General features: G+C 45.9%; 1 protein-coding gene across 1 annotated transcript; it reads left to right on the top strand.

Moving 5' to 3' along the window:
- Positions 1–37,656: 37,656 nt before the first annotated feature.
- On the top strand, positions 37,657–53,405 carry ZNF706 (zinc finger protein 706). Its single transcript, XM_077270978.1, has 4 exons — positions 37,657–37,821; positions 47,572–47,708; positions 49,383–49,486; positions 53,162–53,405. Exons 2-3 carry the CDS (start codon positions 47,574–47,576, stop codon positions 49,476–49,478), a joined length of 231 nt encoding a protein of 76 aa, XP_077127093.1. The 5' UTR covers positions 37,657–37,821; positions 47,572–47,573; the 3' UTR covers positions 49,479–49,486; positions 53,162–53,405.
- The last annotated feature ends 18,684 nt before the right edge of the window (positions 53,406–72,089 follow it).

Here is a 72,089-nt window from a genome sequence, read left to right as displayed (position 1 = left end):
TGGAGCCCCTGTTTATGTATTTGGGTTGAGAGTGGCCTGTACTGTTTGTCTCTCTATTTTTAAAGTTTTATATAATTTTAAAATTAAGCTATAATACATCGACATGTATCCTGTGCGCGACCCAGCAACTGCGGGAACAAACACATACCAACCTACATACTTGGCAGCAAACTGAAAGTCAGCACAAGGCCAGGCTCTAATGTAATCAGGGAGTATCATGGCGTTATGTAAGGATTGTTATTTCTGGAAGTCCGCACATGTAGCGTCATGTTTCTACTTATGTTTCTTTTATTTCTTGGGTGTGGAATTTACAGGGGTTCATTGTACATTGTGCTGATGAAAAAGCTACAATATGTACTGAACGCTCACAAGTCTGTTGGGACAATGGTGCAGATTTATTATTTCTGCACTGATTTCCAGCTTGTGATTAACCATGTTTTGGCACATTTGGTTGCCCATCATTTACCAATTTTTTGGGGAAGTGGCACCGTCGCTGCTACATAGATAAATCATGAATCTATGCATTGCAGCAATGCGGTGTGCATTAATGTGCTGGTAACACCCTTAGGTTTCTCCTTGTGCTTATCAGTATATGCACTTTAGCATTTGATTAGCAGTATATGTTTACACTGGGTCTATGGCATTCTGATGTGTTACTTGTTTATTAGTATACTGCTTGCTGCCACTGTAACAAACTTTCCTAGCAGGCTGTGGTGCCACATTTTCTGGCTCACCATTGGAGTATTTTGGTTCACCTGCTTTTTAATGATTTATGTCATGTTTTTGTAGTGTATCCTAATAAAGGATCTTACATTTGAATAGATCCTGTGCGCCTCTTTTCTACATACAAGTAGAATATCATCAAAAAGATAATTTATTTCAGTTCTTCAATACAAAAAGTGAAACTCATGTACTATATATCATTACAAACAGAGTGATCTATTTCAAGTGTTTATTTCTGTTAATGTTGATGATTATGGCTTACAGCCAATGAAAACCTAAAAGTCATTATCTCAGTAAATTAGAATAATTAACTAAAAACAACTGCAAAGGCTTCCTAAGCGTTTAAAAAAGGTCCCTTAGTCTGTTTCAGTAGGTTCCACAATCATGGGGAAGACTGCTGACTTGACAATCATGGGGAAGACTGTCCAGAAGGCAGTCATTGACTCACTCCACAAGGAAAGTAAATTTTGCATTTCATTTGGAAATCGAGGTCCCAGAGTCTGGAGGAAGAGTGGAGAGGCCACAATCCAAGCTGCTCGAGGTCTAGTATAAAGTTTCCACAATCTTTGATGGTTTGGTGTTGTGAATTTGCTTTTTGCTCCCTCTAGTGGTTACTAGTTTTTTGACTCTGGTTTTTCTGTCATTCCTTTTATCCGCACCTGGGTCGTTAGTTAGGGGTGTTGCTATATAAGCTCCCTGGACCTTCAGTTCAATGCCTGGCAACGTAGTTATCAGAGCTAGTCTGCTGTGCTCTTGTCTACTGATCCTGGTTCCAGTTATATCAGCTAAGTCTGCCTTTTGCTTTTTGCTATTTGTTTTGGTTTTGTATTTTTGTCCAGCTTGTTCCAAATCTATATCCTGACCTTTGCTGGAAGCTCTAGGGGGCTGGTGTTCTCCCCCCGGACCGTTAGACGGTTCGGGGGTTCTTGAATTTCCAGTGTGGATTTTGACAGGGTTTTTGTTGACCATATAAGTTACCTTTCTTTATTCTGCTATCAGTAAGCGGGCCTCTCTGTGCTAAACCTGGTTCATTTCTGTGTTTGTCATTTCCTCTTACCTCACCGTCATTATTTGTGGGGGGCTTCTATCCAGCTTTGGGGTCCCCTTCTCTGGAGGCAAGAAAGGTCTTTGTTTTCCTCTACTAGGGGTAGCTAGATTCTCCGGCTGGCGCGTGTCATCTAGAATCAACGTAGGAATGATCCCCGGCTACTTCTAGTGTTGGCGTTAGGAGTAGATATATGGTCAACCCAGTTACCACTGCCCTATGAGCTGGATTTTTGTATTCTGCAGACTTCCACATTCCTCTGAGACCCTCGCCATTGGGGTCATAACAGTTTGGGTAGCCATGTCGTCTGCTGGTGTAAGTCCACTGTGTTTTATGAAGACCAACGTCAGCACAGCCGCCTACCAGGATATTTTAGAGCACTTCATGCTTTCCTCCGCAGACAAGCTTTTTGGAGATGGAAATTTCATTCTCCAGCAGGACTTGGCACCTGGCCATGCTGCCAAAAGTACCAATATACCAATACCTGGTTTTCAAACAACAGTATTGCTGTGCTTGATTGGCAGCAAACTCGTCTGAATTAACTCCATAGAGAATCTATGGGATATTGTCAAGAGGAAGATGAGACACCAGACCCAACAATGTAGACAAGCTAAAGGCTGCTATCAAAGCAACCTGGGCTTCCATAACACCTCAGCAGTGCCACAGGCTGATCACCTCCATGCCACGCCGCATTGATGCAGTAATAGATGCAAGAGGAGCCCCGACCAAGTATTGAGTGCATTTACTGAACATACATTTCAGTAGGCCAATATTTCGGATTTTAAAATCATTTTTCAAGCTGGTGTTATAAAGTAATCTAATTTACTGAGATAATGACGTTTGGGTTATCAGAGGCTGTAAGCAATAATCATCAACATTAACAGAATTAAACACTTGAAATAGATCACTCTCTCAGTAATGACTATACAATATATGAGTTTCACTTTTTATATTGAAAAACTGAAATAAATCAGCTTTTTGATGATATTCTAATTTTGTGAGAAGCATCTCTATGTTTTCATCTAACTTTCATCAAGATGAACAAGTCATGGATCTCCAATGACTTGCGCAACCCAGTCACAGACTAGGCGATGGTGTAGTTTTTTGTGTGATGCATTGATCTTGCATTATTGCAGTCTGTGCCATCTTTGTGCTGTCTTCTGAGACTACTGTTGCTAATGGTACAAAAAATATAGTTCTTACCGATAACGGTATTTCTCTGAGCCCACGACGGCACCACGGAGAGAGGGGTCCGCCCACCAAGGACAGGAAACCTACAGATAAAAAGGCAGTACCACTCTCCTGCATCAGTTTGTTTACTAGAGAACGATGGGAGACTATGAACAGAGACTTGTTTTAAACATTACTTAACGACTTAATCTTGAGATACCGCGTGACTATTTACACTATTAGCATAAGGCACTATAATAACGTGCACACCCAAGAAGTGAAGGGAGGGAATGTACGGGTGCCGTCATGGGCTCAGAGAAATACCGTTATCGGTAAGAACTATATTTTTCTCTGACGCCCACGACGGCACCACGGAGAGAATTGCAGAGATTTGTACATTAGGGAGGGACCACCGCTTCCAGAACCCTTTTACCGAAGGTAAGGTCCGAAGAGGAGATAAGGTCTAATCTATAGTGCCTATAGAAGGTGGACGGTGAAGACCAGGTAGCAGCTTTACATATCTGCTCAATTGTAGCTCCGGCCTTTTCCGCCCAAGAGGTTGCCACTGCTCTCGTTGAGTGCGCCTTGATATTTCCCGGGACGGGTACGCCACTCGATGAGTATGACAGGCTGATGGCTTCTGTAATCCATCTCACCAGGGTGCTCTTAGATGCTTTCTTCCCCTTCCGGGGACCCTGGAAACATACAAAGAGGAATCCTCCCTACTCTCCCTAGTGGCTTCTATATAATGCATCAGGCATCTCCTCACATCTAATGTATGTAATGCTTCCTCCTCCTTGTTTTTGGGGTTAGGACAGAGAGAGGGCAGGGATATTTCTTGTGTCCTATGAAAACGGGATGCCACTTTTGGGAGATATGCCGGTTCAGTTTTTAGGATGACCCTATCATCCAGGATTTGCGTGAAAGGGGGGTTGGCGGATAAGGCCTGGATATCACTGACTCTACGTGCGGAAGTAAGCGCGACGAGCAAGGAAGTCTTAAGGGTTAAGATTTTAATTGAAGTATCCGCTAAGGGTTCAAAGGGAGGTTTAGATAATGCCCTGAGAACTAAGTTTAAATCCCACTGAGGGGTAGATTTCACAGGTAGAGGCCTTAATCTACCGGCTGCTCTGATGAATCTAGATATCCACCGATTCCCTGCTAAATCATAGTTGAATAAAGCCCCTAAAGCCGCTACATGGACTTTCAAGGTGCTTGTGGCCAGACCCAACTCTAATCCCTTCTGCAGAAATTCAAGAATGGCTTTAAGGGGGACGCCCTCCCCCATTTTGGCACCTGAAGATGAAAGGAATTTTTTCCATACTTTCCCGTATTGTCTGGTTGTGACGGGTTTTCTACTTTGTAGCAGTGTAGATACCAGCCCTGGGGAAAACCCCCTGCTTTCTAGTAACTCCCTTTCAAATGTCAAGCTGTCAAGTGAAAACTTGCCACCTGTGGATGATGAACTGGGCCCTGGGAGAGAAGGTTTGGGAGATCCGGAAGTACCCATGGATCGGAGATGGACATTCATCATCCAAGAAAACCAAGGCCTCTTCGGCCAGAACGGAGCTATCAGGATTATGTGAGCCCCGTCCTTCCGAATTTTCCTCAGCACCGCTGGAATCAGAGCAATAGGGGGAAAAGCATATGCTAGTGGATGGTTCCAGGATATCAGGAACGCATCTAGGGAAACAGGGTTCCCTAACGGTGTTATTGAGCAAAAGTAGTTCACTTTTTTGTTTAGATGGTTTGCGAAGAGGTCTATGCTTGGTGTGCCCCATTTTAATGAGATCTGAGCGAATACTGTCTGATTCAGCTCCCATTCCCCTTGTTTTAAGCGAGTGCGGCTTAGATAATCTGCCCTGTAGTTGTCCACCCCTTTTATATGCAGGCCTGATAGGGATTGAAGGTTGGTTTCGGCTATGTGGAAGATTGATCTGGTTATCTCCATCAGACTCCGAGAACGGGTACCCCCTTGGTGATTTAGATATGCTATTGTAGCGCCCCCACTGCCGCAGGGCCGAGGGGTACCCGGTACCGGGCCTCTGAGTCTCTGCTCTGGGGTTGTCACGGTGGCTAGACCCGGTCCGTGACCCTGCTGAGGGGCGTACAGTGATAGATGTAGATAGTGGTGGTGGTGCGGTGCAGTAAATAACGAGGACACCAGGTTGCAGTCTCTTTACCTCTTTACTGAAAGGACCTAGAGACCCAGTCCGGAATACGGTTCACCAGGCTGCGCAAGTCCGGCCGGTCCGATGGCACCTCCAGAGTTCTCCTTGCAGGTGGAAATCTGTGCATTCCTGCTAGCGCTATGTGTTGTGGTCCTCCCCTGCTGTGCTTACGGGATAGTCCCCACAACTGTTGTGTCTGTTTCTCGTGTTCCCTCACAACAACTCGATTAGATGATCTTCTGCTAATCCTCCGTCCCTCCCGGTGTTATGGTTGGGACGCACCCGTATGACGGGTAGGCTCGGAGCTCTTCCGGGACCCTAGAGTCGCCCCTCTCCACAGGTTGCCCCCCAAGTCTGCATAGGTGATTTAGGTGAGACAGCCCGCCTGTGACTGACTGTCCTGCCGTTGGGTTGAAGTATTGCTTGGAGCTAGATATATGAATACTTCCTCGGCGTTCCGGCCGCCGGTTGTGCGCCTCAGTAGGATGTTGCCTCGATCTTACAGCATGACTCCTACTGGTATTCTTCTTGCTTTGATCTCGTTTCTCACTCAGCACAATATATCTCGCTTCTGATCCTTTCTTAGGGCACTGCCGCTATGCTGAGCAGGCACGGTCCCGTGACGTTCTCTCTTGTTGCCAGGCCTCTGTCAGGGTCCCAAACCTGACAGGGACCCTACCGAATCTTCCCCACAACACCCCCTGCCACAAGGTGTTGCCTGGTTCCAACCCAGTCAGCGTTCTAACTAACTTCCTGCCTGACCCCCAGTTTACCCACACGGTGAGGAGTGGCCTAATAAATAGCACCCTTAGCTCCCCCTGGAGGCCCGACTGTGAAATGTATTGGTGTATGTGATACCTGGTCAGATGAACTCCTTCAGTGCCATCAGACGTACCATAGCTCCCCTTAGCGGCGGAGCCACAGTACTGCAAGGACCAGGACTCTGGGGCGCTGCACTATCACCACTTTGTTGTCCGACATGACTCTGACATGGTGAGACCGGAGAGGTCCCAGGAACTCTAATAGTGCAAATTTTACCGCCAGAAGTTCCTTCATATTGGAGGACACTTTCCTCAAATATGGAGGCCAAGCCCCCTGGGCTAGCAGGTCGTTCAGGTGTGCTCCCCACCCGCTGGGACTCGCATCTGTTGTTACTATCCGAGATACTGGAGTTACCCACGGGACTCCTTGAGCAAGATTGTGATGCGAGGTCCACCAGTCTAGTGACCGAATCGTGTTTAGAGATAAATTTAGCAGACCTTCTAAATTCCCTTTTAGAGAGACTTCTTCTGACAAGATCTGCCATTGAAGCTCCCTCGAGTGTAATTGAGCCCATTGGACTGCCGGGAAGCAGGCCGTCATGGATCCCAGGAGGGACATCGCCTAGCGCAGGGTTATGGCGGGGTTGTCTCGCCTTCTGGATACCAGACTTATGACGTTTTGAATTTTTTCCTCTGGAAGACGGCATACTTGATTTATAGAGTCCAGAGTGAGACCCAGGTACTCCTGGATCTGGCATGGTAACAACCTGGATTTTTTTAAGTTCACTAACCAGCCCAGTTCTTCTAGTGAATGTCTGATTGTTTTCAACTGTTCCTCGCAATGTTGTGGAGAGGAACCTATTATCAAAAAGTCGTCGAGGTACGGTACTATCAAGGTATCTTGCTCCCTCAGGTGAGCCATTACCTCTGCAACTAATTTCGTGAAGACCCGTGGGGCTATAGCTAGCCCGAAGGGTAGGGCCAAGAATTGAAAATGGTAAATCACCCCCCTTATGTGGACTGCTATTCTGAGGAATTTCTGATAGTAGGCATCCCTCAGATCCAGGACTATCATGAAACACAGTGGAAACAACATTTTTATCGAGGTTTTTATTGTTTCCATTTTGAATGGCTGGATTTCTAGAAATTTGTTTAGGCCCTTCAGATTTATAATAGTCCTGAAGGAACCGTCCGGCTTCTTCCTCAGGAACAGAGGGGAGTAATACCCTTGACCTCTTTCTTGTGGGGGAACTTCCATGAGAACCCCTTTGTTTACCAGTCCCATGACCTCTTTTTCTAGTGCTAGTTGCTCTTCCTCCGAAGATTTTAGCGATGTTGTCATGAACGAGGGATGAGGGGGCTTTTGGAATTTTAATTTGAGTCCGGATTTTATTATGTTCAAAACCCAAGGACTGCTGGTGATTTTCTCCCAGGCTGAGAGGAAGAGGGCCAGTCTCCCCCCCACCTGGGGCAAGCATTCATTGTGCGGGCTTTTTGTTGCCGTTAGGGTTTTTGTTGAATATGAAACCCTTATTCTTGTTTCGCTTGTCTTCCCACCTATCCTGGTTTTCCCTGGCTTCCTTCGGAAGAACCTCTTGCTCCGAAAGGGCCTCCTATATGAAGGGAAACCCAGGGAGGGAAATGACTTCTTTTTATCCCCTGCTTTCTCCAGTATATCATCTAGAGTGGCCCCGAATAGGAAATCTCCTTCACAGGGGATGGTGCACAATTTAGCCTTTGTCTGGAGGTCTCCCGGCCAGCATTTCAGCCAGAGGGCCTGCCTTGCGGCATTAGAAAACACTGCTGACCTGGCAAATAGTTTGATTGTGTCCGCAGAGGCATCAGCCAAGAAGGCGGCAGCTCCCCGCATAACAGGTAACATTTTTAAAATTGAATCTCGGGATGATCTGTCTTTGAGCTGGCTTTCTAATTGGTCTAACCATACCATCAGGGAGCGAGATGTACATGCGGCAGCGACTGCCGGATTGAGGCCTCCACCAGCCGCTTCCCATGAACCTCTGAGGAAGCCATCTGCCTTTTTGTCCATTGGGTCTTTCAGGACCCCCATGTCCTCAAACGGAAGGGCATATTTTTTGGATGCCTTAGCAATTGCCACATCCAGTTTGGGCGCCTTATCCCAGAAGGAACAGGATTGATCATCAAACGGATACTTCCTCTTCGGAGTGAGTAGTGACTTCCTTATAGGCTTTTTCCATTCTTTTTTAATCAAAGCTTGGATTTTTTCATTAAGGGGAAAGGCCCTTCTCTTTTTTTGGTCAAGCCCCCCGAACATTATGTCTTGAACGGATCTTTTTGGGTGAGGGTCTGCCAGCCCCATAGTGTTCCTAACGGCCTTAACCAGGCTGTCAGTTTCTTCTATGGGAAAGCAACTACGGCCCCCCAAGGAAGAAGATGATGATGACGAGGATGATGAGGAGGAAGAATTGGATGTGTCTGAATCCATATCTTCCCCTGAATCACCAGATTCAGGAGACGGAGATCTATGCTTAGTCTTCCTTCGCTTTTTTCCTCCTTTGAGGGATTTAAAGGTCTCTTCTACCTGGACTTTAATCAGATTTTTGAGGTCTGCTGCGAACCCGGGTAGGCCTTCTGACAATGTCTGCTGAATACAGATACTGCACAATCTTTTTTCCCATGAGGATGGAAGATCTTCTTTACATAAGGCACATATGTTATGTTTGGTTTTACTTGTGCTTTTCTTCCCCTATGGTAAAAAGACACAAAGATAGGCCCTCACTATCGCTAACTTTCACGAAGATCACTTACCACCTTGTGGACCCATAAATACCGGTTGGGGACGATCCATGTTTGTAGTCGATTTATCCCTTGAGCCGGACGTCACGCTGGACCCTTTGCTACGCAGTGATCCAGAACGCCCTTTCCCGGTAGAGTCCTGGTGGCTTTTCTGTGTTTGTCGCTTGTGCTGCTGCTGTGGCGGCGGCTGTGGAGATGCCCTGGGTAGGGGAGATACTTGCTCCATATCGCTCAATGGTGAGCACCCGGTCTCCATTTGGAAGCGTTCTCTCCCAGGCGAATCTTGCTTAAAATAGCGGTGGAAGGCGCCATTTTTTTTTTCCTTGCGCATGCGCAGACAAGCTCCGTGCCCGAAATCCCGCGCTTGCGCAGTTCGCATCATGCGCGAAATCCCACGCCTGCGCAGTTCTCCAGCGGCTGCGCGCATAGGGCGGGGATGGCAGTGCTCGCGCACGCCCTGAAATCTCGACGTATCCCACACGTGCGCAGACGGGGGCAATATGGCGCCGCACGCCGATTCCTCGGGACTCCCGGGAGCTGCAGCCCGCAGACTGACGCCAAGGAGCAAGACATCGGCTCCTGTCCATAGAGGGACACCCCTGGACATGGCTGCTGCTGGTGAGTCTTACCTAGAGAGGTGGGCGTTGGTCCTGCCACCTCTCCCCGCGCACCCTAAAAGGCCGACTAGCCCCTAGCGGTGGCGCTTCGGGTCACCACATCTAGCCGAGGCAGGGGGGCCCCTGCTGCCTGGATCGGCTGATTGGCCCCGGAATTCCCACAAAGAATCCTTTTTCTTCTGACGGAGGTGAATCTGTAGGTCTCCCATCAAGGACAGGAAACCAACTGATGCAGGAGAGAGGTACCGCCTTTTTATCTGTAAGTTTCCTGTCCTTGGTGGGCGGACCCCTCTCTCCGTGGTGCCGTCGTGGGCGTCAGAGAAAAATGTTTTGAATTGTGGACACTCCAAGGTGAGTCTCAATCTGTTGGGTTGCCTGTAGTGAAAGGGGTGTCGGACCCTATTATACTATTTCTACTAAGGGGAAAATGATGCTACTTTAGTGGTGTGTGACAATATTTTTTTAAATGTTTGGATTTCTAGTTGGGTCTCCTTTAGGAGTGTTGAATGAATTTGGCAGTACACCAGGTCTACACCTGTCACTTATCCACCTGTTACTGATCAATGTTTCGGCTACAAATGCTGGCCCAAGCCCTGTCCCAAGCATCCATGCTGCGCAATTATACTATTTGTAATCTGGGTCAATTGATGCCACTTTTCCTGGTGTCTGCTGTTACAGAACTGCAACACAGGACTAGGGTAGAAGGGGGAAAACTGACCCTGCACTGTGACTAGGCTGATACCCTACCATCGAGTGGGTGACCCATTCCTTGCGAATAGACCCACCGACGATCCTAGGTTAATCTCAAGCGAAGACCTATAGATAGGGGGTAGGGGTTCCCTAAAAGATCTAAGGACTGGGTACATAAACGGGTCACCTTCTTATAGAAAACACAGACAGCTGCAGATACCAACTGAAAACAGAAACTAAGACTAGCAGAACCAGAGGTCCCAGAACTGCACAAATTACACACACAGAAGACAAAGCAAAGCACCAAGCCAGAACTCAAGCTGATTAACAATGTTCTCCAGCAAGGACTGGGAGGCAGGTGCTGGTTAATACAGAGTGATACAATCACCTGACCCAAGACAAACCCAGCACCAGAGGGAAAAGACCAGCAGACAGAACACCACAAGAAAATGGCGGATAGTCACAAACTAAACAGATTCTAACAGTACCTCCCCTTTAACGAGGATCCCCCGGATTCTCTAGGCTGGGCCTTATTCGGAAATCTCCTGTGAAAAGCCTTAATTAACCTTAAGGCTGAGACGTCCACAGCTGTCACCCAGGAATTGTCCTCGGGACTGAAACCCTTCCAGGAAACAAGATACTGTAACCCTCCTGTGTGCCACCTGGAATCAAGAATGCGTGAAATCTCAAACTCGCAGTACTCATCAATTGGAGGAGCAGACGGCATAGCCACCTTATCTGGCGTGTCAACTTTTTTCAGCAAAGATACATGAAAAACTGAATTAATTTTCCAGGACGAAGGAATGTCTAATCTCATCGCTGCCGAGTTGACAATATGAACCACTTTGAAAGGTCCAACAAACTTAGGCCCCAACTTTTTAGAAGGGATCTTCAAATGCAGATTCCTAGAGGACAACCAAACCATGTCCCCAACAACAAATCTCGCCTCCCTTCTTCTCTTGTCAAAATATTTCTTAGACCTCCTATTAGCCTGTTTCAAATTATGGCTCACACTGGTCCAAACCTTTTCCAAATTTCCAGAAAAACTCTCCTCCTCAGGCACTGCTGCCCCTATCCTAGAAAAAGGACCGAAATATGTATGCTTCTCAGTACAACAAAAGAAAGGAGAACACCCAGCCGAAGAAGATGTATGATTATTAAGAGCAAACTCAGCTAATGGTAGATATTCCGACCACATCTCCTGATTGTCCGCTACAAAACATCTCAAAAACTGCTCAACGTCCTGTTTCTTCCTCTCGGTCTGTCCATTGGACTCCGGATGATAACCCGACGAAAATGACAAATGAACCTTAAGGCCGGCCTCACACTAGCGAGTTTTACGGACGTATGAGCGCATAAACTACGTCCGTAAAACTCGCAAAATAAACGGCACAATTATTCTCACTGGGGCTGCTCCTATTAGCCGTATATTACGGTTCAGTATTATACGGCTTTCTACGGCCGTACAAAATCGCAGCATGCTGCGTTTGTCACCGTATTGCGCAAAAAAATCGCCAATGAAAGTCTATGGGGGCGAGAAAAATACGGATTCCACACTGACCAGCAGTGTGACTTGCGAGAAATATGCAGCGGTGTTAGTGAAAAGTCGGTAATTCAATTGCCGGCTTTTCATTTCTCCTGCACAAACCCGACAGGATATGAGACATGATTACATACAGTAAACCATCTCATATCCCCTTTTTTTTGCATATTCCACACTACTAATGTTAGTAGTGTGTATGTGCAAAATTTCAGCGCTGTAGCTGCTGAAATAAAGGGTTAAATGGCGGAAAAAATTGGCGTGGGCTCCCGCGCAATTTTCTCCGCCAGAGTGGTAAAGCCAGTGACTGAGGGCAGATATTAATAGCCAGGAGAGGGTCCATGGTTATTGGCCCCCCCGTGGCTAAAAACATCTGCCCCCAGCCACCCCAGAAAAGGCACATCTGGAAGATGCGCCTATTCTGGCACTTGGCCACTCTCCTCCCACTCCACTCAGGGATATGGAGTAATGAAGGGTTAATGCCACCTTGCTATTGGAAGGTGACATTAAGCCAGATTAATAATGGAGAGGCGTCAATTATGACACCTATCCATTATTAATCCAATTGTTGGAAAGGGTTAAAAAACACACACACACATGATTTAAAAGTATTTTAATGAAATAAACACAGCGGTTGTTGTAATAATTTATTGTTCTCTCAATCCATCAGGAACACCCTCGCTTGGAAAAATAATAAACGCACAAGATACATACCTTCTGGTGAACCGTCTCGTCCCACGAAGTAATCCATCTGAAGGGGTTAACTAATATTACAGGCAGGAGCCCTGCTAAATGCAGCTGTGCTCCGTGCTTGTAATTCCCCAGCGAATGAATGAAATGTAGGTCATTGACCTAAATTTCCTTCAGTCGCGGTGAGGCGCCCTCTGGTGGATGTTCTCATGAACTGCAGCCTGGGAACTTTTTCCCACGCTCCAGGTCATATGAGGACATCCACCAGGGGGCGCATCACCGCGACTGAAGGAAATGTAGGTCAATGACCTACATTTCATTCATTCGCTGGGGAATTACAAGCACGGAGCACAGCTGCATTTAGCAGGGCTCCTGCCTGTAATATTAGTTAACCCCTTCAGATGGATTACTTCGTGGGACGAGACGGTTCACCAGAAGGTATGTATCTTGTGCGTTTATTATTTTTCCAAGCGAGGGTGTTCCTGATGGATTGAAAGAACAATAAATTATTACAACAACCGCTGTGTTTATTTCATTAAAATACTTTTAAATCATGTGTGTGTGTTTTTTAACCCTTTCGTACTATTGGATTAATAATGGATAGGTGACATAATTGACGCCTCTCCATTATTAATCTGGCTTAATGTCACCTTCCAATAGCAAGGTGGCATTAACCCTTCATTACCCCATATCCCACCGCTACAGGGAGTGGGAAGAGAGTGGCCAAGTGCCAGAATAGGCGCATCTTCCAGATGTGCCTTTTCTGGGGTGGCTGGGGGCAGATGTTTTTAGCTACGGGGGGGCCAATAACCATGGACCCTCTCCTGGCTATTAATATCTGCCCTCGGTCACTGGCTTTACCATTCTGGCGGAGAAAATTGCGCGGGAGCCCACGCCAATTTTTTCCGCCATTTAACCCTTTATTTCAGCAGCTACAGCGCTGAAATTTTGCACATACACACTACTAACATTAGTAGTGTGGAATATGCAAAAAAAAAGGGGATATGAGATGGTTTACTGTATGTAAACAATGTCTCATATCCTGTCGGGTTTGTGCAGGAGAAATGAGAAGCCGGCAATTGAATTACCGGCTTTTAACACATATCGCGCTGAATGAAATCTAAATACAGAATATATATATATGTGTCTCAATGACATATATATATATATATATATATATATATATATATATATATATATATACTGTATATATGTTTTCCCGAACATTTGAGCACATAAATCCATTAGATGTCGGTTTTGCAAGCCTGCGCGAAAATCTCGCAGTACGGATGCCATACGGATTACATACGGAGGATGCCATGCGCAAAATACGCTGACACACCCTGACTACGGATCAATATTTTGGGAACATTTCTCCGTATTACGGCCGTAGTACGGACGTATAATACGAGGCGTATTGTCTTACGCCCAGTGTGAGGCCGGCCTAAGTCTGTCACAAAAGGCACGCCAAAAGCGAGCCACAAACTGTGGTCCCCTATCGGAGACAATGTCCGTGGGAACACCATGGAGTCTGACAATTTCTTTCACAATTGCCATGGCAAGTGTCTTAGAGCAGGGTAATTTATTGAACGGGACCAGATGACACATCTTACTAAACCGGTCCACAACAACCCAGATGACAGAAAAACCCTCAGAGACTGGCAGGTCGGTGATAAAATCCATTGCAAGATGCGTCCATGGAGAACTACGAACCTATAATGGGCAAAGCAACCCTGCCGCCGCAGCATGAGAAGCCTTAGACGTAGCGCACACGGTACACTGACGCACCCACTTGACAAATTCTCTTAGCCACCCCGGCCACCAGAAACTCCGACCAAATGACTTTTGTTTCGGCAGTCCCTGGATGACCTGCCAAACGAGACTCATGACATTCCATACACAAAGCTCTCCTCAGGGCTTTAGGCACAAATAATTTCCCATACGGAGTGTTAGTTAGTGCCGCATCCTGGGCTTTAAGAATGCTATTTTCCAACTCAGAACCTAATGCTGCCACCACCACCCCTCTTTGCAGAATAGATTTCCCCTCTCCAGTCTATCCTTAATGCGGCAGCCAGGGTCGTCCATCTGGCTTATCATTACTCGGACGTGTCCGCTCTTCGCCAGTCGTTACACTGGCTGCCCATTCATTACAGGATACAATTCAAAGTATTTGTTCTCACCCACAAAGCTCTCCACCGTGAGGCACCCCCTTACATCTCCTCCCTCATTTCTGTCTATCGGCCTAACCGACCGCTGCGCTCTGCAAATGACTTTCGACTAACCTCTGCACTAATCCGTACCTCCCACTCCCGACTCCAAGACTTCTCCCGTGCTGCGCCAATCCTCTAGAATGCCCTACGCCAAGATATTAGGACCAGCCACAACTTGCATAGTTTTAGGCGCTCGCTCAAAACACATTTGTTCAGGGCGGCCTATCACGTTCCCTAATAAAACTCAGTGTGTGTGTGTGTGTGTGTGTGTGTGTGTGTGTGTGTGTGTGTGTGTGTGTGTGTGTGTGTGTGTGTGTGTGTGTGTGTGTGTGTGTAGCCCATTCACTATCTCCATCTACCCCCCACCCCCTGAAGATGGCTGGACCATCATTGTAAATACATCATTGTAAATAAGCTCCTGTACTTTGTATCTCCCCACCTCATTGTAGATTGTAAGCTCTCACAAGCAGGGTCGTCTTATTGTGCTTTATTACTGTATTGTTAACGTTGTTACCTATGACTGCTGTGTTTGAAACTGTTAAACTGTAAAGCGCTGTGGAATATGTTGGCGCTATATAAAAAAAGATTATTATTATTATTAATTATTCCTCCATTTCACTATTAACCGCTGGGGAGAAACTACGAGACAAAGCATCAGCTTTAACATTCTTTGTCCCAGGGATATATGTCAGAGAAATGGAACCGGGCAAAAAACAGTGCCCACCTAGCTTGATAGGCATTCAAATGTTTAGCTGCATCTAGAAAGATCAGGTTCTTATGATCAGTAAAGACTTGTATAGGATGTCTATGGAGCGCCCCCACACCGCCGCAGGGCCTAGGGGTACCCGGAGCCGGGCCTCTGGGTCTCAGTCCTGGGGTTGTCACGGTGGCTAGACCCGGTCCGTGGCCCTGTCTGTCAGTGGGGGACGTCCGGTAGAATAAGTGATGATGATGGTGCAGTAACGGTGGTGTAGCGGTGCAGTTGTGGGGTGCAGGTCGCGGTAAATAACGAGGACACCAGGTTGCAGTCTCTTTACCTCTTTACTGGAGATCTCTCAGTCCGCAGTCCAGAATACGGTTCACCAGGCTGCGCAAGTCCGGTCGGTCCGATGGCACTTCCAGAGTTCTCCTCACAGGTGGAAATCAGTGCCCTCCTTCTTAGCGCTATGTGTTGTAGTCCTTCCCTGCTGTGCTCACGGAAAGTACCCCACAACTGTTGTGTCTGTTTCTTAAGTTCCCTCACAACTCGATTCACTGATGTTCTTCTCGTATTCCATCCCTCCCTGTTATTCAGGTTGGAACGGCACCCGTTTGTCAGGTAGGCCTGGAGTTCTTCCGGGACCCTAGAGACGCCCCTCTCCCGCAATTGCCCCCCAAGACTTCATAGGTGATATGTGGTAGACAGCCCGCCTTAAACTGACTGCCCTGCCGCTGTTTGGAGTATGGCTTGAAGCTGTATGCTATTCCACTCCCTCGGCGTTCCGGCCACCGGTAATGCGCCTCAGTAGGATGTTGCTCCGGTCCTACAGCATGACCCCTACTGGTATTCTCCTTTTTGCTTGATCTCGTTTCTCACTCAGCACAATCTATCTCGCTTCTAGTCCTTTCTTGGGCACCGCCGCTATGCTGAGCAGGCACGGTCCCGTTACGTTCTTTCTAATGCCAAGCCTCTGTCAGGATCCCACCCCTGACAGAGACCCTACTGTCTCTTCCTCCACAACACCCTCTGCCACAAGGTGTTGCTTCGTTCAATCCAGTCAGCTTTCTCTCCTAACTTCCTGCCTGACCCCCAGTTTACCCACTATGGTGGGGAGTGGCCTAATGAATAGCACCCTTAGCTCCCCCCGGAGGCCCTGCTGTGAAACATATTGGTGTCTGTGATACCTGGTCAGATGAACTCCTTCAGTGCCATCGAACGCACCATGGCTCCCCATAGTGGCGGATCCACAGTACTGCAACGACCAGAACTCTGGGGCGCTGCATCTAGCGCCCTCCAAAAAAATGTCACCAATGCTCAAACGCAAGCTTAATAGCCAGCAATTCTCGGTTCCCAACATCGTAGTTGAGCTCTGCCTCCGAAAATTTATTAGAAAAGAATACACAGGGATTCACCCCATCCTCTCCTTCCTGTGACAGAACTGCCCCCACTCCTACTGATGAACCATCCACCTCTACCAGAAAGGGCTTAGTCTCATCTGTCTGGATCAAAACAGGAACAGAGGTAAACCTCTCCTTGAGATACTCAAAAGCCTTAACAGCCTCAGGGGACCATTGGACAGTATTGGAACCAGGGGCGTAACAACCGCGGTGGCAGGGGTCGCAGCTGCGACCGGGCCCGGAGTGCTAGGGGCCCACCCAGTCCAGCAAACAAGTAGCACTAGCCGGGAAACTCAGCAGACAAGTCACGCACCCTGCTGGCCATGCCCACAACGGCCAGCTTCCCCAGACTTCCAGCGGTGTGAGGCGAGTGCACACACACACACATTCTGTACGAAGCGGAGCCGCGTGTGTATGGAGTGTACGAAGCGGAGCCGCGTGTGTATGGAGTGTATGAAGCGGAGTCGCGTGTGTATGGAGTGTACGAAGCGGAGCCACGTGTGTATGGAGTGTACGAAGCGGAGCCGCGTGTGTATGGAGTGTACGAAGCGGAGCCGCGTGTGTATGGAGTGTATGGAGCGGAGCTGTGTGTGAGGTGTACGGAGTGGATCCGCGTGTCTATGAGGTGTACGGAGCAGATCAACGGGTGTACAAGGTGTATGGAGCAGAGCCGTGTGTACGAGGTTCACGGAGCGAAGCCGCGTGTGTACGGGCTGTAAATTTCCGAGTCTGGAAGAATGGTACACGGCTGTGGGCAGAGCCCAGCATGTGCACTGTGGGGGAGTATTGGGTGTACTCGCCAGCGTCAGAATGTGCAGTGCGTATGTTCCGGAGCCGACCAGTACACCCAATACACCCCCACACTGCACAGGTCCGGAAATGATGCACTGCAGCGTCATACCCGGAAGAAACAGCACACAGATTTCAAACGCCAGGAGTGCGCTTGGAATTAGAGCGAGGAAGGACATGAACACCCAGAGTCTGCACTTCCGAAGACATCGCCCTAATTAGTATAGGGACATGTTAGTTATAAAATAATTTTTCTCAGCAATAACAGGGCAGTATTAGGTCAGACTATACAACAAAGCAACAAAACTATAGTGTGCGAAACGAATAGGGAAAATGTGAATTTCGGTGGGAAATATTTTGGCGTGGGGGGGCCCATTTGAAAGTTCGCTCCGAGGCCCCTAACTTTGTAGTTACGCCACTGATTGGAACTCTTCTTAGTCAGATCAGTAAGAGGTTTTGCGATAACAGAAAAATTAATTATGAATTTTCTATAATTAGCAAACCTCAAGAATCTCTGAATCGACTTCAAGCATTCATTTCTAGGACACTACAATACTGCCTGAACCTTCACCGAGTCCATCTCAAAACCATCACTGGATATAAAGTACCCCAAAAAACTAATTTTCTGTACCGCAAACTCGCATTTCTCCAGTTTAGCAAAGACTATGTTTTCTCTCAGAATCTGCAGAACCTCGCCGACTCTGCCAATGCGACTCCACATCGGGCGAGTAGATCAAAATATCATCCAAATAAACAATAACAGTCCTACTGATCAACGGCCTCAGGATGTCATTAATGAAATTTTGAAAGAATGCCGGAGCATTTGTAAGGCCAAAAGGCATTACTAGACACTCAAAATGACCTTCCGGGGTATTAAAGGCTGTCTTCCATTCATCGCCTTCTTTTACCCGCAGCAAATTATATGCCCCATGGAGATCGATCTTAGAGAACCATTAGACTCCAACTAATTGGTTAAACAAATCCGGAATTAGCGGCAAGGGGTAAGGATTGCGCACAGTGATCTTATTTTACAAAAAAAGAACCCCACTGCCACAGGGGACTTAGAGGGTCTTAAATGACCTGCAGCAAGACTAATCTGCAGGTATTCCTTTAAGGCCTCCCTCTCGGGAATCGTCAGATTAAATAAACGACTCTTAGGGAGAGTGGCACCTGGGACAAACTCAATAGCACAATTGTAATCTCTATGAGGTGGTAGAGCTTGTGACTCCTACTCTGAAAATACTTTCCAGAATTCCTGAATGGCTTCAGGCAGCTCACTTTTCACAACAGCAGCAATGTGTACATCACAACATTTCCCATAACACTCCTGACCCCAGGATCTTATTGTACTTGACGACCAGTCCAGTACAGGATTGTACATCTTTAACCAAGGTGACCCCAGGACAACTGGAAAAGGCAATTTATCAAGTACAAACAAATCTAAAAATTCCTGGTTTTCCATATTCACAGTGAGTGGAAACCCGGTGACCAGAGCCGGACTGGCCATCTGGCAATTCTGGCAAATGCCAATGGTCTTTGTGGTCATGGGCCGCCTTGTCTGCTGCATTGTTAACAGAATCGGTGTTCTCAAGGCACCCATACTGTTAAGAGTTGTGATGGAGCACAAAGTTGCTGACTGTCACTTACCCCAGCAGGCCACAGGAATCATTAGAAATATTGGGGTTGTAGAAAATATTCCTTTCCTCCATCCAGAGAAATATTAGTAATATATTTAATCTGGTGCTTGTGGTCGGGGACAACATGGGCCTGTGTGATTTCAAATGCCAGGGCTGAATTTCAGCCCCAGTCCGTACCTGCCGGTGACCTTTCGAGAAACGCACCCTGTTATGATCCGGTGACCTTGGAGCCGCATGAGACTTTCAGGAGTAGGTGGAACCTGTACTGACCGCAAACCCTAAACTGACACCGCAACTAGAAGTAGCCGTGGGGTGTACCTAACACATCCTAGACACCTCGACAAAGCCGGAGGACTAAATACCCCTATAGATGGAAATGGGAATGCTATCTTGCCTCAGAGCAGAACCCCAAAGGATAGGCAGCCCCCCACAAATATTGACTGTGAGTATTAGAGGAAAGACACACGCAGGCAGAAATCAGGATTTAGCAAAAGAGGCCACGCTAGCTAAATAGGAAAGGATAGGACAGAATACTAAGCGGTCAGTATTAAAACCCTAAAAATATCCACAGCAGATAATACAAAAATTCCACCATCTAACTAAAGACATGGAATGTATATCTGCATCTCCTGAGAATCCAACTTGACTGAAATATCCAAATACAGTCTAAGCTGGACAAGAAAAACAATGAATAGCATTGAATTGTAAAGCACACAGCATGTGTGCTGTAGAAACAAAAACCAGACACTTATCTTTGCTGATTTGACTGCAGGGCAGGAGGAACCAGACAGAGATGCAAAACCTCCAAGAACAATGGACAACTGGCAAGGGCTAATGAATCCTGCACACCTAAATACCCCAGTCAGAGCTGCAATCAGCAGGGACACCTGCCCAGGATTGCAACCCAGGGACAACTGCACTACCACCAACAACCACCAGAGGGAACCCAAGAGCAGAATTCACAACAGCACCCATGCTCTAGAGGAGTGTTATCAATCGCCATTACAGGAAAAGGGCATCATAAAGGTACAGAATCAATCTTATACTTGTCTAGAAATTGTTGATCAAATTAAGTGCACAACCACAGTCCCTGCCCAGGATTGCAACCCAGGGACAACTGCACTACCACCAACAACCACCAGAGGGAACGGAACCCAAGAGCAGAATTCACAACAGTACCCCCCCCCCCCTTGAGGAGGGGTCACCGAACCCTCACCAGAGCCCCCAGGCTGATCAGGACTAGCCAGATAAAGGCACGGACCAAATCAGCAACATGGACATCAGAGGCAAAAACCCAAGAATTATCCTCCTGGCCATAACCCTTCCATTTGACAAAGTACTGAAGCCTCCGCCTCGAAAAGCGAGAATCCAAAATCTTCTCAACCACATACTCCAACTCCCCATCAACCAACACAGGGGCCAGAGGATCAACAGAGGGAACAACGGGCACCACATATTTCCGCAATAAAGATCTATGGAAGACATTATGGATAGCAAAAGAGGCCGGAAGGGCCAATCGAAAAGACACCGGATTAATAATCTCAGAAATCCTATAAGGACCAATAAACCGAGGCTTAAACTTAGGGGAAGAAACCTTCATAGGAACATGACGGGAAGACAACCAGACCAGATCCCCAACCCGAAGCCGGGAACCAACACACCGACGACGGTTAGCAAAACGTTGAGCCTCCTCCTGAGACAACACCAAATTGTCCACCACATGAGCCCAAATCTGCTGCAACCTGTCAACCACAGAATCCACACCAGGACAGTCAGAAGGCTCAACCTGCCCCAAAGAAAACGAGGATGAAAACCAAAATTACAAAAGAAGGGCGAAACCAAGGTAGCCGAACTAGCCCGATTATTAACCCCTTCACCCCCAAGGGTGGTTTGCACGTTAATGACCGGGCCAATTTTTACAATTCTGACCACTGTCCCTTTATGAGGTTATAACTCTGGAACGCTTCAACGGATCTTGGCGATTCTGACATTGTTTTCTCGTGACATATCGTACTTCATGATAGTGGTAAAATTTATTCGATATAATTTGCGTTTATTTGTGAAAAAAACTAATATTTGGCGAAAATTTTGAAAATTTCGCAATTTTCCAACTTTGAATTTTTATGCCCTTAAATCACAGACATATGTCACGCAAAATACTTAATAAGTAACATTTCCCACATGTCTACTTTACATCAGCACAATTTTGGAACCAAAATTTTTTTTTGTGACGGAGTTATAAGGGTTAAAAGTTGACCAGCAATTTCTCATTTTTACAACACCATTTTTTTTTTTTTTAGGGACCACATCTCATTTGAAGTCATTTTGAGGGGTCTATATGATAGAAAATACCCAAGTGTGACACCATTCTAAAAACTGCACCCCTCAAGGTACTCAAAACCACTTTCAAGAAGTTTATTAACCCTTCAGGTGTTTCACAGGAATTTTTGGAATGTTTAAATAAAAATGAACATTTAACTTTTTTTCACAAAAAATTTATTTCAGCTCCAATTTGTTTTATTTTACCAAGGGTAACAGGAGAAAATAGACCCCAAAATTTGTTGTACAATTTGTCCTGAGTACGCTGATACCCCATATGTGGGGGTAAACCACTGTTTGGGCGCATGGCAGAGCTCGGAAGGAAAGGAGCGCCATTTAACTTTTCAATGCAAAATTGACTGGAATTGAGATGGGACGCCATGTTGCGTTTGGAGAGCCCCTGATGTGCCTAAACATTGAAACCCCCCACAAGTGACACCATTTTGGAAAGTAGACCCCCTAAGGATCTTATCTAGATGTGTGGTGAGCACTTTGACCCAACAAGTGCTTCACAGAAGTTTATAATGCAGAGCCGTAAAAATAAAAAAATCATATTTTTTCACAAAAATGATCTTTTTGCCCCCAAGTTTTTATTTTCCCAAGGGTAAGAAAAGAAATTGGACCCCAAAAATTGTTGTGCAATTTGTCCTGAGTACGACGATACCCCATATGTGGGGGTAAACCACTGTTTGGGCGCATAGCAGAGCTCGGAAGGGAAGGAGCGCTATTTTACTTTTCAATGCAAAATTGACTGGAATTAAGATGGGATGCCATGTTGCGTTTGGAGAGCCCCTGATGTGCCTAAACATTAAAAAAACCCACAAGTGACACCATTTTGGAAAGTAGACCCCCTAATGAACTTATCTAGATGTGTTTTGAGAGCTTTGAACCCCCAAGTGTTTCACTACAGTTTACAACGCAGAGCCGTGAAAATAAAAAATCTTTTCTTTCCCACAAAACTTATTTTTTGGCCCCCAGTTTTGTATTTTTCCAAGGGTAGCAGGAGAAATTGGACCCCAAAAGATGATGTCCAATTTGTCCTGAGTACGCTGATACCCCATATGTTGGGGTAAACCCCTGTTTGGGCACACGGGAGAGCTCTGAAGGGAAGGAGCACTGTTTTCCTTTTTCAACGCAGAATTGGCTGGAATTCAGATCGGATGCCATGTCCCGTTTGGAGAGCCCCTGATGTGCCTAAACAGTGGAAACCCCCCAATTATAACTGAAACCCTAATCCAAACACACCCCTTACCCTAATCCCAACAGTAACCCTAACCACTCCTCTAACCCAGACACACCCAACCCTATTCCCAACCGTAAACGTAATCCAAACCCTAACCCTATCTTTAGCCCCAACCCTAAATGTAGCCCCAACCCTAGCCCTAACCCTAGCAATAACACTAGCCCTAACACTAGCCCTAACACTAGCCCTAACACTAGCCCTAACACTAGCCCTAACACTAGCCCTAACACTAGCCCTAACACTAGCCCTAACACTAGCCCTAACCCTAGCCCCAACCCTAACCCTAACCCCAACCCTAACCCTAGCCCCATCCCTAACCCTAGCCCTAACCCTAGCCCTAACCCTAGCCCCAACCCTAGCCCCAACCCTAGCCCTAACCCTAACCGGAAAATGGAAATAAATACATTTTTTTATTTTTTATTTTTCCCTAACTAAGGGGGGTGATGAAGGGGGGTTTGATTTACTTTTATAGCGGGTTTTTTAGCGGATTTTTATGATTGGCAGCCGTCACACACTGAAAGACGCTTTTCATTGCAAAAAATATTTTTTGCGTTACCACATTTTGAGAGCTGTAATTTTTCCATAATTGAGTCCACAGAGTCATGTGAGATCTTGTTTTTTGCGGGACGAGTTGACGTTTTTATTGGTAACATTTTCGGACACGTGACATTTTTTGATCGCTGTTTATTCCAATTTTTGTGAGGCAGAGTGATCAAAAACCAGCTATTCATGAATTTCTTTTGGGGGAGGCGTTTATACCGTTCCGCGTTTGGTAAAATTGATAAAGCAGTTTTATTCGTCGGTCAGTACGATTACAGCAATATCTCATTTATATCATTTTTTTATGTTTTGGCACTTTTATACGATAAAAACTATTTTATAGAAAAAATAATTATTTTGGTATCACTTTATTCTCAGGACTATAACTTTTTTATTTTTTTGCTGATGATGCTGAATGGCAGCTCTTTTTTTGCGGGACAAGATGACGTTTTCAGCGGTACCATGGTTATTTATATCAGTCTTTTTGATCGCGTGTTATTCCACTTTTTGTTCGGCGGTATGATAATAAAGCGTTGTTTTTTGCCTCTTTTTTTTCTTACGTGTTTACTGAAGGGGTTAACTAGTGGGGCAGTTTTATAGGTTGGGTCGTTACGGACGCGGCGATACTAAATATGTGTACTTTTATTGTTTTTTTTTTTATTTAGCTAAAGAAATGTATTCATGGGAATAATATATATATTTTTTTTCTTTATTTAGGATTTTTTTTTTTTTTTTTTTTTTTTTTTTTACACACATGTGGGGAATCTTTTTTTTACTTTTTTACTTTGTCCCAGGGGGAGACATTACAGATCATTGATCTGACAGTGTGCACAGCACTCTGTCAGATCGACGATCTGCTGTGCAGGGCTGCAGGCTTACCAGCGCCTGCTCTGAGCAGGCACTCGGTAAGCCACCTCCCTCCCTGCAGGACCCGGATGCCGCGGCCATCTTGGATCCGGGACCTGCGGCGAGGAGGGAGGTAGGAGACCCTCGGAGCAACGCGATCACATCGCGTTGCTCCGGGGGTCTCAGGGAAGCCCGCAGGGAGCCCCCTCCCTGCGCGATGCTTCCCTATACCGCCGGTACACCGCGATCATGTTTGATCGCGGTGTGCCAGGGGTTAATGTGCCGGGGGCGGTCCATGACCGCTCCTGGCACATAGTGCCGGATGTCAGCTGCGATATGCAGCTGACACCCGGCCGCGATCGGCCGCGCTCCCCCCGTGAGCGCGGCCGATCGCGTAGGACGCACTATCCCGTCGGTGGTCATACGGGCCCACCCCACCTCGACGGGATAGTACGTCAGATGTCAGAAAGGGGTTAAGGGCAAACTCGGCCAATGGCAAGAAAGCCACCCAATCATCCTGATCAGCAGACACAAAGCATCTCAAATAAGTTTCCAAAGTCTGATTAGTTCGCTTGGTCTGGCCATTTGTCTGAGGATGAAATGCGGAAGAAAAAGACAAATCAATGCCCAGCCTAGCACAAAAGGCCCGCCAAAACCTAGAAACAAACTGGGAACCTCTGTCGGACACAATATTCTCCGGAATACCATGCAAACGAACCACATGCTGGAAAAACAACAGAACCAAATCAGAAGAGGAAGGCAATTTAGGCAAAGGCACCAAATGAACCATCTTAGAGAACCGGTCACAAACTACCCAGATAAACTACATCCTCTGGGAAACCGGACGATCTGAAATAAAATCCATAGAAATATGCGTCCAGGGCCTCTCAGGGACCGGCAAAGGCAAAAGCAACCCACTAGCATGGGAACAACAAGGCTTGGCCCGCGCACAAGTCCCACAGGACTGCACAAAAGAATGCACATCACGCGACAAAGAAGGCCACCAAAAGGACCAACCAACCAAATCTCTGGTACCAAAAATACCAGGATGGCCAGCCAACACAGAACAATGGACCTCAGAAATCACTCTACTAGTCCATCTATCAGGAACAAACAGTTTGCCCACTGGACAGCGGTCAGGTTTGTCAGCCTGAAATTCCTGCAGAACCCTTCGCAAATCAGGAGAAATGGCAGAAAGGACCACCCCTTCCTTCAGAATGCCGACCGGTTCCAGTACCTCAGGAGAATCAGGCAAAAAACTCCTAGAGAGGGCATCAGCCTTAATATTTTTAGAACCCGGAAGATACGAGACCACAAAATCAAAACGGGAAAAAAACAAGGACCATCGAGCCTGTCTAGGATTCAGCCGTCTGGCAGACTCGAGGTAAATCAGATTTTTATGATCGGTCAAGACCACAATACGGTGCTTAGCTCCCTCGAGCCAATGTCGCCACTCCTCAAACGCCCACTTCATAGCCAACAACTCCCGATTGCCGACATCATAATTGCGCTCAGCGGGCGAAAACATACGGGAAAAGAAGGCACACGGTTTCATCAAGGAACCAACAGGATCCCTCTGAGACAAAACGGCCCCTGCCCCAATCTCAGAAGCCTCAACCTCAACCTGAAACGGAAGAGAAACATCCGGTTGACGCAACACCGGGGCAGAAGTAAATCGGCGTTTAAGCTCCTGAAAGGCAGAGACAGCTGCAGAGGACCAATTCGTCACATCAGCGCCTTTCTTCGTCAAATCGGTCAAGGAGAACTGGAGAAGTTAGCAATGAAACGGCGATAAAAATTAACAAAGCCCAAAAATTTCTGAAGGTTCTTCACAGATGTGGGTTGAATCCAATCATGAATGGCCTGAACCTTAACCGGATCCATCTCTATAGATGAGGGAGAAAAAATTAAGCCCAAAAAAGAAACCTTCTGCACCCCAAAGAGACACTTAGACCCCTTCACAAACAAAGCATTATCACGAAGGATCTGAAATACCATCCTGACCTGTTCCACATGAGACTCTCAATCATCGGAAAAAATTAAAATGTCATCCAAATATACAATCATGAATTTATCAAGATAAGTCCGGAAGATATCGTGCATGAAGGACTGAAAAACAGATGGAGCATTAGAGAGCCTGAATGGCATCACAAGGTATTCAAAATGGCCTTCGGGCGTATTAAACGCAGTTTTCCATTCGTCACCCTGCTTAATACGAACAAGATTATATGCCCCCCGAAGGTCAATCTTCGTAAACCAACTAGCCCCCTTAATCCTAGCAAACAAATTGGAAAGCAGAGGTAAAGGGTATTGAAACTTGACCGTGATCTTATTCAAGAGGCGATAATCAATACAGGGTCTCAAGGAGCCATCCTTCTTAGCAACAAAAAAAAATCCCGCTCCCAACGGTGAAGAAGATGGCCGAATATGTCCTTTCTCCAAAGACTCCTTAACATAACTCCGCATGGCGGTATGTTCAGGCACCGACATGTTGAAAAGTCGGCCCTTAGGAAACTTACAGCCTGGAATCAAGTCAATCGCACAATCACAGTCCCTATGCGGTGGAAGGGAACTGGACTTGGGCTCATCGAATACATCCTGAAAATCAGACAGAAACTCTGGAATTTCAGAAGAGGAAGAAAAGGAGATTGACATCAAAGGAACGTCATTATGAACCCCCTGACATCCCCAACTAGTCACAGACATAGATTTCCAATCCAACACAGGATTATGTATCTGCAACCATGGAAAACCCAGCACGATAGCATCATGTAAATTATGCAACACCAGAAATCGACAATCTTCCTGATGGGCTGGCGCCATGCACATGGTCACCTGTGTCCAGAACTGGGGCTTATTTTTAGCCAAAGGTGTAGCTTCAATGCCCCTTAAAGGAATAGGGTTCTGCAAAGACTGCAAGGGAAACCCACAACGCCTGGCAAACTCAAAGTCCATTAAGTTCAAGGCGGCGCCTGAATCCACAAACGCCATGACAGAAAATGACGACAATGAGCAGATCAAGGACACAGATAATAAAAATTTAGGTTGTACGGTACTGATGGTAAATGACCTAGCGATCCTCTTTGTACGCTTAGGGCAGACTGAAATGACATGAGAAGCATCGCCACAATAAAAACACAACCTATTCTGACGTCTGAATCCCTGTTGTTCCGTTCTAGACAGAATCCTATCACACTGCACTGGCTCAGGCATCTGCTCTGAGGACAACGCCACAGCGCGCACAGTTCTGCGCTCCCGCAAGCGCCGATCAATCTGAATGGCCAGAGACATAGAATCACTCAGACCAACAGGCGTGGGAAACCCCACCATAACATCTTTAACGGATTCAGAAAGACCCTTTCTGAAAATTGCCGCCAAAGCACCATCATTCCATTTAGTCACAGACCATTTTCTAAATTTCTGACAATACAATTCTGCCGCTTCTTGACCCTGAGACAGGGCCAACAAGGTCTTCTCAGCTTGATCCACAGAATTTGGTTCATCATATAATAATCCTAAAGCCTGAAAAAAGGCGTCTACATTAAGCAAGGCCGGATTCCCAGATTCCAGGGAAAATGCCCAATCCTGAGGATCGCCACGCAGCAGGGAGATGACAATTTTAACCCGCTGAATGGAATGACCAGAGGATCGAGGTCTCAGAGCAAAAAACAGTTTACAGTTGTTTTTAAAACTCAAAATTTGGACCTGTCCCCAAAAAACAAATCAGGAGTAGGAATCTTAGGCTCTAAAACTGGAGTCTGAACAATATAATCAGAAATACCCTGTACCCTAGCAGCAAGCTGGTCTACACGAGAAGCTAATCCCTGAACATCCATGCTAGCACAAGACTCCTCAGCCACCCAGAGAAAAAGAGGGAAGAAAAGACAAAGCAGGCTACAGAAAAAAAAAATGGCTCTTTCTTCCCTTCTTCTGAGATGCATTTAACTCATTGTTGGCCAGTTGTACTGTTATGATCCGGTGACCTTGGAGCCGCATGAGACTTTCAGGAGTAGGTGGAACCTGTACTGACCGCAAACCCTAAACTGACACCGCAACTAGAAGTAGCCGTGGGGTGTACCTAACACATCCTAGACACCTCGACAAAGCCGGAGGACTAAATACCCCTATAGATGGAAATGGGAATGCTATCTTGCCTCAGAGCAGAACCCCAAAGGATAGGCAGCCCCCCACAAATATTGACTGTGAGTATTAGAGGAAAGACACACGCAGGCAGAAATCAGGATTTAGCAAAAGAGGCCACGCTAGCTAAATAGGAAAGGATAGGACAGAATACTAAGCGGTCAGTATTAAAACCCTAAAAATATCCACAGCAGATAATACAAAAATTCCACCATCTAACTAAAGACATGGAATGTATATCTGCATCTCCTGAGAATCCAACTTGACTGAAATATCCAAACACAGTCTAAGCTGGACAAGAAAAACAATGAATAGCATTGAATTGTAAAGCACACAGCATGTGTGCTGTAGAAACAAAAACCAGACACTTATCTTTGCTGATTTGACTGCAGGGCAGGAGGAACCAGACAGAGATGCAAAACCTCCAAGAACAATGGACAACTGGCAAGGGCTAATGAATCCTGCACACCTAAATACCCCAGTCAGAGCTGCAATCAGCAGGGACACCTGCCCAGGATTGCAACCCAGGGACAACTGCACTACCACCAACAACCACCGGAGGGAACCCAAGAGCAGAATTCACAACAGCACCCATGCTCTAGAGGAGTGTTATCAATCGCCATTACAGGAAAAGGGCATCATAAAGGTACAGAATCAATCTTATACTTGTCTAGAAATTGTTGATCAAATTAAGTGCACAACCACAGTCCACCATCACTTGAAAAATCAATCAAATGACCACAACAGGTAGAACTAGAAACTCCTGCGGACTGTAAAAATGCAATGCAGATGGGAGTGTTACTCATACTGACCGTTTTTTTTTTTTTTCTCCTTTCCCTATGTGAAAGTCGCATTGCGTAATAAAATGGTCAGCCTTACCACAATACAAGCATAGCCCCAGCAACAACCTCCTCTCCCTCTCCCGGGAACGAGAGGACATCGCCCTGAGTTGCATCGGTTCCCCGCTGTCGATGGGGCTATCCTGAGAGACCCTTCTCTTCATTCTGCCCGTCGCTCAATCTTCTATCCACACAGATAGCCAACTGCATAGCAGTTTCCAAAGTATCAGGTGCAGGATATGCAATGAGCAAATCTTTAACTCTTTCACTGAAACCTGCTAAAAACTGACTCTTGAGCGCTGGGTCATTCCACCTGACCTCTGCAGACCATCGTCTGAACTGGGTGCAATACATCTCGGCATCAACAGAAGCCATCTGAGCTCTGCCTCAGCTGATGTGACCCGATCAGGATCATCATATAACAACCCCATAGCAGTAAAAAAAATGCTTCTACTGATGTCAAACAAGGATCATCAGGATGTAATGAAAATGCCCAGATTTGGGGTTCACTTTGCAATAAAGACATGATAATCCGCACATGCTGTAATTCACTCCCTGAGGATCTGGGTCTAAGCCGAAAATATAGTAAACATGCATTTTTAAACGTAAAAAATTCCTGCCGTTTACCAGAAAAAAAACTCAGGTAATCCTACCTTAGGTTCTTCAGGGTGTGCTCCAGAGTAATTACTCAAGTGCTATTGCAGGTTGGCTATGCAGCGCCCCAGAGTCCTGGTCGTTGCAGTACTGTGGCTCCGCCACTATGGGGAGCTGCGGTGCGTCCGATGGCACTGAAGGAGTTCATCTGATCAGGTATCACAGACACCAATACATTTCACAGCTGGGCCTCCGGGGGGAGCTAAGGGTGCTATTCATTAGGCCACTCCCCACCATAGTGGGTAAACTGGGGGTCAGGCAGGAAGTTAGATCAGAAAGCTGACTGGATTGGACGAAGCAACACCTTGTGGCAGAGGGTGTTGTGGAGGAAGAGACAGTAGGGTCTCTGTCAGGGGTGGGATCCTGACAGAGGCTTGGCATTGAAAAGAACGTAACGGGTCCGCGCCAGCTCCGGGAAGCGGCGGGACCCAAGAAAGGATTAGAAGCGAGATAGATTGTGCTGAGTGAGGAACGGGATCACGCAAAGGAGAAATACCAGTAGGAGTCGTGCTGTAAGACCGAAGCAACATCCTACTGAGGCGCACTACCGGTGGCCGGAACGCCGAGGGAGTAGAATAACATTCAGCTTCAAGCAATACTCCAAACAGCGGCAGGGCAGTCAGTCTCAGGCGGGCTGTCTAACTCAAATCACCTATGAAGTCTTGGGAGGCAATTGCGGGAGAGGGGCGTCTCTAGGGTCCCGGAAGAGCTCCAGGCCTACCCGTCAAACGGGTGCCGTTCCTACCCGAACCTCAGGGAGGGACGGAGGATTAGCAGAACATCATCTAGTCGAGTTGTGAGGGAACATCAGAAACAGACACAACAGTTGTGGGGTACTTTCCGTAAGCACAGCAGGGAAGGACTACAACACATAGCGCTAGGGGAAAGGCACAGATTTCCTCCTGTGAAGAGAACTCTGGAAGTGTCATTGGACCGGCCGGACTTGCGTAGCCTGGTGAGCCGTATTCTGGATTGAGGACTCAGAGATCTTCAGTAAAGAGGTTTAAGGCCCCGTCTCACTAAGCGATTTACCAACGATCACGACCAGCGATACGACCTGGCCGTGATCGTTGGTAAGTCGCTGTGTGGTCGCTGGGGAGCTGTCACACAGACAGATCTCTCCAGCGACCAACGATCAGGGGAACGACTTCGGCATCGTTGAAACTGTCTTCAACGATGCCGAAGTCCCCCTGCAGCACCCGGGTAACCAGGGTAAACATCGGGTTACTAAGCGCAGGGCCGCGCTTAGTAACCCGATGTTTACCCTGGTTACCAAAAAAAAAACAAACAGTACATACTTGCCTTCTGATGTCCGTCAGGTCCCTTGCCGTCTGCTTCCTGCTCTGACTGAGCCGCCGTACACTGAGAGCAGAGCGCAGCGGTGACGTCACTGCTGTGCTCTCACTTCTCACTGTACGGCCGGATCTCAGTCAGTGAGAGCAGGAAGCAGACGGCAAGGGACCTGACGGACATCAGAAGGCGAGTATGTACTGTTTTTTTTTTTTTACATTTACGCTGGTAACCAGGGTAAACATCGGGTTACTAAGCGCGGCCCTGCGCTTAGTAACCCGATGTTTACCCTGGTTACCAGTGAAGACATCGCTGGATCGGTGTCACACACACCGATTCAGCGATGTCAGCGGGGCCTCAACGACCAAAAAAAGGTCCAGGCCATTCCGACACGACCAGCGATCTCGCAGCAGGGGCCTGATCGCTGGTACGTGTCACACATAGCGAGATCGCTATGGAGGTCGCTGTTGCGTCACAAAACTAGTGACTCAGCAGCGATCTCGCTAGCGATCGCTATGTGAGACGGGGCCTAAAGAGACTGCAACCTGGTGTACTCGTTATTTACCGCGACCTGCACCTCACAACTGCACCGTTACAACACCACTTATTGCACCGGACGTCCCCCACTGACAGACAGGGCCACGGACCGGGTCTAGCCACCGTGACAACCCCAGGACTGAGACCCAGAGGCCCGGCTCCGGGTACCCCTCGGCCCTGCGGCGGTGTGGGGGCGCTCCAGCTACTTCCAGAGTTAACCCTTGCAAGCGTTGAGCAAGTTCCTGGACACTGCTCATATTGAAGGAATCCAGGAGAGGATTTTTTTTTTATTTTATTTTTTTATATGTGTGGCTGGACAAACTGTTACGGAACTGCAACACAGGACTAGGATAGAAAGAGGAAATCTGACCCTGCACTGAGACTAGGCTGATACCCTACGATGGAGTGGGCGACCCATTCCTTGCGAATAGACCCACCGACGATCCTAGGTTAATCAAAGACCTATAGATAGGGGGAAGGGGGTCCCTAAAATATCTAAGGGCTGGGTACAAAAACGGGTCACCTCCTAATAGAAAACTGTCATGATCTCTGCAGGCAGAGATCATAGCAAGCCTATAGAGGGACAAGCTCTCGGAAGATGGAACTATACTGACCATGAACTAAGCCTGCCGCGCAACTAGAAATAGCCAGGTAGCATTTCCTATTTATCGCTAGATGCCCAGCTCTGGCCTAAGACCTAAATAGCTAGCGGAGGGAAATATAAGACCTGGCTCACCTCTAGAGAAATATTCCAAAGAAGACAGTAGCCCCCCACATATAATGACGGTGAGTTCAGATGAAACAACAAACGCAGCAGGAAAATAGTCTTAGCAAATTTGAGGTCCGCTTACTAGATAGCAGAAGACAGATAGTATACTTTCATGGTCAGCAGAAAAATACTAACAAAACACCATCCAGAGATTACCTTAAACTCTGGCATTAACTCATAACGCCAGAGTAGCAATCCCTGATCGACGAGAGCTTTCCAGACACAGTAACAAAACTTCAGCTGCGAACTGGAACAAATAGGCAAAACAAAACATGGACAAAAGTCCAACTTATCAGTAGTTGTCTAGAAGCAGGAACAAGCACTGAGAGGCATCAGATAACATTGTTGACCGGCAAGAAACCACCAGAGAAATGAGCTTAAATAGCGACACCCACTACTGATGGAATCAGGTGAAACAGGAAAGAGGATGACAAGTCCAATTCCACAAGCGGCCACCGGGGGAGCCCAGAATCCAAATTCACAACAGAAAACACAGAGAAGGCTACAGATACCAATTGAAAACAGAAACTAAGACTAGCAGAACCAGAGGTCCCAGCACTGCACAAATTACACACACAGAAGACAAAGCAAAGCACCAAGCTAGAGCTCAAGCTGGTTAACACTGTTGTCCAGCAAGGACTGGGAGGCAGGTGCTGGTTAATAAAGAGTGATGCAATCACCTGACCCAAGATAAACCCAGCACCAGAGGGAAAAGACCACAAGAAAATAGCGGATAGTCACAAACTAAACAGATTCTAACATTTGCCCCTAATTTGAGCTGTTTTGGTAGCTTTTTGCAACCCTCCCCCCGATGGTGTTGTCTGTGCTGTTGGTTTTGCCTCCCATTGAATTCAATGGGGTTCAGGTATGTTTTACGAACTGATCAGTGAAAATCGGGAGGTTTACCGAACTGAACCTTGAAAGGTTCGCTTATCGCGTTAGTTTACCTTCACTTCCCATCAGTGACTGCTCTCAAAGTCAATAAAAATGATCGCTATGGGACATTATGGATCATCTCTGCAGAGAGGTGAGGAATATTGTGGTTTGTTTTTATTTTTGTTGCAGGAGTCGTTGGATTAGGCGTTCGGTAAGTATGGTTTAATTAAGATTGATTAAAGGAGTCTGTCATTATTTCAAATAAAGGACTGTATTTTTATAGAATATCACTATGGAGTTAGTAATGGATAGGTGTCTGATAAACGCCCCTCCATTACTAACCTGTGGGCTTGATGTCACCTGATAATACAAAGATGACATCAACCCCACTTGCCACCGCTACAGGGCAAGTGGGGAGAGCGAGGCTAAGCGCCAGATTTGGCGCATCCTATAGATGCGCCTTTTCTGGGGCTAGTCTCGGAGGGGGCCAATATCCATGGCCCCTTCTTAGGATATTAATATCAGCCCGCAGCTGTCTGCTTAGCCTTTGCTGGTTTTTGTGGATATATCCTGCTCTATATACCTTTGCTGGTTAGAGTTTATAGGGGGACCCCATGTCAATTTTTTTCTGAGGTTCCCCTGTAAACTAGTCAGTAAAAGCTAAGCAAACATCTGTGAGTTATTAATAGCCTGGGAACCTTTATGTAATACTATTGTAGGAACTTAAGGATTCTGATAGCATGGGGCATTGAACAGACGGGTTTCTTTAGTGCAAATAGTGTATTTGTACAACAGCAATAACACCCAAAACAATATACTGATAACCCACAGTGTCCTGGAATGAAATGAGTCCTTGAAAACATATACAGCAAATCGGCAGAGTTCTTAAGGCAGAGTCCTCAGCAAGGTGATCAAAAGGCGAGTGTGACAGGTGACGTGGTGCAGATCCAAACACTGTCGGTGCAGAAAGAGTCAAATCCAGGTATGAATTAAACACAGGGAAGTCCAGTACAAGTCCACAAGTTCATCCCAGGTGTGGCGTGAACACGGGTAAGCCCAGAAACTAGTTCACAAGCTGATCCCAGATTTGGCATAAACACAGGGAAGTTCAGAAACAGGTTCACTTAAGTATTTTACTGGTGTGGTTTCCAACAGCTCCCTCCGGGGGGGAGTAAATGAAGGATTACGTAGCAACTCACAGTCCAGAAACAAGTCCATAAACAAAGTTCCAAAAACACAGTTCTTACCAGGAGGAATGAACCAAGGGTTAAGGTCCAAGTCAGCAGACTAATGATAACATAGAGAGTGTAGCTTACATATGCAGGGAATGTCCAGAGGTAGAGACACACTCAGAACCAGCAGCTGAGCTGAAGGAGAACAGAATTAGAATATTCCAGCAAAGAGGCTTACACCTGACCCGGGTTTTAAACAAACGAACAGGAAGTAGGGCAGACAAAAACAGCAAACTCCATCTTAACAAAGGGCAAAACCATTCACAAGGTGACTTAGAAAACCCGGAATACTGACACTTTATGGCTATTAGCTCCTTCCCAGAATATTAACCTCAGCCCTCAGTCATCGGCTTTCCCTCTGCTGGTTATTAAAATTATGTGGGAGCCCAAGCAATTTTTTTTTTTTTCATTTTTTCTTAAAAATTAACAGTTGCTGTCTGGTTACAGCCTATGTATGTTTGTTCTACTAACGCTCCTACATAGGCTGGTGACAATGTGTGTATACGTGTGTTTGTGCTTACTTATCGGCTTAGTAATGAGGGTGTCGGGCTGACTCCTTTTCATTACTAAGCCAAGAGCTAGGTGTCAATGGTGGTGTTGAACCAAGAAATTACATCACAAAACTTTTTAGAAAGATATCTTTATTTAGCTCAAAAAAGCCTTCACTGCTGTACAAAAACGCACCAAAACCGCGCATTTTTTCCCACATTTTTCCTGCCAAGAGATGCAGAAACGTTGCTGATATTTCTGCAATTAAATACTCAATGTGCGCACATAGCCTAAAAGTTTGTTCTTTACATAATTTTTACCTCTTCACCTTTAAATAAAAATTCTACAGCATCTTTGACTTTTCTTTTACTTTTAACATACCTCCAAAATATTTTTTTACTGCTTTTGTTCTTCCTTGCAAGCCTTACTTCATTACTGGCTTTAGCTTTTGCCCTGCAGTCCCTGCACAGTTCATTGCTCAGCACTTCCTCCTCCTCTGATGAGCCACAGGCTGTACGAGCAAGTACAGGATGATGTTCTTTACTAGAATGTGCAGTGTATTCTTCTTTACAGGCACATTGCACTGTAACATGACGCTACATCTCTATATACATGTCTGTGTTCTAGGAGTAAAATAAAAGTCGGAGATTTTTTTTCTTCCTATAAACTTACTAAAAAAAATTATGAAAAACTTAAAATACTGACATTTTAATGCACTTTTTTTTTTATTAAATAAACATCACAAATCAGCAATAACAGACATATGTGGTGTCCCTGTAATTGTACCAACCGGCACAACGCAGAGATCCAATTATGGATCAGTAAATGCTGTGATTGTTTTTTCCTCCATTATCCCCTTTCTGACCTCGGACGGGATAGTACGTCCGAGGTCAGAAGCCCCGCTTTGATGCAGGGCTCCGGCGGTGAGCCCGCATCAAAGCCGTGACATGTCAGCTGTTTTGAACAGCTGACATGTGCCCGCAATAGTGGTGGGTGAAATCGCGATTCACCCGCCGCTATTAACTAGTTAAATGCCGCTGTCAAACGCTGACAGCGGCATTTAACTGGCGCTTCCGGCCAGAAATGAGCGCATCGCCGACCCTCGTCACATGATCGGGGCTCAGCGATGCGTCTGCATAGTAACCATAGAGGTCCTTGAGACCTCTTTGGTTGTTGATGCTGGATTTCTATGAGCTCCACCCTGTGGTCGGCGCTCATAGCAATGCAGGAATTCAGTTACATAGGAGCGATCTGATGATCGCTCCCATGTAGCTGAGCCGATCGAGTTGTGCCAGCTTCTAGCCTCCCATGGAGGCTATTGAAGCATGGCAAAAGTAAAAAAAAAGTTAAAAAAATGTGAAAAAAATAAAAAAATATATAAAAGTTTAAATCACCCCCTTTCGCCCCATTCAAAATAAAACAATAAAAAAAAAATCAAACCTACACATATTTGGTATCGCCGCGTTCAGAATCGCCCGATCTATGAATAAAAAAAAGAATTAACCTGATCGCTAAATGGCGTAGCGAGAAAAAAATTTGAAACGCCAGAATTACGTTTTTTTGGTCACCGTGACATTGCATTAAAATGCAATAACGGGCGATCAAAAGAACGAATCTGCACCAAAATGGTATCATAAAAACGGCAGCTCGGTGTGCAAAAAATAGGCCTTCAGCCGACCCCAGATCACGAAAAATGGAGACGCTATGGGTATCGGAAAATGGCGCTTTTTTTTTTTTTTTTAGCAAAGTTTGGAATTTTGTTTTCACCACTTAGATAAAAGATAACCTAAACATGTTAGGTGTCTATGAACTCGTAATGACCTGGAGAATCATAATGGCAGGTTGGTTTTAGCATGCAGTGAACCTAGTAAAAAAGCCGAACAAAAAACAAGTGTGGGATTGCATTTTTTTTGCAATTTCACCGCACTTGGAATTTTTTTCCCGTTTTCTAGTACACGACATGCTAAAACCAATGATGTCGTTCAAAAGTACAACTCGTTTCACAAAAAATAAGCCCTCACATGGCCAAATTGACGGAAAAATAAAAAAGTTATGGCTCTGGGAAGGAGGGGGGACGTAAAACGAGAACGCAAAAACGGAAAAGGGCAAGGTCGTGAAGGGGTTAAACCCATCAAACATGTAATAAAAATGTACCGCTGGGGCCGTGTTCACACATAGAATGAATGCTGCGGTTTTTTTCTTCTCCTTTTTTCTGCAGGTGTCCGCACCACATGACGCTATAACACTCTTCTCTGATTACTGTGTGTTTGCTGCGCTTTTATGCATTTTCCGCCTTATTTGAAGTGTTCACAGCTGCACCGAAAATACATCAAATAAGGGGGAAAAGGCCTAAAAAATGCAGCAAAAATCAGAGGTTGTTAGTCCACAGTTTGGTGCAGAAAAAAAAGGCAGCATTTACGCTAAGTGTGAACACGGCCTGGATGTTTGGCGAAATGGCACAAAAAAAACGACAACTCTTCTCAACAAGCCGCGATGGGGGCGGAAGAATAAAAACAGTTGGTTTTTGGAAGAAGCAGTGGGGAAAATGCAAGCGTAAAAAAAAAGTCTGTGGAGGTAAAGGGTTAATGGGAGGGGCATATAGCACCGGCGTCTCCCTGACGTCACTTATACCAGGTTGTCCCCCGCTAATTAGTGCGCACATGACGCCATCGTCCGCAGCGCGCCGCACTGACCGCTGCCGCAGGTTTTGTGTGAGGTAACTACCAGGGAGCAAGTGAGGACACTGGGGCTCTCGCTGCAGAACGCCTACCAGCCCAATCAGCGTCTGACCGGCTGACGTCATCATGACGTCCTCCTATTGGCTACACTATGGCTGACGCAGTTCGGCCCAGCCTCCCGTCTTGTTCCCTTGGATACGTTCGTGTGCGATACGCATGCGCTCAAGTCAGCATTCTCATTGGTCCAAAATTGTACTTTTGATCCGCCCATCCTCTTGTTCCCCTGGATACGGCCGTGTGCTAGCGCGACTGCGCAGAGAAGTTTGTTGTGCTAAGGGGCGGAGCTCGAAGCAGCGCAGGTCCGGATACAAGCGGTTCTACCCTCCGCCTCCTTTCTTCACCGGTTGCAGCAGAGATCGCCGTCCTACCGGCCCGCCGGCGCCTCCTGTGAGCGGTAGGTCCCACTGTGGGCTAGTAATGAGCCGGGGTGAGGCTTGTACCGGGTACTGGTCCTGGATTAGTGGTATAGGCAGATACAAGCCGGTGTGAGACTCCCGAGCATATGTTACACCCGGAGCGGCCGTGTCTGCCGATTCTGTGTGCGGGGCTTCCAGAACTTTCTTCTACAGCTTGTGTTATACCCTCATGTCCTATTGGGCACATGAAGGGTTAAAGGTGTCTGCTGGAAAGATCCTGCTGGGAACTGACCCGGAGGGATGGGTGGATGGATGGATGGATGGATGGATGGGCTGGCGGTGATGGAGGGATTCACGTTACTGGCTGGTACCGGACGGACAGGTGGGTGGGCTGGCAGCAAGAAGGCAGCGGACGGACAGGTGGGCTGGCAGTAAGAAGGCAGCGGACGGACAGGTGGGCTAGCAGCGGATGGAGGGGTGGGCGGACAGGTGGGCTAGCAGCGGATGGAGGGGTGGGCGAACAGGTGGGCTAGCAGCGGATGGAGGGGTGGGCGGACAGGTGGGCTAGCAGCAGATGGAGGGGTGGGTGGACAGGTGGGCTAGCAGCGGATGGAGGGGTGGGCGGACAGGTGGGCTAGCAGCAGATGGAGGGGTGGGCGGACAGGTGGGCTAGCAGCAGATGGAGGGGTGGGCGAACAGGTGGGCTAGCAGCAGATGGAGGGGTGGGCGGACTGGCAGCGGACGGATAAGCAGGATGGCAACGGGTGGGCAGGCAGCGGACGGGTGGGCTGTTAGTGGGCAGACAGGGCTAGCAGCGGATGGAGGGGTGGGCGGACGGACAAGCAGGCTGGCAGCGGGTGGGCTGCAGCAGGTAGATGGACGGCAACAGACGGGCTGGTAACAAATGGACAGGCGGACTGGCAGTGGATGGACAAGCAGGCTGGCTAGCAGCAGATGGAGGGGTGGGCGGACTGGCAGCGGATGGATAAGCAGGATGGCAACGGGTGGGCAGGCAGCGGACGGGTGGGCTGTTAGTGGGCAGACAGGGCTAGCAGCGGATGGAGGGGTGGGCGGACGGACAAGCAGGCTGGCAGCGGGTGGGCTGCAGCAGGTAGATGGACGGCAACAGACGGGCTGGTAACAAATGGACAGGCGGACTGGCAGTGGATGGACAAGCAGGCTGGCAGCAGGTGGATGGACGGCCACAGACTGGCTGGCAGTAAACGGACAGGTGGGCTGTCGTTGCTGGCGCCAGATGAACGTACTGACGTTATCCACAATATCCCGGCTGTAATATCTGCCAATTTTCGGTGAGTATTTGCTGCAGGGATCGTCTCTGATGATCTGCGGTGGTCGTGATCCTTTCCAGCCGGTGGCCATTTAGTAGAGGTGGTGCACCCGATCCATCAGTCATGTCAGTAATCGGTGGCCGCTGGACGGGAGCCCTGAGAACGGCCCCTTACCTGACTGTATCAGTGACTTTCGATAATCTGGGTCGGGCATAGTGCCGCATGGGCGTCACACCGCAGAGCTGTCACTCAGGCTAATCAAAAGAAGGGCCGCTGATGCCGGGAGGTAAGAGGCCGTTCTCAGGGCTCCTGTCCGACAGCCGCAGATCACTGACTGGGCCGAGTCCTGGTAGTCGATTCTCACCGAATCTCGTAGTTAGAGAAATGTGTGACGGTGCTCCGGCCCATCTGTGGATGTCAGCTTATATGTGAATAGTGAAAACCGCGGTAATCTAAGTGAAGCATTAGGGCGTATCTGTCCCCTTCATGCCCAAGTTGTGGCCATGCCCCATCCCACCTCCGTTCCTACACGCATTTTTGTGACTAAGGCTACATTCACATTTGCGTTGTGCGCCGCAGCGTCGGCGACGCAACGCACAATGTAAATGTGAACGCATGCACAACGTAGCGTTTTGTGACGCATGCGTCCTGTTTTTGCTTGATTTTGGACGCACGAAAAATGCAACTTGCTGCGTCCTGTGCGACGCATGCGTCACAAAACGCAAATGCAACGCATGTCCATGCTCCCCATGTTAAATATAGGGGTGCATGACGCATGCGGCGACGCAGCGGAGCCCGACGCTGCGTCGCACAACGCTAATGTGAACGTAGCCTAAGTCGCCTGAAGTCTCTGAAGTTTTCTGCAACTTTGTGTTACATAAAAAATGTTGCGACTTTTTGGATTGTTTTACACCAGTTTAAACACTGATGAATCGGGGTCTCATTATAAGACAGAACATCTAGCAATAAGCGATTATGAGGTGATAAAACTCAATAATGAGATAAATAAGCCGTTATATACAGGTCCTTCTCAAAAAATTAGCATATAGTGTTAAATTTCATTATTTACCATAATGTAATGATTACAATTAAACTTTCATATATTATAGATTCATTATCCACCAACTGAAATTTGTCAGGTCTTTTATTGTTTTAATACTGATGATTTTGGCCTACAACTCCTGATAACCCAAAAAACCTGTCTCAATAAATTAGCATATTTCAACCGTCCAATCAAATAAAAGTGTTTTTTAATAACAAACTTTATGGAGATGAAGATTTCATTTTTCAGCACGACCTGGCACCTGCTCACAGTGCCAAAACCACTGGTAAATGGTTTACTGACCATGGTATTACTGTGCTCAATTGGCCTGCCAACTCTCCTGACCTGAACCCCATAGAGAATCTGTGGGATATTGTGAAGAGAAAGTTGAGAGACGCAAGACCCAACACTCTGGATGAGCTTAAGGCCGCTATTGAAGCATCCTGGGCCTCCATAACATCTCAGCAGTGTCACAGGCTGATTGCCTCCATGCCACGCCGCATTGAAGCAGTCATTTCTGCCAAAGGATTCCCGACCAAGTATTGAGTGCATAACTGAACATTATTATTTGATGGTTTTTTTGTTATTAAAAAACACTTTTATTTGATTGGACGGTTGAAATATGCTAATTTATTGAGACAGGTTTTTTGGGTTTTCAGGAGTTGTATGCCAAAATCATCAGTATTAAAACAATAAAAGACCTGACAAATTTCAGTTGGTGGATAATGAATCTATAATATATGAAAGTTTAATTGTAATCATTACATTATGGTAAATAATGAAATTTAACACTATATGCTAATTTTTTGAGAAGGACCTGTAGATCTTATATCTCATCATTGATTGTTATAACTCCGAAATAAGAGATTATAAGGTTGGTCTGATCTCTCATTAGTGAATGCTAGTTTATAATTTTGTGACATTTATAACATTCAGTATTAAGATAGAAAATATCACTTACAAGGGTTGTCCACTGCTCACAGCCCTTTTTAGTTCCTCGACCACCAATGAGCCAGTGCTGATATCGCTGGAATAGCGCCCTCCAATGGTGAAGGTAGCAGCTACCATTACACAGGGTTTGTCATCTATATTAAGAAACCGTATATAACGCTTAGGCTACGTTCACATTTGCGTTGTGCGCCGCAGCGCACAACGCAAACAAAAACGCAGCAAAACGCATGCACAACGCTGCGTTTTGCGCCGCATGCGTCGTTTTTTTCATTGAATTTGGACGCAGCAAAAATGCAACTTGCTGCGTCCTCTGCGCCCCGACGCGGGCGCCGCAGCGACGCATGCGGCGCAAAACGCAAGTGCGCCGCATGTCCATGCGCCCCCATGTTAAATATAGGGGCGCATGACGCATGCGGCGCCGCTGCGGCGCCCGACGCTGCGGCGCTGGCCGCAAATGTGAACGTAGCCTTAGTCATGAGATGACCTGACTTTCTCATCTGTCGTAATATTTTAGATTTTATACTTGTCTGATAAGATAGAACTACTAAGACAGAACACTCAGTAATGAGTTTAATGTAACTATTAAAAAATATATAGCCCACATCTTTTAATATTTAATGTAATCGAAACATTGTTATTTGCTACATTGTAACAATCATGCGGAAAAGGTTAAACATTCTGCTCTTGGGGAGGGTTCAGCTCTTCCGCCCTCTGACTCACACTTTCCTCTGTAGTGAAGCGGCTGTATTTGTTGTATTTTCACCAATTCATCCAAATACGCCTGATAACGCCATAGACCGTGATCTGTGCCCACCGCTCCCAAATAATCACTTCCTGCCTGGTGGAAGGCTTTTGGATCTGCTATGTAACTGCCCCGGATCCCATCTCTCGCTGCTGTTACATAAGCCATGGAGTTGTGTAACTTCACAGCATGTAACAATGTTTTCTATTTTGTAACTTTGTTTACAAAACCTTTTTTGTTCTTTAAACAGTGTGATACATTGTAACAATATCTTACTGGCCAGCAAGGTATAGCGGAAAGGTGATGGGAAGAAGGGCGGCCATGGGATTGTATGTATGGATGATGGGATAAGCAGTGATGTCATACAGGATCAACTTCCCCTATAAAAAAAATAAAATAAGTAGGCGCTGAGCTATGGCATGCTATTACTCCACTAGCACCAACCTCCCTGTGATACCTTATCTTTAGATACGCCATCAATGTGTGCCATCATATACTCTACTGACCCAATTGATCGGCAGAACAATGGGGCTTCCGAAAAGCATCAGTGCCAGGTACTGCGGCTCATTCCAAGCTCAGGTACAGTGGCATGTATAGAAACACAGCAATGGCTTCCTTATCCTCCGATCACACTGAGATGACTAACCTGTCATTTTATGGACAACCCCTTTTTAACTTATGCCAAAAAATAGCAACCCCCCATTTTCATTCCTCATCATTGTCAAGGATCATTGTTGCCCATTTGTTTAATGGGGTCATCTATGTTCAGAAAACTTTTGTCTTCTGGCTGTTTTGTTGTGAAAAAAAACTATATCAAACCGCACCTTACTTTCCCTTCTGAGGTCCATCGCGGTTTCCGGGTGCTGCTCCAGTGGTTATGTAAAGGCTGCAGCGGGGGTGCTATGTTGACGGCGCTGCAGCCAATCACTGACGCCGCAGCAGTGCCGATGTAGACTGTACAAACCACTGAGCTCAATGGTTGGCTGTAGAGTCGGTAAGCCAAATCTCTGAGTCAGACTCCTCAATTTCCATGACACCGACTGTGACTCCCTCATACCACCAAAATGGTCTCCGACTCCACGACTCCGACTCCACAGCCCTGGTTGGCTGCAGTGCTGTCGACGTGAAGTCACCACCGCTACCAAAAGGAGCGACAAAGACAACTGGATGCTGGGAGAGTAAGTAACGTGTGGTTTGTTTTCTTTTTTTTTTTTTTTTTTTAAACAGACAAAATTTTTCTGAATTTGAACAAACCCTTTAGGCTATGTGCACATGATGCGGATTTAGTGCGGATCCGCAGCGGATTTTTCCACGCAGAAACGCTGCAGATCCGCACTGTGATTTACAGTACAATGTAAATCAATAGGGGAAAAAAAGCTGTGCGGAAAAATCAGTGCCGAAACGCTGCGGATTTAAAAGAAGTGCATGTCACTACTTTTGTGCGGATCTGCAGCGTTTCTGCACCCCTCCATTATGGAAATCCGCAGTGGTAAAAAACGCAGAAAATCCGCGGCAAATCTGCACCTGCGGTTTCTGCCAGGAGATGCAGATTTTGTGCAGAAAATTCTGCACCCCATTCCGCAACGTGTGCACATAGCCTTACATCCAGAAACTGAACAGCCGAGTGTCTGATAGCATTGTATCTACCAGTAACAGGAGCTCTGGTAGTTTGCTTCAGTGTATCAGTTGTATGTAAAATGCTGCTCACGTTGCAGACTAGTAAGGCGCTTTTCACATTGCCAGTTGTCCATTACAAACGGAGCAAAGATGCATAATGGAAATCGGTGTTTTCATTTTTGAACACCTCCATCATTTGAGGGAAAAAAAATTTGTAAAGAAAATCACATTTATTTTTTATTTTTTCCACCCATCTGTAACAACGGATCCGCTTTTATTAGAGGAGTCTTTGAATGAGCATCAACAGTGTTCTGGGCAGGGCTGTGGAGTCAATAAGCCAAACCTCCGACTCCTCAATTTCCCCGACTCCCCAGCACTGATCGCTACTGAGCATGTGCATAAAGTGCAGCACAGATTCATCTCGTGTAAAAGCCCAGATCCTTACATCAGGAGCAGAACAGATATTTATAGGACATTTCATAACTTTCCCAAATGATTTACAGCGGATCCTGCACTGTATTACTGTGTCCAACTTATTATATAATTTAGGAGTCAGTCCATTTTATACCATCTCCACCAAAGTGGATTCTGACTCCATGACTCCACAGCCCCGGTTCTAGCCTACACTGTGCTAAAAAGACAGATCCATTAACTGATGAACATGATTTAAAAAAAAATAAAAAAATTCTTGAGGGTGGGGTGATTTGAGGTGTTGACCCTACCAAAAGGTGTGTGGACTATATTGTGTGATCCAACTGAAAAACTGATAAAATCTGGGAAGTAGCCAAATGGAAAACATTTAAAAGGAACCTGCCCCTCTTTTTAATATGGTGGTGCTGCTTATAATCCATGCGTCTTATTGCCTACTGGGGGTGGGGGCTGCGGTGAAGCGGGGCCCCAGGGTCGCTGCTGGAGAAGGCAAGAGTGGGGCGTTGCTGCAGGCTGGGATGAGGGGGTGTGCAGATGTCTTGTGCTGCGGTGTGGGGGGCTCCAGTTTCCTTCTGTGCGGTGGTTCCAGGAATATGGTCGCCGGGAGGCAGCGCATGCGCAGATGGAGATCTTGGCATCAAGATTTCAGGAGATGAGATTTCAGCGCTGAGATCTCATCTCTCGAGATCTTGGTCCCGAGATTTCCATCTGCGCATGCGCTGCCTCCCGGCGACCATTTTCCTGGAACCACCGCACAGAAGGAAACCATGGAACTGCCGGGGAACTCTGGCCTTTCACGAAATGTTGGCACTAGTCATTGACATGCTTTACCACAATTGAGTGGAACCATTATCGTATTTTGATATTTTCTTATGCTAATGATTTCATCGAGACTTGGGCGTGCGGTGCCTGGAAGGAATTCTTGACTTCTTGACTCTTGTCCTCATTGTAATACTACCCCCCCCCCAATGTACATCAGTTTTGTCCCTGGAATCCTGCGCCCTGCTCTCCCTCAGAAATCCATTCCTCATCCTCCCCACTATGTGCGCTGCATTCAGGGATCTTCTGCGCCTGCGATTTCCGCTCGAATGACCTCCGGCGTGCGCGCAAATAAGGTGCTCTCCCCACTTCCTTCCTGCATAGTCATCGCTAGGAATCATGTGTACATAACGAGAACTGACATACATGGGAGGGGGGGGTAGTATTAGGCTGGGATCACACACAGCGAGATACGGCCGAGTCTCGCAGGTTAAAACCAAGCTCTATCACCGGCACTCCAGAGCGGAGCGTGCGGCCGCACGGTAATATATGGAGCTGCCCGCTCCGCTCCGGAGTGCCGGTGCCAGAGCTTGGTTTTAACCTGCGAGACTCGGCCGTATCTCGCTGTAGTGTGACTCCGGCCTTACAATGAGGATAGGAGGCAGGGATTTCTTCCAGCACCACAATCCCAGGAGCCTGGAAGGAATCATTAGCATACAGAAAGAATGTAACATTCCTCAGAAACGACCATTAATGTGAGGCATACAGGTAGGACTAGTGTAAAATTTCTATTACCTGTATGCCCATAATAGGTCATATACGTCCTGGGGGCGACACATTCCCTTTAATGACGCATCTGTCCCTATTGCAACCAGGAGGTGCTGTTCTGGAACTTTTCTTTTTTTTATGCTCTAAAAATTGAAATAACTGGACTTGAGAACACAAATTAATTCGCCTAGGTAATGTAGCAAACCTTCACCTTCATCTGCAAGAATTGGGTCTGTACAAGCTTTCACCGCCGGATGTAATAAGAATGTCTCCCTCCATTGAATGTGATGATCACAGATCATGTAAGAATTGCAGTTTGGTAGAACGTTTTATGAATACAACTTTAAATGAGACCATAAATTCCTTGGCCGTGTGAGTGTCACCTTGTATAATGTCCATAGTCAGGGAAGTGTAGGATCTTCTGGTTTCCCATACCAGGGAGCTTCCGTTCTGGTAGTTGGCCATGTTGGGCAGCTGATTCCTACATGTGCCACCCATGGGCTCAGCAGCTGTCACCATTTGTGACTCCTCTGCAGAAGATACGTGACGGGGCCTGATCTGGCCTTTCCGGTTCGAGCAGTTATTCTCATAACACCGTTGCTTTCCTGACTGATTAGAACACTTTTTTTTTTTTTTTTTTCCATAGTTCTACCCAAATTTGTATTGTTGCTCTTTTATTTTATGTAATTTTTCCTTTATTTTGATATATTTATGCCACTGACTGAAGTATAATGGTGACCTGAATGCATATTTAAATGGGTTGTCCTGGATTTATGTCTTCATGAGGATACGTAAAGTCATCGGTATCAGGTGGGGTGCCAGGTCACCACCACTCTATGTGATATGTATTGATTTGCCTTAGGCTGAGTCATCAATCTCAGATCAATGGGGGTCTCCAGCCCGACAATGGGACCCCGACAATAGCAGCTGAGCTGCAGTACAGGAGAACGGCCACTACAGTGTATGGAGCTGTTCTGGCATTGTTCACTGGCTGACGCACAGATGATCAGTGGGAGTACCTGGTATGGGACCCTCACAAATCTGACATATGCCGAGGACCTAGCCTTAGGATAGTTGATCAATAAGTCCTGGACCACCTGTGTACACCAGCCTGCACATCTCTACAGCCAAGTGGCTAACGCACCAGAAGTGTTCTGCAGGTAGTGAGCTCGAGGTGCCCATGGTCCTTTGATGGCAGTCGGCCTACATCTGTCTTTCCCAACTACCCCACACACATCCAGTTTTCAGTATGGAGGGCGAAGTAAGCGACAGACATTGCAGGTGGCGGCCCATCTCCTGAATCATCATTGTAATTTATCAGTCCTTGTTTCTGCTGATATAATCTTTCTGGAGTCCCCCAAGGGGACTTTTTATTTGGCCCCTCTCCTATATAAGACTATAGCATCCCACAGATTCTTTTTAAAGCAGATCCTGTACCTGTCAATAGATAAATCCTGTATCCCATACTCCCCGGCAGATCCCACCTGCCTCCAGTATTTGCGTGGAGATCATGAGGTCTTTGTCCCCCTTCATTTACTCACCAGTTCACAGGGCGACTTGGCACTTCATCTGGCCGTACGCACTAGGCAGCTGTCAGACAAACACTAGTTTAGCCAATAACGATCCCTCCAGACTCCGCCATACTCATTTCCTGTGTTCTCTGAGGGATCTGCTGCCAGACTCCTGGTAACGGCTTATCTACCCGCTGAACAAAAGGATCGGGCAGCTTTGTAGTAACCGCCTGATCCGTTATCACCTAATCTGTCAGCCATTTGTAACCTGTTTGGGGGCCCAGTAGGCTAGCCCTACAGATTAGATCCTTTTTTCAATCATTGGCAATCTAAAGGCTAATGTTCATGTGTTCCAGATCGGGGCCGTGGAAAGCTGCCGCCAATCACCGGAGGCAGCTCACTTCTAAATGCCCGATCCATCTCCTCCCCAATATCGGCCTTCAGGGGACAGTCAGGAGGCCATAAACCTCAGATGCTAGGCCGGTCCCACCACAGTGTATGGCCAGCGGCAGGCAGTCTCCTGTGTGTTGTCCATGCGGCCATGGCCTGTAAATAGCGTGTTGTATGTGTGCTGCGGCCTGGAAGCGAGCAGGTGCTGTGGCGCTATCGTGTAGTCCTGTCTCTGGGCACCTGCTGTGCTGCCGGCAGTTCTCATGGAAGTAACGTGTCTAACATTGCAGATATGGCTCGAGGACATCAGAAGATCCAGTCCCAACAGAAGAACGCCAAGAAGCAAGCCGAGCAGAAGAAGAAACAAGGACACGACCAGAAAGCTGCCGCTAAAGCCGCCCTAGTGTTCACCTGCTCCGTCTGTCGGGTAATGCTGCGCTGTTGTCTAGGACGGCCATATTGTGCCATTAGATGACTGTGCGGCTGCAGGAATGTGAGATCTGGTCGGACGGACCGCCGCTTATCTTGTGTGCAGGATATCTGCTCTCTGTACCGGTCATCACGTCCTGCTGTCACCGACCAGATGTTCACACTGACGTAATGCTCGGCCCTATCTGATGGATTCCCTTCACGGGCCGTACACTGCCTCGCCCAGTAGGGCTGTAAAGGGGTTGTGCAATGCTTCTAGTTTCCACATGTCGGAATAAGAGCTGTAGCGACTTGCCAGGCGGTTATTGTACCTTAATCAGAACAGCACCCTGGAGGGCGTCCATTAGTTTCCTTGGCCGTTGTCTTGTCCGGCAAACTGCAGCACCTGAGCTGGTAAAGAGGCGATGCACAACCCCTTTAAAAAGTTTTATTTTAGTCTGCAGATAGTGGTGCTGGTAGTGTGAACAGTGTGTAAGAAATGAATCTGCTCGGGACTGACTTTTTAGGGGCTATTTCTAAACTTGTTGCCGCCTAGCCAAAGGACCCTCCTATCTTTAGGCGTCTTCAACATCATAGACTTGAATAGAGGGAAAGACCGAATGTGCGACCAAAACGACCATCCAGCTCCTCTTCTTTGCTATTGAGCTTGTAAGCGCTGCTCTGAAGCTGTCCAGATGCTGCATCCAGCCCCCTCCAGTGCCCCTTGGGGGGAGTAGTGAGCTCCTGAAGACTGATCTTGAGAAAACCCCCTTATTAGCTGGCCATAGATTGGTTCAGTATACGGCTAGCTCCCCACTCCTCCGGACACGTGAGCATGGGGGAGAGAGATGAGTGTACACTGCTTTGGTAGTGGCTTTTCTCTCCTAGGGGGTGGAAAAGATCAGTCTGCGGACTCTATCCTCTCACCTGTTGTGTATGGAGGCCTCCTGACTCCCCACCAGCTGCACGACTGTGACTTTCGTCTAGTGTGAATGGTGGCTTTGAGGTTACCACACCAGGGATTCTTCTGGCCCGTGGCTTGGTAGTCGGTACAGAGCTATTCCCGCCTCCTGAATGAGTCCTGATGATCTATGGTATAGCCGTGTGCCAGGGCTCTCACCTGCAGACGAGGCTGCCATACCTGGACCGTCACAGAACAATATAGGGGCCTTTGTAGTTCAGTAGGTCCTCATAATGCACAATTCCTCCTGCTTTGGAGGTAGATGTGGGCCCGTGGTATGGCCGCCCTGTCTTATCCTGCCATGGTGCCGTAGCCGCAGGGTTGTATATGGCTCTGAGCATCGGATGTTTCATTGCTGCTGACGATATTTGGTATCTGCAGCAAGAAGTGACCAGCACGTACTGACCTCCGAGCCGGTCATGGCAGGTGAGATAAGCGGCGCCCACGGTTATAGGGTGAGGGGTAAATGCATATTGGATACTGTAGCTGGAGCACACTTCCCATAATGAATGAAGAGAGGCAGCCAGTGTGGACTGACAGCCCAGGGCATGCTGGGAGTTGTAGTGTACAGCAGCTGGCTTGATCTTGCATGGATGAAATCCAGATGATTATTAGATCCCTGTGTAGATCGCCTCTTAGACCGTGCGGTGACAGTGTGGGGTAACATGGACACATTATATCGGGATGGCGCTTTACGTTCTCATATTCAGATTGTTATTCCTTCCTTGACAGACACAAATGCCAGATCCCAAAACCTTCAAGCAGCACTTTGAGAGTAAACATCCGAAGGTTCCCCTCCCCCCGGAGCTGGTTGGCGTTGAAGCCTAGAGTGTAAGGTAAGCTCGCCGTGCCCATATAATGCCACCGACCGATGAGACTTCACCTACTTGTCACTACCATCACCTCCGCTACATGTTCAGAGAAGAAACCTGCAGAGATAATAACCTCTGCGTGTTAAGTTATAAGGGCGAAGTCTGGGCTGATGGTGGAAGGTGGCGTCTGATAACCGCATGTCACGGGGCTTATTGGGACATATGGATGTGATAATGGGACAATGGAGGGGCGCTAACGAGCAGCAACTGTCCCACCGGGAAAGGGCCTGCTGACTGCAGGATCAACCGATCACCAAAATAGCTCCCATGTTTAACCCCTTCCCTACATAGGATGTAATAGTACGCCCTACATCTGGTTTCCATGCATGGAGCAGGTTCAGGAGCTGAACCTCTACCATACCTGGCAGGTACCGGCTGTGTTATACATCTGCCTATAACAGCAGTGACCAGAGCAAACTAATTGCTGTTTAACCATTGCAATGCTGCTGTAAAAGCTTTGTGAGCAGACTGGCTGCTGAAGTCCAGCCTTGAGCCACCTCGGAGGTCGAGCCTCTGGCTGCCACCTCGGAGGTCGAGCCTCTGGCTGCCACCTCGGAGGTCGAGCCTCTGGCTGCCACCTCGGAGGTCGAGCCTCTGGCTGCCACCTCGGAGGTCGAGCCTCTGGCTGCCACCTCGGAGGTCGAGCCTCTGGCTGCCACCTCGGAGGTCGAGCCGTAATACAGTTGTATTGCAGTTTATAGAACAATTGACCACAGCTTCAAGTACCCTAAGGAAATATAACCTATAAAATTAAATAACTCCTACAGTAAAACGCCATAAAGGGAAATGAATCAAAATGCCAGAATTTCTGTTTTGCATTTGCTACATTTCCTTAAATAAATATAGTAAACCTGTACCCCAAAGTATCAGTAAGGCTAGTGCTGCAATTCTCAGTCATCATGCCCGACCAAAAATGTCTGCCTGACTATTTTAGAGCTGTGGCTTTTCTATTTAATACAAAAAAAAGCCAAATTCCAGACAAGTGAGACACACGCGCCTTGCATTGAAGCTTATGGCACGTGAGGCGCGTTCGACTTGTAACCAGTGACATTTTTGGAAATCCATGCTACTGTGTCACAGGTAGCAATGACTGTGATTCCAGTTTCACGCAAGTCTTGACCTAAAAACTACATCTTGCCTTGCAAAAAAAAAAAAAAAAAAGTCCTCCCATAGATCCATCAATGGAATAATTAAAGTTGGGTATTGCCATAATCTTATTGTATGTGTCCACGTTCAGGATTGCATCAGGATTTGGTCGGGATTTTTCATCAGTATTTGTAAGCCAAAACCAGGAGTGGGTGATAAATACAGAAATGGAGCATATGTTTCTATTATACTTTTCCTCTAATTGTTCCACTCCGGCTTATAAATACTGATGTAAAATCCTGACCAAATCCTGATGCAATCCTGAACGTGGACACATACCCTCACTCGTCAGATCATTGAACACCATGAAAACAACCCCCCCCCCCCCCTAAAATATAATGAAGCATTAGGGAGGGCATAATCTGCTCCCATAGAGCTGACGGAGACAGTAAAGTACAGCGCTGTCTCCATAGACATTGAATCAAGTCATAGGTTGCTTGCTTGAATGAGATCAGGCTTCAGGACCCTATTATTAGGGTGGGGGCCCAACGGTTGGGCGCCCTGTGATCGGGCAAATATTACTCATTCCTTTTCACCATGTTTAGGAATTCTTTCTCGTTTAGATCGGTCTAATCCCCTTTAGGAAGGGAAGCGCGGATCTGATTGCAGCTTGGTGTGGATCTAGTGGTGGGTCGGTCTTGGGTGACTGGGAATATACACAGCCAGGACTTCGATGGTCTCCATCTGCTTCTATTGAACTTCTAAGCATGTAGAAGTAGAATACAGTGGGGCAAAAAAGTATTTATTTAGTCAGTCAGCAATAGTGCAAGTTCCACCACTTAAAAAGATGAGAGGCGTCTGTAATTTACATCATAGGTAGACCTCAACTATGGGAGACAAACTGAGAAAAAAAAAATCCAGAAAATCACGTCTGTTTTTTTAATCATTTTATTTGCATATTATGGTGGAAAATAAGTATTTGGTCAGAAACAAAATTTCATCTCAATACTTTGTAATATATCCTTTGTTGGCAATGACAGAGGTCAAACGTTTTCTGTAAGTCTTCACAAGGTTGCCACACACTGTTGTTGGTATGTTGGCCCATTCCTCCATGCAGATCTCCTCTAGAGCAGTGATGTTTTTGGCTTTTCGCTTGGCAACACGAACTTTCAACTCCCTCCAAAGGTTTTCTATAGGGTTGAGATCTGGAGACTGGCTAGGCCACTCCAGGACCTTGAAATGCTTCTTACGAAGCCACTGCTTCGTTGCCCTGGCGGTGTGCTTTGGATCATTGTCATGTTGAAAGACCCAGCCACGTTTCATCTTCAATGCCCTTGCTGATGGAAGGAGGTTTGCACTCAAAATCTCACAATACATGGCCCCATTCATTCTTTCATGTACCCGGATCAGTCGTCCTGGCCCCTTTGCAGAGAAACAGCCCCAAAGCATGATGTTTCCACCACCATGCTTTACAGTAGGTATGGTGTTTGATGGATGCAACTCAGTATTCTTTTTCCTCCAAACACGACAAGTTGTGTTTCTACCAAACCGTTCCAGTTTGGTTTCATCAGACCATAGGACATTCTCCCAAAACTCCTCTGGATCAACCAAATGCTCTCTAGCAAACTTCAGACGGGCCCGGACATGTACTGGCTTAAGCAGTGGGACACGTCTGGCACTGCAGGATCTGAGTCCATGGTGGCGTAGTGTGTTACTTATGGTAGGCCTTGTTACATTGGTCCCAGCTCTCTGCAGTTCATTCACTAGGTCCCCCCGCGTGGTTCTGGGATTTTTGCTCACCGTTCTTGTGATCATTCTGACCCCACGGGGTGGGATTTTGCGTGGAGCCCCAGATCGAGGGAGATTATCAGTGGTCTTGAATGTCTTCCATTTTCTAATTATTGCTCCCACTGTTGATTTCTTCACTCCAAGCTGGTTGGCTATTGCAGATTCAGTCTTCCCAGCCTGGTGCAGGGCTACAATTTTGTTTCTGGTGTCCTTTGACAGCTCTTTGGTCTTCACCATAGTGGAGTTTGGAGTCAGACTGTTTGAGGGTGTGCACAGGTGTCTTTTTATACTGATAACAAGTTTAAACAGGTGCCATTACTACAGGTAATGAGTGGAGGAAAGAGGAGACTCTTAAAGAAGAAGTTACAGGTCTGTGAGAGCCAGAAATCTTGATTGTTTGTTTCTGACCAAATACTTATTTTCCACCAGAATATGCAAATAAAATGATAAAAAAACAGACAATGTGATTTTCTGGATTTTGTTTTCTCAGTTTGTCTCCCATAGTTGAGGTCTACCTATGATGTAAATTACAGACGCCTCTCATCTTTTTAAGTGGTGGAACTTGCACTATTGCTGACTGACTAAATACTTTTTTGCCCCACTGTATGTGCATTGTACAGCTGGCTGTGTGCATAAATTACTATTAATGATTGCCTAGCAGTCTTAGCGTCACATCGTAGGGGCTGTAGTTTTTAGACTGGGCGTTGGGTCTTGGAAATTTTAGGACTCTAATTTTTTTTTTATTTTTCTCACTTTTTTCTATAGGGCACTCCTTCACTGTATCGACTGTTCTCGGGTGGTGTATCTGAAAGGGGCTGTAGAAACCACCACATTTTTATGCCGTTCCCTTCACAGGGGTCTGTACAGCGACCTCCAAATGTACAGTTATTTACTAATTTGTAAATCTCAAAGTTGGGCAATTCTCAAATTTTTACAGTTGTAATTATATTGATTTGATGTCCATAATGTGTATAATTTTGTTCAATAAAGTAGTACCTTGATTTTACAAGTGTCTGTTCAGTGTCAACCATCACAGAGCCAATCCTGCTGCAGATAAGGTTCTCCATGGGATTGAGATCTTCGGGGGTCCTGGCCATGGACCCAAAATTTCAATGTTTTGTTCACTGAGCCACTCTTACCTTTTGATATTTTGTTAATCACTAAATTGCTCCTGGGTCATTATGAGAATTTTGCTCTTGCAAGCTGTTTAGATCCCATTCTTTATTAATGGTGTTCTTCAAAATTGTGAGTGAGGCCCCTCCATGGATGAGAAGCCCCCGCACATGAATGGTCTCATGACACAGGAATTATGGGAGTGCTCAGAGGACTGGGGGAAGAGGGGAGTTTATTTTCTCTGATGAAGACCCCTTCTGATGAGTGCTATCATGAGTCCAGGGTGAATTATAGAAGTCTTAAAAAATGTAGGGTCCACACTGCAAATATTGATAAATTTGTCCAAAAATGTTTAAAAAATGAAAAAACTAATGAAATTCTTAGAATTGTTCTTCAGTAACCATAGAGACATCTGACTGAAAGATCTAGAAACACTGAAGCCTAAAACTTATTGAAAACAAACATTTGTGTCCATCTCAAAACTTTTGGTCCTGATTATATACACAAGGATGATGGTAGTTAATAATCTGATGATATTGGGTTACACCTAGTGATTGACAGATAAAGGAGGCTGTATATGCCTAGTACATCTGGAAAACAATGTAGACCACCAGTAGTAGTAGTCTTAATAGTCCAGTAGTCAAGGGTAGATAATGGGCTTAACACATTCGCGACCTATGACGTATAGATAAGTCATAGGTCGTGTCTCTCCCATGACAGCTGATCTGATCTTTGCCCCTAACAGCCGCGGATGGAATCACGATCCAGCCGCGGGTGTTAACATGTTAAATGCCACTGTCAATCTCTGACAGTGGCATTTAACTTGAATGTACTGGAAGTTTGTCACAAACACTGCCCATCGGCGCGCTGTCACATAATCGCAGGGTGCCAATGGGTTGGCATGACAACCGGGGGTCTTCAGAAGACCCTTGTGCTTGTCATTGCTGATCCATTTCAAAGACGATCATTTCTGCTACACAAAGCAGGGCTGACGCCAGACTATAGCAACTTCAAGTCTCCTAAAAAAAAACTATTGAAGCAAGTAAAAAGTAGAAAAAAGTTTTTTAAAAATATAAAAGTTCATATCGCCCCCTTTTGCCCCATTCAAAATAAAACCATAACCGCCTGCTTCTTGTTCTTCACTGAACATTACCAGCAATAGACTGACTCAGACATTATTACTTTGTATACAAGCCTTATCTGATTTGGGAGAAAAAGCCATTGTGAAGTTAAGGGGAAGAGGTGAGCGGTAATATAACATGTGAGTGGTGGAATCCGGTCTGTGATGATAATGAGACTGCTGAAAAGTCATGTACACAACCGGGAGTATGAGTCTAGTATAAGGCTTAGTGAAAATTGTAAGATTTCTGATTGTTTTTTTTTTTTTTTTTTTATCATTTATTTTTGAAAATAGTTACATGTTAAATAAAAAGAAAAACAATATATAAATATATTTTATATAATATTTTTGCACATGGAGAGGAATAACAAGCAGACTTACCAGCTGTATTTCCGGGTGGAAAATCCGCTGCACATTGTAGATGGGATCTCACAAAATCTCAAATGTGAAGAAAATTGTCTTTGCTGTGGATTTTAAATCTGCCACGTGGCCATTTACACCGTGGCATCACAGCCTATATTAACCCTTTCTGCCATGTAAACATCAGAATTTTTTTTTTTTTTTTGCCATTTGATTTGCAGCACGGGGTCCATCGTCCACATTGGTAATCTGTGACCACTAGACTGGATCCCTGAGAACCACCCTCTGCCTCCAGCATCTGCGGCTCTTCTTTTACGTAGCTGATTAAGCATGAGATCACATGTGCCATTTCCTTATTGACTTCCAGACAACATCAAGCTGCAGGGTTTTTGCTGCAAAAAAGTTTTTCCTAAAAAAATAAAACTTTGTGAAACCACTTCATGGCTCTGGCAATCTGTCCTTTCAGGTGGGAAGCTGAGTGTTGTGTTGGGCAGGAACAAAGGACTATGGCATGGCTATGGACCCCTGCATAGGTCTGAGCGCTCTGCCCACTCATTTAAGTGGTTGTCCGGGACTTTAATTATTGATTGCTGACTTATTTTAAGGATTGCCAAGATCTTTTTCGGTGGGGTGACTCCCACTGTTCCTGGTGTTGGTGGCGGTTGGAACTGCTCAGTTATGGAGCTGCACAACACAGCTCCGTCATCAGTCCAGTGTCTGCGGCTGGGTACTGCACATCCACCATATGTTCAAAACATAGGGGGTGAATGTGCAGTACCTGACCGTGGCCACTATTCCTGGAAGGAGCTGTGCCACTCCATAACTGAGCATTTGCTACTGATACCGAGAACAGCTGATTGTGGGGGATAGTGGGTTCTGCACCCCAACCCCCACCGATCACACAATGATGACCTATCCGAAGGATAGACCATCACTGTCAGTCGCGGACAATAAGAATGGTGACATATAATGTTACGTGTGGAATTTTTCTGGTGGAAAAAAAACCTTATTTATACTTTAATTAGAATCTGTTGCAGAAATCCTAGGCTGACCCTCTAACTTCTGCCACTGATTTACTTGCCCGTATGCCCAATTCTATAAGGGTTTTTTCCGTTTTTTTTTTTTTTGTTTTTGTTTTTTTTCCCCCCAACAATATGAATTACAAATCCACAGTGGAAACGTCTCTGTGAACAACTTTGAGACGTTCGGATTTAAAACTATGAAATGTGATTTGTGGGTGTTGGTATTTCAGTGTTCAAATCGGCATGAAAATTCTTCTGTGTGAACATAAAACCCTAAGACGACATTTCCACAAAGAGCGTGGGATGAGTTTTTGACGTTGCAGAATCTCTGCACCTATTGGGGTTACGTGCATTTTTTACATTCTAGAATTGCGGGGAAAATCCACACATAAGACTCCACATACCCGCAAAAGATTTTGTAATTTTATGGGTTGGAACTTTGCCGGGATTGCCCAACAGCCGCGGGACGCGCCGCCGCGGGGACTCAAACATAGTTTTCGAGCACGCCCGGTTAGCCCCGGAGCATGGCGGATAACACCCTATCACTATGTGAGAACTTACCCTGAAGGCTTTTTGGCGGTTTTCCTCTATGTACTGTATTGGTAGGACATGGACACTGATCCGCTGAATTCACTTTTCGTATTTGGAAAAGCAAAACTAGGAAACCCCTCTATAACCTCTCCAAGGCCCTGGTCTAGTTGCCAGCCCTGCGAGTGTTCGGCACCAGGTTGATCACACTGGCGGCCGTATGTCAGGAATCAGTCACTGACATCATTCTGTGCCATCTGTCCTGCCTGAGCCGGTAACAGACTGGTCCTGCTGGGCAGCCGGCTGTGAAGGGCACAAGATGCGCCAGAAAGCCGCCACTTTCGCCAGACTGGGATGTGAGCTGTGCATTATACGTGTCTAGCAGACGAAGCTACGGATGTACCATGTAACAGTCTGACTCCTATTAAATCTGGAGCTATAGCCAGGTGGCAGCACCATGCCAGCCTAAGGTTACAGGGGGATCCCATCTCCAAGATCCCATCCCAATATGTAGTAGGTGTAAAAAAAAAACAAAACTAAATACACTGATATTGTTCAGGATACACCGGAAAGTTGATCGGTGCCAATTACTGCTGGTGAAGCTCAGCTATTGTAGAGCTGAAGAAAATAAGGATTTTCCGGCACTTCCATTCTTAAAGTTTAATCTTTTTTATTAGAAATTAATTTAAAAACCGGAGGATCCATCATGAAGATAAAACTTTACACATTTCTGGCGTACACCGCCCTTACTTATAGGACTAATCTTATCAAATACCCCCAATTAGAAATGTGGTCTAGTTTTCAATAGAAGTGATGTCTCTTACCCCATGTGCAGGGCATTATAATAGCTTAGGTATCCATGGTTACGACCACCGCACTGAACAAAAATATAACTGCAGCCACACGGACAGATGCTGCAACAATTGGCACAAACTGTTAGAGATGGAAGCTGCCACAATGACTGCCAAACCAGCGTTCATAGCCTTCAAGTCACGATTATCTTGCCATGTGAACAGGCTGCCGTTCATCCAACAAAAAGGCTCGTTCATCGGGTGAAATGAGTTTTTGCACAGAACTAAAATTAATTTTAAAAAATCGGTCTCGTCGGTGCATCATCCTGTGTAAACAGGGCTCACACTGCCAAGAACCGCGGCATCCTGTGTGCACTGAGCGCTCTAGTATAGATCGCTAAGTGTGCTGCCTGTGTAAACAGTCATTAAAATGGTCACAGATCAGTAAAAGTATACCGATTGGCAGCAGTCATACCGTGCTGCTGGTCCGGCCACATCCAGAATCAGTCCTGTGCTTTCCTAGCAGTCAGTGGGTATCGCCATATTGATGACATGTCCTAGGATCAAGAGTCGGCAGCAGTGGGATCGTAGCAAGTAATTGTGTTCCTCATATGTATTCTGTTTAAGGAGTCCCTATTGTTTTATGTATTTAATGTCTAGTAACGTGCAGCATATCGGTGAGGGTCCGGGTCCTGAGACCCCCACCGATTGGTCCCTAAACTGCTCTGTAGTGTGCCGCTGAGCAGGCAGGAGCGCAGGCTTCCTGAGCCCGTACTCCACTTTGTGTGCCCTCTCCAAGAGCTCTGTGCCAGCTAAACAGCCGACTGCCGAGGTTTGCTCTGGGCGATTATTTGGGGGTCTCGGCACCTGGGCCCCCAACTGATCCCTTTGATGACAGAGGGAGTGTAAAGGATAGCACATGTAAAATTTCAGTATGCACCATCTTTTTGTTCCTGTAGGTTATAAGTAGCAGCCCATTAAGGAGTCATTACTGGCAAGTTATCAACAATCCGTATGGGTGACAACTTGCTGCTCCGACAATTGGGACCACCACTAGGTTCTCCAGAGCCTCGATAGCATGGAGCGGCGGCCGCGCTTACGCACCACTTCTCTGCTCATTGTCTATGGGACGCCAGAGATAACCGATAATCGTAGAGTGACTGCAGACTTGAACCCCAGCCTGGAGAGCCCCTCTAAGGATTACACTAGGTCTGTACAGATGTTGTCTAATGAGTGGTAACTAATGCGGGGATGGAGGATTCCTCCTGTAAGAAGGGGATGGGTGTTTGCAGCATCACTTCCTTGGTGGACGCTGCCGGGTCCCACCGGTCATCATTAGTCCTTCTGTACATGTAGTTTTTATTAAACACAGTTCACTATAACCAACGCATTTCCTTCTTAGTAGCCCTTGAGCCTTATTTGCATGGGTGATGTTGCCACTGTTTGTACTGCACATTTCCGGTCATCTAGGCTCATTTAGACCCCCGTTATTGACAGATATCCCCGTTATTATTTATGGATATCCTCGTGTCATTGTCTGTTTTTTTTGATCCGAGTCACCAATCAAAACAAACTGTGCAAGTCTATGGGTCCATAAAAATCACGGGCAGCAGTCCATGGTTCTCGGTGCAATAGATAGGAGAAACATTGTATTTTTTCAGATGATAAAAACTGACCAAATGGAAAAACCACCACCATCTGAATGAGGCCTGATCGCTGGAGTCCGGCTTTTCTCCGACCTGACGATCATTTGATTATAGCAAGCGGAGAGGGCATCTAGATTTCCATTTTCCCTGTAACAACTACATTAGATGCCAGCAATTCAAGGTTTTCAGGTCCATTGGGGTGTTTCAAATCTCCCATATTTACCTACTGAATCATCAGAGGCAGAAAAAAAATCCCATAACCGAAAACAATCGTTTTTTCCCTTGGATTTTTGTATCAAATCCATTGGGAAAAAAAAAAAAGCTTCAAAAACTCCACTACCACTAATTGCCAAACTTTGTCTACTATTCCTACTCCTGATTACTAGTGTGTGGTCATTTCTACATTTTGGGTAGCTTTGCTATATAGTATGTTCACACATCACACACATGTTGCATCATTCACTGCGTGTGGCTTTTTTTCATGATTTTTATCTAAAAAAAAAACCCCAAAATATGGTTAAACAAAAAAAAGTATGTAACAAAAAAACAAAGCCACGAAAAATGTTTTAGAAAACTAAAATAAAAAAAATACAGTTTTGTGGCAGTTTATCGAGGCAATGCTAGAGGTGGATTCAAGGGGACTGGGAGAGGGATTACTTAGGTTATGCTCATATAGTTTTTAGGACATGTCCTCTCCAAAATCCTTAAAACCACTGGGAAAACTCTTCCTATTCATTTCTTGGAGAAATTGGTTTTGCTGATCGTAGGAGATTTTTTGAGGTTTTTTTTTTTTTTGTCTTGAAGAGAACTTGATAAAAAGAAAATGCGCGTCATTTCTTTGAAGGAATCCTATCCAATTATGCACCGTCAAATCGAAAGGCGGCAAAAATTGCTACGGGAAAAGAAACATCTTCCTAAACTGATCAAAACTTTTTTCAGGAAAATAAAAACTCCTCCCCAAGGCTTTGTGCACACCGAGTCTTATATAGGCATCTAAACAAAGTATCAGAAAATGAGCAATAGAATGAGTATTATTTATGTGGTGCCTGTATTCAGGCTTTTGAACGTCTTTTCACTGCTTAAGATTTCCAAAAACGCCACAAATGTCCATTTTTCTGGTGATTTACGCTCTGATGTCTCTATGTAGTTCACAATACAAGTCAATGGCAAAGTTCAAAATACATACGACATCTTTTGGAGAATTTTGGCATCGGTTTTTCTTAAAAAAAAAATAAACTTTAGTTGTTTCATCCCTATTTTTAATAGAGTGGAAAAACAGAACAGTAAAAAAATTAAAAAAAAAAAAAAAAACATGGGAGAACCCTACAAAAAAACTGCACAAAAACTGCACAAACTATCAGAAAAGCGTTCAGGAAATGACCAACAAAATTACGCAAAAGACGCTTAAAGAAAAAAAAAAACAAAAGCCCCAGAAAAGTCTTCTGCATCAAATACTTGGCGGATGCACCTGAGTTTAGAAGACTTCTTGTGCACTTGCCTTTAAAAAGTCCTCAAAAAAGCTGCGTTTTCTGAAGCAGTTTCCACTTGTAAAACTTGTGGTTCCATTGAAGTGACTTTGGGGTGGCACAGACTTAGTGTATCCAACAAAACATCTGATGGCACCCGGACCAATATTCTACGGGGCCGTGCACATGCCTGATGTTTTTCTGGTGGGGAGGCAAAAAACAATCTCTGCATGTTTGGGTTTAATCTGATACCTGACGATGCAAGTCAATGAGTGCGTAGAAACCGTCGCACTGCACTCGGATGTCATCTGAGTGCAGTCCGATTTCCACGTGCTGGCAGAATGGAGACCTGTTTTTTCTTCATCTTCTCATCGGAGAGAATCTGAGCACTATGATCGCAATCTGGTCAGATTCTGTCGGATAAGAGAACATACCCTCGAGTGACTTTAGTCTGAGCTGCAATACCTCACACTACCTGCGGACAGCCGTGGCCCTGTTTTGGAACCAGAGGAGCCGTATTTTCTAACGCTCTAAATATTTGTTTTTTCCTTAAAAAAAATGCTCCTCTCCAAATGGTAGAAACTTTATTAATTCTCAAGGCTTGGAGTCCCAGCCAAAATCTACCATAAGCCTCCCCTATTAACATGCAGCCCCCCAAAGCTCCGGCTCCCCTCTCCATGTCTCCGTGTAATCTGTGTGCTGCTCATCTGAGTGTAATAAGTGCACAGAATCCTTATTAATTTTGGGTTATGAATGTGTATTACGCGGGGCGGAGGGAGGGCGCACATTCGGATGTCTCGCCGCAGCTCGGGATGGTGATTGCACACGATGAACCTCAATTTGCATTAATCTGCCAAATATAATGTCAGCTGTGTAGATTATCTGGCTGTCTGCTCGCGCCTGACAATTAAGGAGGAATCCTGCGCAAATTAGAAAAGCTCATTTTTTTTTTTACGCCATTTTTCCTCCAAACTGGTCGTCTTCGTTTACCCAGTATAGGAATGGGAGATTTAATGTTGTAGTTTTGTACGTTCTTATAATCCACTGGTCTTTCTAGAAATAAATAACTTGTTTATTATATATTCAGACACTGGGGGATCTCGGAAGCAGCAAATCTGCATAAAAATTCTGCCACTTTGTCCGCAGATAAAAATGGGGGGGGAACCACTATCCACATCTTCCCTGGTAACGCTAGCCTGTTCTCCTGCTTAGTTTTCTCGTTCCATGTGATCGCTTCAGCCTCAAACATGTCAGGCTTTCCCAGCCATGCTGTATTTCATCTCTTAGGCTACGTTCACATTTGCGTTTTGCGCCACAGCGTCGGCGCCGCAACGCACAACGCAAACAAAAACGCAGCAAAACGCATGCACAACGCTGCGTTTTGCGCCGCATGCGTCCTTTTTCTCATTGATTTTGGACGCAGCAAAAATGCAACTTGCTGCGTCCTCTGCGCCCGGACGCGGGCGCCGCAGGGACGCATGCGGCGCAAAACGCAAGTGCGACGCATGTCCATTTGCCCCCATGTTAAATATAGGGGCGCATGACGCATGCGGCGGCGCCCGACGCTGCGGCGCTGACCGCAAATGTGAACGTAGCCTTAGCATGTTCTTTAGAGGCAGACATTAGTATCGGCGGTTGGACACGATGACCCTGGAGGTCCCTTCCGACTCTAACATTCTATGATCTATATTGTCTTGCACTGGAATAATTGATCTCATGAGCTACAATGCATACAGGCTTCTAAGTAGGGATGAGTGGACCCATGGAAGTTCGGGTTCTGGTACCCTACTCCAACTTTATTCCAAAGTTTATTTCCGGAATCACAACTTCACCCAAACTTGAACCAGAACCCGAACCCTATTGAAAACAATGAGGACCTGAACTTTGCACCTGGAAAATTCTCCGGAACTCTGAACATTGCGACAGACTCCCTAAGAAGTCCGGTTCGGTGTTTAGCACTCGACACTAACTGTCCGGTACGAACGCCGAACTTTTAAATTCGGGTTCACTCATCTCTTCATCTAAGCCCCAATACAAAGTATCTATAACACCCCCCACCTACCAAGAATCACATATAGTACTGAGGTCTACTTCTTTGGAACCTCCTTTGTGTGTTGGCCACTTCTGCAACGTTTATTCCTACATTTTCTAGCCTAGGGCAGTTAGGTGGTTAAAGATAAAATCCCTGGTGGTTTAGAGTATTAATTATTCATTTACTCTGCTTTGGTCTTTGGGGTCATCAGAACCTGGGGCCATCGAAACATGCGGCCATTGGAACCTGGGGCTCTGGGAATTTGACCAATTTTGTATCCCTTAAAACTGTTCCCAGCCTGGTATCTAAATACCCAAACAAGGACAATAGTACCTCAAGGCTCATTTTTAACTACCACCACCCCCCACCCTCTAGACATCCCGCAAATATATATTTATTATAACAACGTGATTCTGATGGGAACCGTTGCTTCTTGATGTCACTAGATGGCAGTAATCGCTATAAGTGGAAACACATCGTTATTATCTCTTGAATGTTAGCAACTCTTGTGAAGAAGCTGAAAGGCGTATGCCAATAAGCATACGTGTTACATATGCTTCATACTGACTTGTGTCTCAGTGTGGATATGGTAGGTAGAGTATAGCTGGCGATACACCTTAGATACAGTAACTCACAGAATACTCGTTCAGTTGACAATTATTTCTTCTGGTCCCCACGCGTACCATGGATGGGCTGACATTCTGGTATTTTCGATAGAGGGTAAGAGTTTAGTGAGTAACTCCCATATGCTACCTGTCCCGAATTTGCTTGGACTATCCCGATTTATCAAAAACGATCCCAGAAAATTTTTGGTGTCCAAGACCAGAAGAGGCAAAGTTTACCCAAACCCTTGTTCCTCATGGGTTGGCACAGAGCTAAGGTGGGATCACAACGTCTCTAAGTTGCCAACAGGAATCTGGATAGCTGTTATCTCCAGAGGGAAAAAAATTCAACATTGGCTTCACCATTCCCCTGACGTCACAGTAGAAGCGTCGTGTTCAGGTGACCTAGGCGGGACCCTGCGTACAACCCAGAGAATGGCTAAGCAGAGCATCTTCGGAGGGCATGATGTGGCAGTTTATTCAGGGGAAGACTGTGTATGTGGGCAAAATTGCTGTATAATCCTTTTATTAAGATGAGTCTGGCTATATAACGAGATTGCTCATGAGAACAAGTGTATTCTGGTTCCACTCACCCAGTGACTGACTGACATATGCATCTTGTGCTGAGCAGTGTGAGGTTTCAGCAGCAGAAGGGAGGAGGGGCACTGAGGAGCTGTCAATCAAACTGGGTGGGTGGAGATTGAGTTTTATCCTTCAGAAAGATTTATACAGCCATTCTGACATGGATTATCAAAGTAAGTACACCAGCCTCGTCAGGTCTAAGAGATTACTTTTAAAAAGTAATGCAGTTTATATTGCGAAATCCAGTGACAGATCTGGTTTAATTATAGAAAATGTTTTGGTTTTTTTGTTCTGGAATTAACAATAAAAAGGTTACCCACCCCTCAGATAGATGATAGTGAAATAAACTGTAGCAGCACTAGTCAGAGAAAGTAATTTGGGCACAAAGGTCTTGAAAAAGGCTCTTCTATTGTGAGTTGGTAGATAGATGATAGATAGATAATAGATGATAGATAGATGACAGATGATTGATAGATAGATAATAGATAGATACTGGATGATTGATAAGATACATAGATACTAGATGATAGATAATAGATATGTAGATAGATGGATATGTGGATAGATAATAGATATGTGGATAATAGATAGATAATAGAGGATAGATGATAGATAATAGATGATATATAATAGATACTAGATAATAGATATGTAAATAGATGATAGATGGATATGTAGATAGATAATAGATATGTGGATAACAGAGCGACCAAGCTCGGATAGGTGAACAATTTTCCCTCTGAACCAATCACAGTCCCACCTATGACAGATAGACTTTAGAGATGTCCGCGGAGAGCCTGAGGTGCAGGGAGCCCTTGCGCTCTACAAAGTGATGCATGACAATAAATGAGGGGATTCAGGCCGTGTGAACACGGGGACTGGAAATACAGTATATTCGCCTCAGCAGCAGTGCAGACCTCCCGAAATATCCGTCTAGCTGATGTGACAAGACCAATGAATTCAGCCACATAAGTAGGGCATGGAATCCAGCGAGAGAGGTATTTTTATATAATGGGTCAGTTTTCTAGTTCATAAAGAATGATGTAGAAATATGCACAACACTCAGCAACAAGATCCATTCTCCAATCAACATGTGAATTCCACTCAATTATGTGCAAGAAATGGGGTCAGACCATCCGTCAGTGACGGTCACCTCACCAAAGTGGTGTTTCCAGGAGTCTGGGGGTGCACTGTATTACTGGGCCACACGTGTTATTAGAAATGTGAGGGAAAGGGGCGTCAATCAGACTCCATCACATCACAGACATAAAAGGTTGTGAAAGGGACCGTGAGGTAATCTCATTATAATAGTCTGTGTGGGATTGGTGACTGACACACAGCGCTATTGTTCTTGTCAGAAGAATAAATAAATATGGTGCTTGGTACAATCGGGGACATATGAGAACAAGAATTCTTAGCAAGTATCCCTGAACTGTAACCCATCTTTCCCAGCATTCACATCAATAGAAGACCATACAGTTAGGTCCTGGGACATGTGGACAGTGACCGAATCTTCGTGATTTCAGCTCTGCAGGCTGCTATTTTGGATTGGATAACTGTATTTTGAATATTTTTTGGTAAACAGCGAAAATGCCAAAACATGTCACAGGTCCAGAAATATTTGGACAAATTGTAGCAACACTAAGCTTCTCAGAACATAACTCTAAGCTTCACCAAGATTTTCCACTGTCAGCTGCAGTGTCAGAACATATAATCTATAAAATGCACCCAGCTTTCCCATCGTCGGCAGAAGTCTCAGAAAATATACCGTAATCTGTAAGATGCACCCAGCTTTCCCATTGTTAGCAGCAGACTCAGAACATATAATCTATAAAATGCACCCAGCTTTCCCATCGTCAGCAGAAGTCTCAGAAAATATACCGTAACCTGTAAGATGCACCCAGCTTTCCCATTGTTAGCAGCAGACTCATAACATATCTATAAAATACACCCAGCTTTCCCATTGTTAGCAGCAGACTCAGAACATATCTATAAAATGCACCCAGCTTTCCCATTGTTAGCAGCAGACTCAGAACATATTATCTGTAAGATGCACCCAGCTTTCCCATCGTCAGCAGAAGTCTCAGAAAATATACCGTAATCTGTAAGATGCACCCAGCTTTCCCATTGTTAGCAGCAGACTCCTAACATATAATCTATAAAATACACCCAGCTTTCTCATTGTTAGCAGCAGACTCAGAACATATAATCTATAAAATGCACCCAGCTTTCCCATTGTTAGCAGAAATCTCAGAACATATAATCTGTAAGATGCACCCAGCTTTCCCATTGTTAGCAGCAGACTCAGAACATATAATCTGTAAGATGCACCCAGCTTTCCCATTGTTAGCAGCAGACTCAGAACATATAATCTGTAAGATGCACCCAGCTTTCCCATCGTCAGCAGAAGTCTCAGAACAAATAGTCACTAAGGTGCATCCTGCTTTCCCATTCTCAGTGGCAGTATCATCAATAAGTTGGACCCAGCTTCCCCATTATCATTAGCAGTCTTGGGACTTAACCTTACTGAGCTCCAACTCAACTTTACCATTGTCAGCAGAACTCTGAGAGCATATCAAGGAGTTGCAACCCAGTTTTCTTTCCAGAAATTTAAGAAAGTATCACCAGTAAGCTGTAACACAGCTTTCCCAGCATAAACAGTGATCTCAGATCATATCATCACTGTGAGACAACTCAGCTTTCCCAGCATCAGCTGCAGTCCCAGAACTTATGGCCACTGAGCTGCATTTCAGCTTTCCTAACATCAGCAGTAGCCTCAACAGAAACCATTAGTTCGCTGTGAGGCAGCTTTCCTAGGATGGACAGCAGTGTCGGCGTATCATCACCGACCGCAACAGTCTCATAACGGATTATTGGGGACCTGCAACCCAACCTTCCTAATGTCAGCCGCAGTCTCAGAATATGTCATCTCTGAGCTCTACACTTTTTTTCCCCACTGCTTGGTCAGGAACTACAAAGAGGGCTTTAACATCATACATTACGTTCCAGTGGAGTATTAGTCATGTAAAAGCCTACGCACACGTAAGTTGTCCTCACCTGCCAATAATGGCGGGACCGGCCACTGGTGTAATGTGTATGGGAGCATCCAGACTCCCCCATCAGATGGGTGGTAATGGAGATAAGGATCCTGCAAGGGTCTATGTCCATCCTAATGTGTATGGGGGGCTTAGAGAAGCCTCTTACATCATACCTAACGTAGGACATCTCTGGCCGCCAGTAGAGCTGGTAGCAGCTGATCCTTGAGGGCCTGGGTCTTGTGCTCCCAGCCCATCTATTTGATATTGTTGAGCTTTCTTAAGCATAGGTCATCGATATTACGGTCCTACATAACTCCCAACCTTCCCAGATACACTGGGCCTAGATGTGCAGCTCCACTGTCCTGGGAGGGTCAGAAGTATGTCCCCGTTTCATCTGTATGTACACAGGTATAGTGTATGATAATGGTGGTGTAGGGAGACGTCACCTCAGGAGGTGCGATGACGTCACTAGAAGGTGCCGCGTGTCTGCTCAGCTCATTGTGGGAATGGGGGGCTCGGTGATTAATTGTTGGGGTTTATTTGGTCCAATGAGGCACCGTGAAGGCATTCAGCTGTGGGAAGGGCATCATAGTGTATGAGGGGGCACAATAATGTAAAACGGGGTACTTTGTGGGTATCATACTATGGGGAAATCCTAGTATGTGAGGGGACACAGTTTGTGGCATCATACTTTGTTGGGGCATTATAGTGTGTGGAGGCCTCATACTGTACAGTGGCCATGATAGGGGTATTGTAGTAGGTAGGGACATTAAGGGGCTTCATGTGGGACACTATTTCTATGTGTTTAGGACTGGGCATGACTAAGTTGTAGCTTTGCCCCATCACAGCCTGAATGGTCTTTTTTGCTGTCCTTCAAAATTGGGAAGTCAAAACTATAAAGTGATTCCCTCACTGTGGTAAGTGCAAATATCAGAGAACATGGCTTATTGTGTATGAGGCCGTGTAACTGCACACTGGTCATAGTGACTACAATGACCCCCGTCCACCACTAAAAGCGCCTACATTGGGCTCAACCAGTATCAGAAATGGACATTGGGGCAATGGGAACAAGAAGGTCTGCGCTGATGAACGAAGTCCTCGTTTACCTCATATAGATGCTGGTTTTGTGCGCTTCACTCGTGGGTAAGAGATTGCTCCAAATGCTCTATGAGAAGACGACCAGCCTGCGATGGCAGTGTGGTACTGTAGGAAATGTTCTTCTGGAGAACCTTAGGACCTCGTCTTCACACTACTGCACAAGTACTAATGTCAATGGCTTCTTTCATTAATGTCCCTGTCACACTGCAAATGTTTTCCAGGAATATCTTAAGGGACGTGACAAAATTTTAAGATGTTGACTTGGCCTTCAAATTCCCAGACCTTAGTCTGATCTAGCATCTATGGCATGTGCCGGAAAAACAAGTCCGGTCCGTGGAGGCCCCAGCTTGCAGTTTCAGGATTTGCTTGCGATGTCCATGCCTTTTCAGGTTGGAGCCCTACTACAGCTTTAAGGGAGACCTACATAATATTAGGAAGGTGGATTTAATGTTATGGTTGATTGGTGTATATTAGCTTTGGTCCAGCTTCTCATAACGACTCGTGGAGACGACCATATTTTCTGTCGTCGTGCGATCCTACAAAATATCAGATCACACTAGAACCAATGTGACCGAGCACATGACCGATATTTTTCCTCGGACCGAGGAAAGAGAATCGCAGCATACCCAAGTTGGATCCAATCAGATCGCACTTCGCAGTGCAAGTCAATGAAAAAAAATTGGACGCCACTCAGATGACATCTGAGTTCAGCCCGATTTTCACAAACTGACAGAATTGGGAATTTTTTTTCCCCATCTTGTCCTCATCCAAGAAAATCGGATCAGAATGAGATTAGCATCATCTGCCCTATTCTCTCTTGGAAGAGAGACAATACACCGGTGTGACCCTCGCCTAACAATCAGACAAGTAGAACTTTTACGAGCTTGGATTTGGGTGTGGCAATGTAAGCCCTGGTAATAGGCTTCTTATCTACCGACTAGCAGTCCATGGAGACAGGAGGAGTTTTGTCATTTAGTTTATAATAACTTGTAAATGAATGCACATTATTATTCTGTCAATGAATGCAAAGCAGCAAATCCTCCGTCACATCCAGCAGAGACCATCGCCTGATTGAACGCTGGGTACGAGAAGGTTCAGGAGGTTCTAACCCAAGACGATGCTTCACTTCTTTCACCCTCAGGCGATTGATGCATTTAATGTCTATGTATCATATAACTCGCCCATCCCAAAGTAGTAAAGGTAACTCCCTTTAAACATTCTGGAAGCCTCGCAAACACCTGGCTGACGAGTCTCCACATGTCACTGCTTTATTCATTATTGGAAAGTCATTGTTCTTTTAAGTTACTCATCCAAACTTTCTCCTGTCTCGTACTTTTCATTTAAGGAGATTGTCTTATGTGTGTCATTTCAGTGCCACTAATTAGATGTAAGTCTGTGGAAGAGAAATAAAATATTTTAGTATTTTTCACTAACATTTTTTTTATTTTTACCTAGCTTACACTTCCTCCCTGTATAGACCGATAGCAGGTTATGTGTGGTTTATGGCAGATGCAATGAATGGGAGTTCAAGAGGTTGCCAACTATTTTTTCATTGATGACCTATGCTCAGGATAGGTCATCAATATCTGATCGGTGGGGTCCGATACCTGGCAGCCCCGCCGATCAGCTGTCCTAAGTGGCAGCAGCCGCCGACCGAGTCTGCTCGTTTGCGGAGCTGCTCCCTCTTCTGATAGTGGCCGCTGCAGGGTACTGCACATCCACCTCCTATTGATTATTCTAAGGATAGGTCATCAATAAAAAAAAGTAGTGGACAACCGTTTTAATGAACGGAAAAAAAGTACAAGAGTGCGGATATCTGTAGTTAAATCTCCAACCTCATTCTGTCCCAATCTACACAGCAAAGCTGAAAAGTGAGCTACAGAAACATTAAATGCTATCCTATTGTGTGCACTCAATTGGACATTGTGAAAACTGCGATATTAGCCTTTTTTTATCCTATAGATGGTTAGTCTAAATCAGTGATGCAATAATCAGCCATAACATTACAATTGCTGACAAGTGAAGTTAATAAAATGGATTCTATTGGTACAATGTCCCCTTTTTGAGGAGTGTGTTATGTCTCACATGGTGAGGTGGATCCTCAAAGCCCTTGGTGAGTCATTTGTGATGCAGCACGGACTGATGACGTCGGTGCAGCGGGGAGGTCAAATACTGTGGCGGCATAATGACAACAGGAAAACCAAACATGAATTATAGGATGTGATTTGAAGCAATTACAATAGAGAATACACAGTAGTAATCCAGAAGGAAGTAGTGTAAATTGAGCGATGTAATTGAACAATATCCAATGCAGAGTTTATACAGAGATATATCAGCGCTGACTCAGTGGTAAAACTGGGTTAGTCAGAGAGTTCAATGCCGGACAGCAATATAGCAGAGTTTACGGTCAGGTAGTCATATACAAAGCTGAGCGCAATGTGGCAAAGTCCAAGTGATGCAGCAGAGCTGGCTTTATCACAAGGCCAAGACAGAGTTGTCTAATGAAATATCAGAGTCCTTGAGATGTAGAAGAGCTGCATTTGTCAAAGCTAGGCTTGTAAGGATGTTTGTAAAAGGCAGAGAGCAGTCCACAGTAGCTATGTGAATACCTACTACCTGAATACTCAGGCAGTGATAAGCCTGAGCTGGACTCTAATGCCTGAATCATGATGATAGACATGCACACCGAGCTGCCATGGCAACCAAAATTACAGAGGGAGCCAGGAGCAGGATGAGGACGCATCCTCCAGTGCTGGACCCAGGAAGGTGAGCAAAAGAGTGGGAGATATTTAGAAACAAGTGAACAGTTAGCTCTTGAAGTTGAAGTGTTGGAAGCAGGAAAAATGGGCAAGCACAAGGATCTTAGAGAGAAGTGACAAGAACGCTGGGCCAGAGCATCTCCAAAACAGCAGATCTTGAGGGGTATTCCCATTATGCCATGGTTAGTGTAACATCAGTGCTAGTTCCTGTCCCTTCTGTGTCAGTTTTGGATTCTAGGCAGCGACGCACCTCTTATGTGGGTGACGTGTGACAGCGTCATTCCTATTGTATCACTGGGACTTTTGGTGCTAATACATCAGAGAGCCATAGGATTAATTGTTTGATTTGATTACTGCTTTCTGAGAGCCCTGGGCTGTCTGCTATGTAAACCCCTGGGTCTCTGACTTCCACTGCCAATTAGTCTGCTACTTGGCTTGTGCTCTAGTCCTTTATTTTGTCTTGTCTTCCTGATTCCTCTCACTTTCTCACCTCAGCTTGAATTCTGACCATCAATTTGCTTTACGATTTTGTCCCTGATGTAACCTCTTGCCATTGACCCTGTGCTGTGATCCTTCTTGCCTCTGGTTTGCTCCTGCGGACGGCAGCCATTACGTGGGAGCAATTCAGTTGAACCCCGTTGGAAGACCAAATCCAGGTACGGACTGGGGCTGAAATCCAGCCCTGGCATTTGAAATCACACAGGCCCATGTTGTCCCCATCTCCAAGCACAATATGGGAATATATTACTAATGTTACCCTGCATGTAGGAAAGGAAGATTTACTACAAGACCAATATTTCTAATGATACCTCCGTCACAACTCTTAACAGAGAACACAGATTCTGTTAATAACGTAGCAGACAAAGAGGCCCACAACCAGACAGGCCCTTCTGGCATTTGCAAGAATTGCCAGATGGCCAGTTCGGCCCTGACCAGATCCCTGTATAGGGGTTAATGGATGAAGGTCGGGGGTTACTCCAGAACCTGCCAGACAGTGGCTTGAGCCAAGTCTGTCCGATGTGGTCTTTTTCAGCCTGTGGCTTCTAACAGACGTGACAGTTAGTAACCTTAAAAGTGAGGAGCTAAGATTAGCCATCTGGCCCGAACCCATAGAAGAGTACTAATAGTATAGATTGCTGAAAAAGTGAACACTTACTATAGTAGAAATATGTCAGAATGCACAGAACATTATAGGGTGTGTAGATGGAGACCACTTTGGGTGACCATGCTGATAGGGTCCACCACCGAAGGTGCCCATAATAAGAACCAAATCATGGCGCAATGGAAGAAAGTTAACTGGTCTGATGAATCACATTTTGAATGGCCACTTAACTGGAGAAGAGAGGGCATCAGGATGGACTTTATTAACACAAAAAGTGGGTACAACCAGTGTGATCGCGCTGGACAAGGTTCTGCTGGGAAACCTTGGGTTCTGACATTTACATGAATGTAACTTTGATAATTACCTATATAGGGTTTCTAATCAGGTACAGAAACATAACATGCCCCGACTGAGCATTTGTGCCGGAAAAACAA

Source organism: Ranitomeya variabilis, chromosome 6 (assembly GCF_051348905.1).
Source record: "Ranitomeya variabilis isolate aRanVar5 chromosome 6, aRanVar5.hap1, whole genome shotgun sequence".
Taxonomy (NCBI): domain Eukaryota; kingdom Metazoa; phylum Chordata; class Amphibia; order Anura; family Dendrobatidae; genus Ranitomeya; species Ranitomeya variabilis.
The sequence above is the reverse complement of the archived record's forward strand: the minus strand, read 5'-3'. Positions and strand labels throughout refer to the sequence as shown.

Excerpts from the sequence above, each read along its gene's own strand:
- ZNF706 (XM_077270978.1), top strand. The coding sequence starts at position 47,574 with ATGGCTCGAGGACATCAGAAGATCCAGTCCCAACAGAAGAACGCCAAG. Across the intron at positions 47,709-49,382 it reads TCACCTGCTCCGTCTGTCGG|ACACAAATGCCAGATCCCAA; the intron begins GTAATGCTGCGC and ends CTTCCTTGACAG.